Consider the following 71,884-nt stretch of genomic DNA (forward strand, 5'->3'; position numbering starts at 1 on the left):
CCGACCTGTGAATACTAACCCATTCATCCCATTTCTCAGTTTCAGAAACCATCTGATAGTTTAATTCATTAACTGAAAACGTTAAACATTTACATTAATCAGGAAAACTGCTTTTAGAAAAAGTTTATTCAGTTGTTACATTCCTACATTGAATTGCATGTTGTTATAAAAGATCAGAATAGCATTTCCCCAGTTTAAATTGTGAATGGAGTTGTGAGTTTTTGCTGAATTGTCTCTATGACCCTCATAGAGCCCTTATGTCTTTGTGTCATCACAATTCCAGATCTCGCGAACTGGAACGTAATATGTAATCAACCCTGGCCCCAGAGAGAGAGAGAGTGTTGTGTCCTGCAGAGCTGAAATGTCACTCTGCTGTCTGTAGGCCTTGCAGCACAGACGGCCTGAGTGTTTGACTGGGGGAATCAGGACATCTGGAGGGAATCAAAATGTCCTCTGGTATTTGACAGCAGATGAAGAAGCAGTCTTAACGCAGCATATCAATCTGCTTATTTGTGTTTGAAAGAGTCTCGGAGCCATGTCGACTCTACTGAACTGCATCTCCAGGTCCTGTCTTGTCTTGTCCCAGAGAAGGGTTCATCAGAAAGTTGTTGGAAGGAGGCATTTCAGGACCTTTCCTGGATTATGGGACCAAAAGGCTACCAGAGGTAGGACCTGTACTGCTCAGACCCAATCTCTCTTGATTTGGATTTGCTCCTTGTCCAGCTTTAGAGCTCAAAGTCACATTCCTTTTGGCCCAGAGAAGTGGAAAACATCTCAGATCATAAAATGCTTTTAGAAGGTTAGCTGAGATTTTTCCAAAAAAGGGAAATACACTGTGAAGCAGGCAGTTGTTTCACTCGCTGACTTGTAGGTGCTGCTAACATGTAGGTCAGGTAAAGGTGACACGTTGAATCCTAACTGCTGTCTGGCAAGTCTTCTGGACAGATGTATGTTTGTGCAGAAACTTCACTGTAGAGACACCAAAGAGTGTTTGTGGTTGTTTTCGGGGTTACTGAGAGCTTTAAAGTTGAAATTCTGAGTGTCTCTGTAGGAGTGGAGGCCTCTCTGTGCGCATGGTGGATCAGAGCCAATCACCTGCTACTTATGTCACCATGGTGGCGAAGTCACCGAGCCATGTATGGATAAAGAAATGTGCAACATGATATTGTTCCCAGCTGCACAATGTCAGCTGCACACTCACGCTCGCTCTCTAAAGTCAGTGCATGGAAACATGTAATATTTGGGTCACAACTTTAAATATTCATCTCAAAATGTTTCTCAAAAACCTCTAAAGAAAGGCAGGCCTAACTGTCACACGTTGTGTTTATTTAGGTATTCCCTACAAAGATTTAGTGGTTGGTGTTCCTAAAGAAACAGTGTTGAATGAACGTCGGGTGGCGTTGTCACCTGCCGGAGTTCAGGCTCTAGTCAAACAGGGCTTCAAGGTGCAAGTGGAGAGTGGAGCAGGAGATGAAGCCAAGTTCTCTGACCAGCAGTACAAGGACGCAGGAGCCACCATCACTGACGTCAAGGGAGCTCTTGGCTCAGATTTGGTCCTCAAGGTTTCACACATCCCTTTTTTTGCTCTTAACATTGTCCTTTAACTATCTGAAACCCTATAATCTTTGCTGCCACTCATTTATTCCTTTCTTTTTCAGGTTCGAGCTCCCAGTTTAAGTGAAGCAGATCTCCTGAAGCCCAGGTCCACCTTGGTGAGCTTCATCTATCCGGCACAGAATCCAGACCTGATGAAGAAGCTGTCTGAGAGGCAGAGCACTGTGCTGGCCATGGACCAGGTGCCCAGAGTTACAATCGCACAAGGATATGATGCACTCAGCTCCATGGCCAACATCGCCGGGTAAAGCAATATGTAGATAAACATGCAGAGATTAGGGGTTTCAACACATAGCTGGTATCACTGACTGATGATGTGTGTCATGTACTCAGATAAGAGCATCCATCCATCCATCCATCCATCCATCCATCCATCCATCCATCCAAGTGTAAACAGACATGTACACTCACCGGCCACTTTATGAAGCACACCTTCCTAGTCCCGGGTTGGACCCCCTTTTGCCTTCAGAACTGCCATAATCCTTTGTGGCATAGATTCAAACCATCAGAAGATGGGTACACTGTGGTCAAAGAGGGATGGACATGGTCAGCAACAATACTCAGGTAGGCTGTGGCGTTGACACGATGCTCAATTGGTACTAAAGGGCCCAAAGTGTGCCAAGAAAATATCCCCCACACCATTACACAACCACCATCAGCCTGAACCATTGATACAAGGCAGGATGGATCCATGCTTTCATCTTGTTGATGCCAAATTCTGACCCCACCATCCGAATGTTGCAGCAGAAATCGAGACTCATCAGACCAGGCAACGTTTTTCCAATCTTCTATTGTCCAATTTTGGTGAGCCTGTGCAAATTGTAGCCTCAGTTTCCTGTTCTTAGCTGATAGGAGTGGCACCCGGTGTGGTCTTCTGCTGCTGTAGCCCATTCGCCTCAAGGTTCGACGTGTTGTGTGTTCAGAGATGCTCTTCTGCATGCCTTGGTTGTAACAAGTGGTTATTTGAGTTACTGTTGCCTTTCAGCTCGAACCAGTCTGGCCATTCTCCTCTGACCTCTGGCATCAACAAAGCGTTTGCGCCCACAGAACTGCTGCCCACTTGATATTTTCTCTTTTACGGACCATTCTCTGTAAACCTTAGAGATGGTAGTGAGTAAAAATCCCTGTAGATCAGCAGTTTCTGAAATACTCAGACCATGCCATGTTCAAAGTCACTTAAATCACCTTTCTTCCCCATTCTGATGCTCGGTTTGAACTGCAGCAGATCATCTCGACCATGTCTACATGCCTACATGCAATGAGTTGGTGCCATGTGATTGGCTGATTAGACATTTGCGTTAACGAGCATTTGGGTGTTACTAATAAAGTGGCCGGTGAGTGTAGTAATCACATACAAATGTGCTGCATAAACTGTGATTGATGAATTAAAGGCCTGCCATCCAAGTGTTTCTTCTAAACGCCCTGATACACCAATAACTGACCCCTTCAGCAGGCTGGACATGTTATTATAAATTGATGATTAGTTTATCTCAAACATTATATTGTCATCATAATGAGTTGTTGTTGACTGTTAAAGTTTGGTACAAAGGTGGCTAAAATGTCATTGGTTTTTTGAACACCAGTATATGATGTGAATGCTAGTAACCTGTACTCAACAGTGGCAGTGCAAGTATAAATCTCATCAATAGGGATGCTCTGAAAGCTGTTTCCAGTCATAAACCTTTTTACATAAAGATGTACACTATTAAATAAAACCTGCGCAATTTAAACCAATTCTAAAAGAAATACCTATTTCCAAACATATAGGAGTCCAGTTGGTTATTTTATATATTTTAACTTGTTGTTGACACATTTTAACAGTGAATTATTATGAATTTCAAATAATGTATGCAAAAACATTAAATCAGAAACTGCTTCTAACCTATTTGATTAATCAATAGTTATGGACTACTTTTTTTCTGTCACATATAGCACATATTAAAATACAGTTTTTTGTTACAGTTTATGTGGCCTTGGTTTTTATTTTTGCAGATACAAAGCTGTGGTTTTAGCTGCCAACCACTTCGGCCGGTTCTTTACTGGTCAAATCACAGCTGCAGGAAAAGTACCTCCAGCTAAGGTAACCTGCAGCTAAGTGTTCTGTCGTTTTTAATTATTTTCTTTTACAGACACCATAAAAACTGTGGACTGAGTCTTCGCTTGTTGTTTCTACTGCACACAGGTCCTGGTTATTGGAGGTGGAGTGGCTGGTTTAGCAGCAGCGGGGGCAGCCAAGTCCATGGGAGCCATAGTGAGAGGATTTGACACCAGGTATGAGATGAAAGGAAAATGACACCTTGTGTTTCAGACTGCAGACTCAGTGTTGATGGTTTTAAGATTTTGACGATAAGATGACTGTTTCCTGTCAGGCCAGCAGCACTTGAACAGTTCAAGTCATTTGGGGCAGAACCTTTGGAAGTAGACATCAAAGAGTCTGGTGAAGGGGTCGGCGGTTACGCCAAGGAGATGTCAAAGGAGTTCATTGAGGCTGAGATGGCACTGTTCGCCAGGCAATGTAAAGATGTTGACATTATCGTCAGCACTGCCCTGATCCCAGGTCAGTAGCAATGAAACTTTCAACCGTCTTTGTCTTAATCTTTGAGTGTTGAAAGCTAATGGATAGATGATGCACTGTTTCCGCACAGCAATACTCAACCAAATAACAGGTATCAAAACATCCTTCAGAGAGATGATTGTTGGGGATTTCTTCCTATTTCTTCTTATAAGTACCACCCGAACTCAACAAGAACGTTCCTTTCTTTTATTCACATAGATCTTTGGCGGTGGATTTTATTATGGTGTTATTCTTACTTACATTGGAAGCTTGCATACAGCAGTCTTGACTAGCTTGGCTTGAACACTTGAAGGGAAGAAAAGCATTGCCACAGCATGATGCTGTCACCACTGTGCCTCATTGTAGGAATGGTGTTTTCAGAGGTGTGCAGTGAAAGTTTTCTGTCGCAAACAGTATTTTGCTTGTAGGTTCAGTTTTGGTCTTATCTGGCCATAACACCTTCATGTTTTCAGTTTGCATCTAAATAGCTTGTGACAAACTGTTAACAGGACTTCTTATGACTATTGTTAAACAATGGCTATCTTCATTCCACTATACCATAAAGACCAGATTTGTGAAGTGCACAACTAATTATTGATCTCCGACCTGATCTGCTCATCTATGCAACACCTCCAGGGTTACCATGGGCCTCCAGGCTGCTTCTCTAATTAATACTGTCCTCTCTGTCTCTGTTCACTAATATTCTTTAACAAACCTCTGAGGCCTTTACGGAACCTCTTAAAGCAATTTGTTGCATTGGGTTTTACTTAGGGGTGTCAGAATAAAAGGATAGAATATAGATACATGGCACAATTTTTTACCACCAATTATGCGCCACTTTGTGTTCATCAATTACATAAACTCCAATATAATATTTAAAGTTTGTACAGTAGTTGCAATGTCACACACTATAAAAAAGTTCAATTGAAATAAATACTTGGCTGAGGCTGAAGTATTGCACAAAACGTTCTAACCAGACCTCACCTTTCATTTTTACATACCTTCAGAGCATCCAGACTTTTTTGCAAGTGCTTGTTCAATAGTTTTTAGGTGTTTTTAGTCTTTCTTTGGACTTCAGATACTTTCTTATTAATTTTCTTGTCTTGACCTGATTATGACAGCAAACTGTGCAGGCGCTGCCAAAAAATCAAGAAGGTCAACAGATAAAAAGCTACCTACAGCATGTAAATCATTACATTAAAAGAAAGAGTAGGAAAAATCAGGACCTGAGGGGAGCTAAAAGCTTTTTTGGAAATAACCTTGTCTTTGCTTAATACAATTTTATGTATCAAATATCCTTGTGTCTGGTAATTTTTCCTGTGTTCTTCTTCAAAATGGAAACTAACTGTGTCTTTGTGAACTTGATGCAGATCCCTTGTCTGTCTCCGATCTTGTTTTCATGCAGGAAAAAAAGCTCCTGTTTTAATTAAGAAGGAGTTTGTCGAGTCAATGAAGGACGGCTCTGTGGTGGTGGACCTGGCTGCAGAAACTGGTGGAAACATCGAGACCACCAAGCCAGGGGAACTGTATGTCTACAAGGTGAGTTTTCTGACTGTATCTTAAAATAAATCAATCTATTCACCTCTGAGAAAAATTTACTGATGAAGAACTTTTTCTTTTTCAACCAGGGAGTGACTCACATCGGTTACAGCGACCTTCCCAGCCGCATGGCCACACAGGCCAGCACTCTGTATTCAAACAATATCCTGAAGCTGCTGAAGGGCATCAGCCCAGACAAAGAATACTTCCACTACGAGCACTCCGAGGAATTTGACTATGGAACAATCGACCATGTCATCCGTGGGACTCTTGTAATGAAGGTTGGTTCTGATTTGCTCTAAAGGTCTCTGCTGGCATTCTTCACTCCCTCTCAGCAGAAGCTATCAGATCTTGTCAAGCCAAATTTCAGGATCAAATGAGTACCAAAACCCAGTTCCAGCTGGGAAAGGCTCAAGCTGGATTCTGGCAAGAATGTTACAAATGTTTTAAAACATACTTCTCCAGAAATTTTGGTTTGGACACTATTTATGGCAAGCTCAACAGAACATATCAGCTAACTGTTGGTTGAACTAAGCATGATTTAGGCATCTCTAGAGTTAATGTATCTTCAAAACCACTGCTAACTGACTGATGATTGCTGTTTGTTTAGCGTAATCTCCAGTGGAGACCTCCCAGCATCCAGTCCAGATGTCCCAAAATGCAAATCACACAAATATTGAATTCTGTTTCTAACATATAAACTTTATGGATGTCTTACCTGTGCTCACTCAGGTATTTTTGTGTCTTTTTTCACCTCAACAGGAAGGTCACAACATGTTCCCGTCCCCACTGCCAAAAACGGCCCCGGCAGCCCCTGTAAAACAGAAAACCGTGGCGGAGTTAAAGGCTGAAAAGGCTGCAATAGTTTCCCCTTTTAACCGCACCTTGACCTCTGCCGGGGTCTACACTGCAGGTCAGACATGAGAGGGCAGATTCTGGGAGAAATATTCATCTGCAGATTTCATAGCTCCAATTGCATTGTAAGGGACAGCTTTATATTAAATCAAACATGTGGAAGAGTTGAACACAACAGGAAGTTGTTTAAATGTCTTGAAGTCACCACTTATTCCTATATGTTCCATAGATAGTTTATGGATACCATTTAAGAGCAAGCTGTAAGAAAAAGTAGACAAATGTGAGCATTGTTTGTGTTTTAGGTTCTTAAATGTGAAGCTGAACTGCTGTGCCTTTACAACATGCAAAGTGACAACCTTTGAGTGTACAAATATAAATTCCTATTTGAATGAATGTTTTTGTAGACCGTCAGTCTTTTCGTTTGAGGCATGCAGAACTAGCCACTCAGCAGTCACTTTGCAAAAGGTTTTATGAGATTGTCTTCTTCAGAGATTTGAATTGGAATTATTATTTAAAAATATAAATTGAAAAACAACAGTGTTGTCAACGGATTCACAAAATTAAAGAAGTCCCAATAAATACTTTTTAGAAATTGACCATAGACATTTGAGATTAGGATGTTATGTTGAAGATGTAAAAGTCTTTTATTGTTTTTGCCTTACATCTACATAAAAGGCACATTTTAGCCTCATCTTGAAGCTCCATGTTTTTGTGTAGCTAACCGAAGAGCAATTTTAAAAAACAATCATATCATAACTCCACCATGATAGGTTCATGTGGATGCTCCACACCTTTATTTCTGTCTTTTGGTTTATGCTCATGGCAGTGTTACAATGCCACATACAGGCCTAATATAGTTACTGTAATTTTCAAAGATGACAAACGTCCTGTTTTCATCTAGACGAGGCCTGAAAACTTTGGCTCTACTTCTTCTCAATCCAATACTTGCATTACTTTTACAGCACAGAAACATAACTGCATTAACGTTTTATGCTGTATAAACAGTGGAAACCTCCATAGCTCTACATAGAATTGTGTTTTGCAAATGTACTGAATTAAACATAAATATGTTGAGCAATGAGTGTTCTAAAACTTTTCTAATTTTCATTTAGATTCAAGAAATGAAAATAATATATCAAAGAATGATTGCTATGGAATAACATGGTAACTCAGGAGTCCCACGTTCATCTGTTTTGGGTTAGAAATCAATTCACACAGGGGAAAAACCATTTATCCTGTTCGATTGATCCTAGTTTAAAAAATATGTACAGATGCTTATAGAATCATTATGCATCTGCTCTGCTGTTTGTCTTTATAACAGGTGTGTCCACCTGTCTAGCTCTGGGCATCATCTCCCCCAACGCAGCTTTCACTCAAATGGTCACAACCTTTGGTTTGGCTGGGATCGTGGGATACCACACCGTGTGGGGGGTGACCCCCGCACTACACTCGCCTCTCATGTCTGTCACCAATGCTATCTCAGGTCAGGGCGTCAGTGTACAGTCTGGTGCTTTAGGTGGTTCTTTGCTCGTATTATTAATGCTGCCTGTTCTGTCTCTCAGGTCTGACCGCAGTAGGAGGCCTGGTGCTAATGGGTGGAGGTCTCACACCCTCCAGCCTGCCTGAGACTCTCGCCCTGGCTGCTGCCTTTGTTTCCTCCATCAACATTGCTGGTCTGACAGTAATCATGGACATAGCAGTAAAGAACATGATTTATTACCTGTTTAGCTAAATGTATACTACCTGTTTTTGCCATGCAGGTGGTTTCCTTATCACCCAGAGAATGCTGGACATGTTCAAACGTCCCACTGACCCTCCTGAATACAATTACCTTTATTTTCTGCCTGGGGCTGCATTTGTAGGAGGATACGGAGCTTCAGTGGCTGCTGGATTCAGCATAGAGCAGGTGATGGACATTCGGCAATCTTCCTTGCCAATAAATTTCATAACCTGTCAGATCCATGTGGTAACAGCACATCATCACACTATGTGCTATGTTGTTCTGGTTAACCTTTCAGCCCAATTATACGGATGCTCATTGCATTCACCAAAGAAAACAAAATAGACATCTTTTCTCGTATCTCGTAATAGTGGGAAAAGATCTTGTAATTACGACATTGCAGCTTCCGATTTGGGAAACAGTTAAAGGGCAATTCCACCTCATTTTTCCTTACCTTCAGCATCTTTAATCTGCTCCAACTCAAAAACTACAGTACTTAAATACTTCAAACCTGGACTAGATTGTTCTCCACTAATGGCCTAATCTTACAAACACAATTTGGGATTTGTGAAAGCTTTATTTGACTTGTGAAATATTAAAAAGGGCCATATTAGTGCTTTTTGGCATCTGGACCACAGTAGATCTGATCCAGCTGAAAAACTACAGTACTTACACTTTTCAAACCTGGACTAGATTATTCTACACTAAACAAATCTTATGAGACATCTTGTCTTATAATTATGATCTCGTAATTATGAGAAAAGATGTCTATTTGTTTTTCCAGGGTGAATGCAATGAGCTTCCTTACATTTAAGTTATTTTTATTACTATAGAATTACATACAATACACTGTACATTGATTTTACATATTTCAGTTACTATGGAGAGGTGTGGAGAACGAAATAAAACAAAAGCAATATAGAAACAAAAGACACAATGTCATCAGGGCCATCAGAATAATAAATAATGCTGTATATAGAGACCATAAAATGTAGCGTTCTGATTCATTTTAAAGCTTCACAAATAATATAGCTGAGTCGAGCTACTGCTCAGTGATGCCTTGGTAATGACAGACCTTTTTAAAGTCCATCAATTAAGACTAAAGCAGGTAATAATGATTTTTACTGCTAAAAAGGAAGAAATGTGTCATAATTACTGACAGATTTCAGCTGGTTTCTTGGCTTCCTCTTCTTTTACACCTCCTTCATTCACTCTTCTCCTTCGTGTTCAGTACTTATTTCCTGTAGCAGTCCACTTTATTACACATAACTTATTTTGTCGACGTATTTGTTCAGACTATTATGAATGTTGCGACTTATTGGATTGTCACTGACATATAGTTTGAAATTTTAAATCAAAAGGCACATTATATTCATATATTTACTGAAAAAATGTTGATTTGTTTGATATTTATTTTCCCCTCTGTATATCTGTGACTTGACTGCATTTATTTCCTTTGCTTCTAATCCCTCAGATGATGTACCTGGGGTCAGGCTTGTGTTGTGTCGGCGCGCTGGCAGGCCTCTCCGCCCAGAATACATCCCGTTTGGGGAACGCTCTGGGCATGATGGGAGTGGCAGGGGGCATTGCTGCCACCATCGGTGCCCTCAAACCCTCACCAGAGCTTCTGTCTCAGATGTCTTTAGCCATGGCCACTGGCGGGACCCTGGGTGTGTGGGTACACTTTCGTGCTGCAAAGAACATTCTCTGGCACTGATATTGATCTTCACAGCCCTGCCTAATATAGTATTGTTGTCTACCACCTGGAGCACACAGAAACAGGCTTCACAATTAATCTTTTTAAACCCAAACAAGTTGTTTAAAAAATGACCAGACCATAATGAGATATATTGTATATATTTTATTTTGCAAGCTCTACTCCAGTCTTTAAACGGATTAGACAGAACATCCCCCATTCTGACAAAGTACAATGGTAAATTTCCTTTTAATTAGCATGCACACACATCAGTGCTACAGTTCCTTAATTTTTCAGCAAATTAAATTAAATTCATTAAAATTCAATACATAGCCTAGACCGCATTTATTTAGCTTTGAAGAGGTGGCCTCGTAACAGAAAACAGATGTTTGCCTCATAACCATTAGCTCCTTTTACATCTTAGATGCTTTTTGCCTTCCTTTAATGTGCATGAGAGGTCTGCTTCAGGTCTAATCCATCCACATGCTGGAACCTACGTGTGATATATGGTTTATTTCTCTCTTTTTTCTCCAATGCTTGAAAATCACATCTCAATTGCAGGCCTCACTATCGCCAAGCGTATTGAAATCACAGACTTGCCACAGCTGGTGGCAGCCTTCCACAGCCTGGTGGGGCTTGCGGCGGTCCTCACCTGCATTGCCGAGTACATGATTGAGTTCCCTCACCTGGAAACTCACCCTGCGGCAGGTGTCCTGAAAACCGTGGCCTATCTGGGCACCTACATTGGAGGCGTCACCTTCAGCGGATCTCTGGTGGCCTATGGGAAGCTTCAAGGTTGGAGCTGCTAATCAAAATATTTTCTGCTATTTTTTGGTAGGGTCTCAAGCTAAGACATTTATAAACCACCAACACACTATCCATAGGCAATGCCTTGCAAAATTAGTCACACCTCTAGAATTGCTTTTACATTTTGTGATGCTACAATTAGAAACCTCACTGTATTTGATGTGATAGATCAACACAAAAATGGAAAATGATACATGGCTTTAAAATTTATGAATGAAACGAAAGTTTTAAAAGTGTTGTTGAGGGTGTCTTCGGCCACACCCCGAGTCCATACCTTATAAATGCCTTTCACTCCAATTAAAGCCACAAGGCTTTGGAGTTATGTCTCAACTAGTTTTTGATATCTAAAGACTGAAACCTTTGGCCATTCTTTTCATAATAGCTTAGGCTCAATTAAATTGGATGGAGAGTGCCTTTGAACATCAGTTTTCAAGTCTTGTCAAAAATTCTTAATATGCTTGGATCTAAACCATTCAGTTTTAGCTCTGGCAATATGTTTAGGATTGTTGGCTAAAGATGAACCATCCAACCATCAGTCCATTGTCTATGCACACAACAGTGCAACCAACTACATTCCTAATGATGAACGTTCTCCCCATTTTCAATTCTTTCTGCAGCCTTAAGCAGGGTTTCCTTCAGTATTGCCCTGTTTTTATCTATCCATTGTCTATACCCGGTGATCTGCAGGGTCATGGGGGGCATGGTGCCTATCTCCAATGGTCACTGGGCCCATCCATTATGGGGCAAAACAGGACAAACAAATACACACACTCATACCAAAGGGAATTTTTTGAGTAATCAATTAATCTAACACTCATGTTTTTGCACTGTGGGAGGAAGCCGGAGTACCTGAAGAGAACCCACATATGCACTGGAAGAACATGCAGACTTCATGCAGAAAGACCTGAGGCCTCTGAACAGCTTTACTATACCTGCTGAAGAGAAACATACCCAAAGCATGATTCTGCCACCACAGTGGGGATAGTGTGTTCAATGTTGGTTTTCAACCACGCATTGCAAGTAGGCTAAAAAGTAAAAATTTGGTCTCTCTAGCAACCTTCTTCCACATGCAGAAGCTATGTATCCTCTGACAAACAGGAAACATGGCTTCTGATAGCCTTCTTCTTACATCTCTTCCTCAAGGCCATATCTGTAGAGTGCATGGCTATTAGTTGTTCTTTCAAAAGATTCCCCATGACTACCATGGGCTTCTTGGCTGCTTCTGTGATTAATGCTCACCTTGCCCTGCCTGAAAGGTTAGGTGGACACCCATGTCTTAGGTAGGTTTACAATTGCGGCATAATTGCGCCATAATCTTTCCATGTAAGATTGAACAGTGCTCTGTGTGATGTTTAAAGGTTAGGAAATTATGAAGTTTTATGACCTCAACCTGCTTTAAATCTCTCCTTACCTTTCTCCCTGACCTGTCTGCTGTTTTCCTCGGTCTCCATAATTTAGTTTGCTAACTTAATTCTCTATTTGACCTAGAAGACCTTCACAGAACAGCTTTACTTATATTAAGATTAAATAACACACATATGATCTCCTTTTACTTAATGAGATGACTCCTGAAGGCAATTATTATTTAGGAATATCAAATTAAAAGATGTAGCAAACATTTGCATGACTCATCTTATAGGATTATCTTTTGAAAACCAGAAACTTTTTCCTTTTAATTCGCAATGATGTACTACTTTGTGTTGTCCAATCTGTCACATCAAACCCTGGTAAAACACAAGTTTGTAGTTGTGAAGTAGCAAAAGATAAAAAAAAAAAAAAGTTAATACTTTTGCAAGACACTGTAAACACACTGAGCTTTACATATGCTCGCACTGATTGTCTTCTGGTAGTGGTTACAGCCAAAGATTGTCTATGAAATCCAGGCCAGGACTGGGGTTTTGTGTTCATGTATCTGCGGCCTTTTATTTAAAATGTTGTGTGGTTGATCAAGGGGAACACATGAGAAACATTCTGGTAATATGTGATTTATTGGGCACAGGGCAGTGGCTGTACGTCTGTGGTTGGAGGATGAGTCGTTGTTGTCTTGTATCAATGGCTATTGATATTGAGACATCTGGATCTCCGAAGGGGCACTTGAAACTAATTAGGAGAAAATTACATGTTCTGTTTTATGTGGTCAATTATCCCTAGCAATGAGTGACAATCATTTCTGGCTTTTTAAAATAATTGTTCTTTGCTTGTAGGCATCCTGGACTCTGCTCCCCTGCTGTTGCCTGGTCGACACATGTTAAACGCTGGTCTGATGGCGGCATCTGTGGGAGGCATGGTGCCCTTTATGCTCAGTTCCAGCTATGGTACTGGGATGGGGTGTTTAATGGGACTGTCTGGGCTTTCAGCTGTCATGGTGAGATTTAATAAATATTTGAGCAGCAAGCAGATGAGGGAGAAAAATTCAGCTTTGAGTACATACTTTTTCAGTAAATGTTATAAAATCAGCCTGGATAGGATTATATTTTAGTTTGGAGCAACTGTTGTTGATGACATTTGAGGCTTCACTTTGTTTGATGCCAAATATGTTTAAACTCTAACATCAAAATCTATTTTTGCAAGAGTTTGTACACCTTTTCCATAATTTTAAAGGGGGTAACACTCACAGCAGCTATCGGTGGAGCCGACATGCCGGTGGTCATTACTGTGTTGAACAGCTACTCAGGATGGGCGCTCTGTGCTGAAGGCTTTTTACTAGACAACAATCTCATGACGATTGTAGGAGCCCTGATCGGCTCCTCTGGTGCCATCCTTTCATACGTCATGTGTGTGGTGAGTAGATGTGTTTAGTTTAGGTTACGTTCATGAATCACAACATTGGAAGGATCTGAGATGGAGTCCTTTTTTTTTCTCCAAGGCTATGAACCGCTCGTTGCCCAATGTGATCCTGGGAGGGTACGGCACCACCTCTACATTAGGTGGAAAGCCCATGGAGATTGTTGGCACCCACACCGAGGTCAATGTGGAACAAACGGTTGACATAATCAAAGAAGCCAACACAGTCTTAATTACACCAGGTACTTTAAATGTCATCCAACATAAATTGACAGAATTAAGTAAAACATTGTCTGAATTATTGTTCAAAAAAGGTTAGGTTTGTTCCCATTCAGCAAGACATTGTACTATTGCAATATTATAATTTATTTTAAGACTCTTTACACATCTTTAGCAACAGTGCCACTAACTGTGGAGGAGACTGTATCTTTACTCTGTATGCTGATTTGCTGTTCTGTTATGTACAGATTGAGGCCGAAAGCCTCAATCAGAGATTAAGAGCAAGCTAAAAGTTGATCAGTTCCACTAATGTAACAGTTTCATTACAAATGAATCTGCAAATACAAGAAAAAGCTACACAGGTTATTTATTATAAAACTCTTGATGAGAAAGCAACGAATAACTGACCTTTTTTATTTTTTTATGGGTATTTGTTTTTAAACAGAATGTAGACACACGGTTACACAGACCAACTACAACAATAATAGTGCCAAAATTCTGGGTAAAACATTTGAACACCTTCCTGGCGTGTAGCGTAGAAACCAAATATTCATAAAACTCTTTTTGGAGGAGTTCAGTAGTATTGCATATCCCTGTGTGGGAGTGTTTCTGCTTCTTTTGGACTTTTTGTTGAAAGATTATCTCAAAACAGTTGTAGCCACATTGCAACATTCCAAAAAAAGACAATCCTGAAAAGCACAGGAACTTTTGGGAAATACCAAAATCTGTCTTTGAACCCAGCTTCAGGTGGGGCACAGCTGCAGTGTGGGATGACATCATGACTGAATAGAGTGAATCCTTTGCTCCTCACAGCCTGTTCAGTCAGTCTGGCTTTGGAAAAACATCTGTCTTTTGTTTCATTACCTTTATCTGACAAAAAAGGTTTAGCCCAACCGCTCTGCCAAAAGGTGCCTAACAGCAGAAATGAAAAACTCTGGAATCCTTTGGAAATGTCCAGAACTGTGACTGATGATAGTCATTAATTAATGTGGGAGGCAGCCAAAGACAAGATCAGGGACCACAAGAGGGAGTAGTGTACTTACTAATGATCCTGAAATTATCTGTCAACCAACATTAAAAAATTAGCGTTGAGATAATCACCAGATCATTTTAGTTTTTTATAACAAAAGAAAGTCAGATTTGCTTGACAGATTACTTGTTGTTTAGCAGGCTGAGGCAGAACAAACCATTCTGAAAATCTTGGATACTTGTCTTGCTGTTGTTCCCAAATGGCCCTTGACCAACGCGAGGACAGCTGTGTGGTCCAACATGCTGGTTTGATTACAGAAACAGGGAAAAGTCGATGGAACTATTGAGACCAGGCTCAAGTCTTCTCTGTGTGCTGTCGACAACAAAGAAGGGCAGTGAGGAAACAGAAGGCTCCGGCTGTCTGGGGAATTACTATACAGGTCATGAGTGACTGCTTTTGGAACAAAAAACAAAACAAAAAAAACTCAACGAGGGGAAACGCTGAACTCTGTTAGGGATCTGACCACCAGGGTTAAACAGCGGTAATGCAGACTCGGGCAAAACGGTTCTTTGCACGCAGGGGTCCCAAATGCATCGCACATAAGACAAATTGATCTCAGACTATTGGAAGGCTGTGGAAGGCTGCCAGACTATTGAACTGCTGGGATTTAAATAAGAAGGAGTCCTTTGTGGTGGACAAGGGCAGAGAGAGGAGTGCAAAATTAATCCAGAACAGATGATTGATGGTTTTGCATCACTGTGTTTTTATTTAACTGTGAACAATAGCTCTGATGTGCATCAGGAACCAAAATCCGAAAATGTTAATGCTTTTGGATAATAGTCACACAACTGGGGCAGGGAATGTTTAACATCTAATAAGGTAGAGCTTAGGAGTGTGATTTTTTTTAACCATTTTCCTTTGTTTAGGCTGGGGTCTGTGTGCAGCCAAAGCCCAGTACCCAATAGCAGACATGGTGAAAATGTTAAGAGAACAAGGCAAGACTGTCAGGTGAGTACTGCTGTTCCTCTCTGTGAACACATTACTTCTCCTTCCTGCTCTGTTATTTAATCACCCCTAATTACTTTACACTTTATGCCAAGGAATCAAACTTTCTTCCAATCTTTTGAAGTTTTTTTAATCTCATACAGTACCTTGCAAAAATATTCATGCGCATTAAATGTCTTCAGACTTTTTTTTTTTTTTTACATAAGAACCACATGTTATTGGGAGGATAGATCAACACAAAATGGTACATAACTGTGAGGTGGAAGGGAGTTTATGTATCGTTTACAAAAAAAGTGTGGTATACTATTGCTCATTATTGATGTCAGTTACAATAAACTCACATTTTTGTGACTGTTCTTTCTCTTTCTTCAATACAATGTCTCCGTCACTCTGTGAGCTTTTGGCATCTCCGCCCCTAAAAATATGTCATACATATACATAAAGAGTGGGCATAGAGGGTAAAAGTCTATCCAACAAGTGAAAAATATTATAGGAATGCAGAATTTGTATGGATGGCACTTAAAATATGATGCATCCAAGCAATCTGCTGAGATTGCAGTATTGCACACATTGATAATGTGATGCAGTTTGCAATTCAAGATATTGTGCAGCTATATAACTCTGGCTGTATTTTTAGGGTTTTTGTCTCACTAGAAGCTTAACCCGTCTCTGCAGCCTCTAACAGGTTTCTTTCCAGGATTGCCCTGTACTTAGCGCCAGCCATTTTCCCATCTACTCTAACCAGCTTCCCTGTCCCTGCTAAAGAAAAGCATCCACATAGAACAATGCTGGACACAAGTCTCACCATAAGGATGGTGTGTTCAGGGTAATTTGGTGTGATCGTTTTTTGACATAGTGTTTAAAACTTACATTTTGGTCTCATCTGACCAGACCAACTTCTTCTAAATGTTTGCGTTGTCCTTGACATGGGTTATATGTGGATTTCTTTCAATAATGACTGTCTTCTTGTTGTTCTGTCGGCAGATTCTCTAACCTGAACTGTGAATCACTGCAGCTCCTCCAGAGTTACCATAGGCCTGTTGGCTGCTTCTCTGATTAATGCTCTCCTTGAAAACATTACATTCAAAAACCCACATGTGGGCTTTATTTGCTAATGACATGACTTGATATTAAAGGAGTTGAATACCTGTGCATGTCATGATTCAGATTTTAATTTGTAATGGTTCTTAATTTTATGGCTACTTGTTTACTCGAGTTCTAGACCATGACAGCAGATTATGTGGTATGTGCAGCAAAAATGGGGAAGGACGAAACAGGAGGACGTAAAAGGTGGCCCAAAAAAAAAAAAGTTACAAGTATTTCTAGCTTCTTGCAAGCAAACTATAAGTAAATTAAGGAAGGACTTGCATGTTTAAGCAAGATGTGTGAAGATTTCTTTCATAACAGTTTCCATCTACATGCATTCATTTGAAAGAGACAAGCGCATTTTGTTCTCTGAAACAGCAGGTTAGCGTGAATCACTTTTGATCTATGTCTCTGACAGGTTTGGTATCCACCCAGTGGCTGGTCGTATGCCCGGCCAACTGAACGTTCTCTTGGCTGAAGCTGGCGTTCCCTATGACGTGGTCCTGGAGATGGATGAGATCAATGACGACTTTCCAGGCAAAGTCTTTTGAAAAATGAACTATGAAGACAGAAATGTAATATTTATTGAGACATGGTTATCACTTTCGCTGGATGGTTTCGGATAAAATTACGAAATCAGTCTTTGTGTTTTAAACATGTCTGCCTTTCCATTTACTCTTGCAGCTGTCACGCATCTGTGTGTGTGAATATTCAGAGATACCATGTTATTTGGACAACAGCTGGTGTTTTCTTAGCAACCAGCGTGTTGTCTAGGACACATTGTTCTTGTTTATGACGGAGAGAGACGGACGTGGTGGTGGAGCTTCATCCATCTTGTGACTAAATGTGTAAATGTTGGTGACCCACAGAGACGGATTTGACGCTGGTCATCGGAGCAAATGACACTGTAAATTCTGCTGCACAAGAAGATCCCAATTCTATAATTGCTGGCATGCCTGTGCTGGAAGTGTGGAAGTCCAAGCAGGTTTGCTTAGAAATATTTTATGAACTCATGAAAAGTTGTATGATCCCAGCTCCAACTGGATACATAGCATCTTGCTTAAAGAATTGACTTTAGGTACATTTTCTTTACTTTCCCACAGGTTATAGTGATGAAGCGTACACTTGGAGTGGGCTACGCAGCGGTGGACAACCCCATTTTCTACAAACCCAATACATCAATGTTGCTAGGAGATGCCAAGAAAACATGTGATGCCCTGCAAGCAAAGATCAGAGAGGTCTACTATTAGTTACAACTCATCTTTTTCCTGTACAAAATTAAATCCACAGAAGCTATTCTCCCAGTAAATTATTTAAGGATCTGGGTATTTTTTGGAGATTAATTTGATCTGCAAAGAATAAAGCATAATACATTCTTCTTGCCTTTTCACAGTTACATTTCAAATGATGCAATCCCATGAGCGCAAACGTCAGCAAAAACACACACGAGTTTATTATGCTTATTATGCGACATTGTGTCATATATACGCATTTCCTCACGGTAAAATGTGCTCTGAATTGTAAATTAAATGTTAAATGTGTAATAAAATGTTCTTCTTTCAAAAGAAAAAACAAACTGTGCAACATATAGCATAGCTACATTGAAAAGCAGGTTCTACAACTCTCATTTGTTTAATTATTTTCATAATTTTCTTAAAGATACAAAATCTGACGTTCACTATTCATCACTAGCTACTAGCTGTAGCTGCTTTAACATAAAAATGAAAAGAAACTGTGTACTATTCAGTCCAATAAGGCCGTTCATTACATTAATACTTAACTTTTTTGTGCTTAATCATGTTTTTCGGCATTCAAAAGTTTAATTTAAAACTTAGGAGACCAGATATAAGATGGAAAAAGTGGTGTATAAACTAGGGATGCATAATATATTGTAACTATATCGTCACTGCAATATCCGTTTGTGCAATATCAATATTGCAAAGGGTTGTTTCGACTGCCATTTGTTCTACATTCATATTAAAGTGACTTGAATTCACACTTTGTACTTCAGCACTAATACAGTTAAACCCCAAATTATTCATGCCCTTGACATTTTTAGATTTAAAATTAATTTTAATTAACAAGATTAGATCAGGAAGTGAGAAAGGTATCCATTACATAATTAAACAATGTAAAGGTTGTATCAATTTGGAAGAAAAAATATCTGCTTCTTAAAAAGTGGCAAGACTAAAAGTATTTCTGCCCTTCTTAATAAGTGGAAAAATCTTTATTGGTATTTTTGCAAACAACACTGCTTAGTGTTGAGCAGCTTTTTGGATGTTTCCACTCGAATTTTGACTAAGACTTTTGTGATGGGCTCCAAGTGTTTACGGCCCCACTGCCATCACCCAAATCTTTATCTCCCTCTACAGATTCAAGTTGTTATTCTGGTTGTGCCCCTCCAAATCATTAACATTACTTTAGGTCAGAAGAAAAAAAATTTAAGAATTCTAAATTTGCCAGAAGTATAAATAAATTTGGTCTTAGCTATAGCTTAGTATTCCAAAGCGTTCCCAGGTCAAAGGGGATCATTTCTGGGTCTGCACTGGCAGGACATACAGGTCCTTCTCAAAATATTAGCATATAAAGTTCATTATTTTCCATAATGTCATGATGAAAATTTAACATTCATATATTTTAGATTCATTGCACACTAACTGAAATATTTCAGGTCTTTTATTGTCTTAATACGGATGATTTTGGCATACAGCTCATGAAAACCCAAAATTCCTATCTCACAAAATTAGCATATCATTAAAAGGGTCTCTAAACGAGCTATGAACTGAATCAAGGAGTTAACTCTAAACACCTGCAAAAGATTCCTGAGGCCTTTAAAACTCCCAGCCTGGTTCATCACTCAAAACCCCAATCATGGGTAAGACTGCTGACCTGACTGCTGTCCAGAAGGCCACTATTGACACCCTCAAGCAAGAGGGTAAGACACAGAAAGAAATTTCTGAACAAATAGGCTGTTCCCAGAGTGCTGTATCAAGGCACCTCAGTGGGAAGTCTGTGGGAAGGAAAAAGTGTGGCAGAAAACGCTGCACAACGAGAAGAGGTGACCGGACCCTGAGGAAGATTGTGGAGAAGGGCCGATTCCAGACCTTGGGGGACCTGCTGAAGCAGTGGACTGAGTCTGGAGTAGAAACATCCAGAGCCACCGTGCACAGGCGTGTGCAGGAAATGGGCTACAGGTGCCGCATTCCCCAGGTCAAGCCACTTTTGAACCAGAATCAGCAGCAGAAACGCCTGACCTGGGCTACAGAGAAGCAGCACTGGACTGTTGTTCAGTGGTCCAAAGTACTTTTTTCGGATGAAAGCAAATTCTGCATGTCATTCGGAAATCAAGATGCCAGAGTCTGGAGGAAGACTGGGGAGAAGGAAATGCCAAAATGCCAGAAGTCCAGTGTCAAGTACCCACAGTCAGTGATGGTCTGGGGTGCCGTGTCAGCTGCTGGTGTTGGTCCACTGTGTTTTATCAAGGGCAGGGTCAATGCAGCTAGCTATCAGGAGATTTTGGAGCACTTCATGCTTCCATCTGCTGAAAAGCTTTATGGAGATGAAGATTTCATTTTTCAGCACGACCTGGCACCTGCTCACAGTGCCAAAACCACTGGTAAATGGTTTACTGACCATGGTATCACTGTGCTCAATTGGCCTGCCAACTCTCCTGACCCGAACCCCATAGAGAATCTGTGGGATATTGTGAAGAGAACGTTGAGAGACTCAAGACCCAACACTCTGGATGAGCTAAAGGCCGCTATCGAAGCATCCTGGGCCTCCATAAGACCTCAGCAGTGCCACAGGCTGATTGCCTCCATGCCACGCCGCATTGAAGCAGTCATTTCTGCAAAAGGATTCCCGACCAAGTATTGAGTGCATAACTGTACATGATTATTTGAAGGTTGATGTTTTTTGTATTAAAAACACTTTTCTTTTATTGGTCGGATGAAATATGCTAATTTTGTGAGATAGGAATTTTGGGTTTTCATGAGCTGTATGCCAAAATCATCCGTATTAAGACAATAAAAGACCTGAAATATTTCAGTTAGTGTGCAATGAATCTAAAATATATGAATGTTAAATTTTCATCATGTCATTATGAAAAATAATGAACTTTATCACAATATGCTAATATTTTGAGAAGGACCTGTACATGTCTAAGCATTCTGATCAAGTGTCCGGACTCCACTCAGATGCCTGAGGTCCTGGTACTTTCTCTAAGGCTGAACCCGACCGCCTAAACAGGAAGCCTATTTCAGCCTCTTAGTAGTCGTAGATCTAGTTTTTCGGTCACGATCGAAATCTCTCGACCACAACAGAAAGTTGAAACGTAGATGAACTGGTAAATCAAAGTTAATGATTAAACCTTTGAGGGATTGATATACAAATCCTGCTGTCTGTTGCGACTGAAGCTGTCACTAAATTCCATTTGCATTAATAACATGTTCTTGTGTCCTTTAAATATTGATAATCTTTGCATGCTTTTCTGATCACCATGAAACTAAATGTACAGACTCAAAAATTCACATGCCCACATTTTGAAGCCTTTCTTTTATTGCATATTGTTATGCAAAGTGATATAAAATAAAATGTTGAAACCATGAAAATAAGATCAAATATGCAAAGCCTTCATGTGAATCTTCACTTAGGCTCCCACTCAGTCACTTGCAGCTGAATCAATTCTTTCCACACAGCTTTCATCAGCATTTTCCTGCAGAAGTTTTAGCTTTGTTGATCAGTGAGTGCAGGTAGGAGTAGAAAAAGAGAAGATTATCATATTCTCCACTGTACTCCTGACCCAGGCAGTGCTGGTGAAAGTCTTTGAGGAAATAGTAAATAGCCTCGATAGTGGCAAGGTAAGTGTTTGGTTTGCCTTTCTGGCTCCGCCAGAAACATGTTTTTCTCGTCTTCAGTTCCACCTGGAGCAAACCTAGAAAAGAACAACCAGAAATGCACAAAAGAAAACACAGTGAGATCATGTAAGTAACCTAGGATATTCCCTAGGTGTCAGAGTAGTTAAAAAACCTGTAGAGCCGTAATCTTTGACAACTACCTTGGAGTCTTTCATCTGTGCTGATCTTGTTGGTCTGGTTCCACGTGCTGTCGATGAAGACCACCCTCCGTAAAGGGTTTACCCTAGACTCTGAGCTCTTTGCTTCATCTGGGGTCCCTGACTGTGGGTCCTTGGCAGTGTGTGTGGGAGTTTGAACTTCACTTTTCAGCCTCTTTACGCAGGGCTCATCAAAGGGGTCCACCGACCCATTGTTACTCCTATCGCGTAAACACTGGATCATGTCCTGAACTGAAACAGCCCCCGGGCCTGGGAACACCAAAACCACCTGGAAAAAAAAAGCAGAGACACCTTTGGAATAGCATCACCGCCACATCAACATTACATAACAGAAAAAGGTGTTTCTAAAATCTGCTGCGCCTTGATTTAAACACAGCTGAACTTGACACGTCGTAAAAGAGAAAAAGATTGTCGAGACTAATGTTGAAAAATTTTAAGCTGAGTAAAAGAGGCAAGAATAAAAACAATGAGGTTGACAGATAAAATAAAAGTACATGCTAGTCCAAATCTCAAACTAGCTCATCTAAATTACATGCAAGAGAACAGAAAAAAAGGAAATGGAAACAATAAAAAATATAATAAAGTGACTGAAAAACAGCTGTATGCATTTACAATATTATGCACTGCAAATGTTACAGCAAACATGGAAAAAAAATCTTATTAAGCCACATCCATTTAAGACCACCGACAGCACATGGCTTCTGGGAATACTCTTATGAACCCCCACAGGGCAGCAGCTCTGCAGTTTCCAGTGGAGTGCAGAGTCAGACTTCCTGTTGTGTCCAGTGAGTTCCTCAATATGAAGGACATTATGACTGCAGAAAATTACCAGCATAAAGATCTCCTTTTGATTAAAATATCAGTCAAAAGTTTGGACACATCTTTATCATTTAATGGCTCTTCCTTATTTTTATTACATTCTATATACAACCATACTAGATACATGGTAAAGGCATCACAACTATGAAGCAAGCATATGTAGCAAACAAACAAACTGAAATAACTCAAAACATCTTTTGTATTTCTTCAAAATACCCCTCCTTTGCTTTAATTACTGCTTTGCACACTGTTGGCAGCAGAATAATTGGGAACATGAGGGCCAACACAAAGAGGCAAGTTTAAAGTAGATTTGTTGGCTTTAGTAAACACTACGTTGGACGAGTCACTTTTAACAGATTTTGATATGGATTATGAACCCTTTCCGCCCAGTCAGATGGACCTTTTCCTTGAGGAATACAACACAGACAGAGAGACCTTTAAAACTGCAAACCTTTCAACCTTAAAGTTAAACCCTGTTGGTTCTGATTCTGCTGGACGGAGGATAAAGATTGACTTCAGAATTGAAATTAGAAGGAATTTATTTACAGCAGGTATTAAACACGTCAATGTTTTTCTCTACTGACATCAAGTTCACATCAGATGTTGGCAACAATCCAAGTAATCCACACTATGAACAGTAGGTAGGGATTCATTTGCAATAAAAACAAATGATGAATTGAGTTACATTTATATGTATTAAGGTGGAATGATAGAAGAATAAAAATATTGAGCAGAAGAAGGGAAGAATGTGGAAAAAGACATGGAAAGCCAAGATAAAGCCAGTTGATATATAACAGTATTTAGAAAGCAAATCAGTATCAGCAGTTTTAAAATGATTTTGGTTGCCTAGAAAACAGTTTTATATTACCAAAGTATTGCAAAGATAGGTGTGATGGTGGTAAAAGCAAGGATACCTTTAAAAACAGCATTAATGTTGCAAAACTATTTGCAATGGTTACAGCTGCATTTCTAAACTTCAATTTAGAAGTGGAAAGAACATCTCTGTACCATAAACCAGCCACAGTTAGGTGGCGCTCATAAGATTTCTGACAAAGGAGTCAAAAGAATAATCAAAAAAGTTGTCCAAGAGCAAAAGAGGAGAGTTCCAGAAAGGCCTGGAAATGGCAAGTACCATTTGTCCCCATGAAAACAACAGGTTATGTTCTCATTTCTGGTGGTGTCTGAATAAGGAAGCAAAGCATTGGCTTTATCTCATGAAACACAAAACTAGAAACAGAAAAATGTAGGTGTACTCGGCCAGAGTAATTAAAAATAAGTCAGTGTAAAAACCTGGGGATTAGTGTGGACTCAAACCTAGAATATTTGGTTTTTTTTTAGCTCTAAAACTTTTCTGTTTCAACCAAGTAAAGATGCTGAAAGAGTTACCAACCACAACTTAGATGTTGATGGCTCATAACATCCTAAAGCAACCTTACTTAATACGAACTCTCCTTTTAACATAGAAGTTTCTACTAAAGACACCATAAACATCCACGTTATCTGCAAATGGGCCTAGTAATATTACTTCACAGAGATTCTTTGAATTTTAGGAGCACAACCAGTTCCACAATTTAATGAAACCCATCTTACCTCGTCTTTTTCTAACTCAGGAATGCAGGGATAGGTGTACATTGTGACGTCGTTGGGTGCGAGAATCTTGGCGTGGACTGCGGTGCTCTTCCCATCTGTTTCATTCGGATGCTTGATGATATCTATTTTCACAGGAAGCTGTGAACAACACAATAACATCTTGAGTTAGGTCAACAGTACAGTTTTATGATCTGGCATAAACCCCTTTGTATCACATTGTGAAAGATTCGATTTTAAATAAATGTTCCAGAGGGACTCTGTTAAAAGAACACTAAATGGATTTTTGAAGATCTTACTGACCTTGATCACGGGAATGTCTTGCGTGTTGACACCCACTAATGAGCAGCATGTGTAGCAGAAGAACATCCTTGATCCTCCGCATTTAGAGCACTTTAACCTGCCTCTCTGCTGGGCTGCGTCCAGCACTGTCTGTGATGCCAATTTTAGCCCCTGGAGAGGCTGCTCGCCGAGCTCGTGGACGTCTGATGAATCAACAGTGACTGCTGGTTTGTCACGGCAACTAGAATAAAGTGGGTGGTGTCGATCCAGGCTGCTCATAGCTGCTTGTTTTAGATGTGGGTCCTTTTGTATCGGAATAGGCCGACTCTGAAATGATCATCAAACAAAATGGACAAATTAAAAACATTAGGAAAAACAAATGACAGAGCAGTTGAACGACGAGCAACTTAAAAATCACAATAATTCAACTAAGTTCAAAGGGAAAATTCTTTTTAAGACAAATGAGGTGAACTAAGTTGGCTGTTACTGGTTGAAGAAATATGATCCAATCATGAATGCTGCCAGCAAACTATTTTCATACCAAAAAAGCTCCCTTGAGGTTTGGCTGCCTCCTGCCAAACTGTATTTTCTTCTGTTAACTGCTTAAAAAAAAGTCAGCATCCTGGATTTAGGCACTTAACTGGCAAATACGGAGCACAAGAAGTGTCCCAATATAATAAAAACTATATGTGTCATAAAGGAAATAAAATTGAAAATAAAAGACTAGACTAATAAGTCAGATAATCTCCAAAACGTCAGCTGTGGGTGAGGCGTTCCCAGTGTGCAGTTGTCAGTATCTATCAAAAGTGGTTTGAGGGAACCAACAGATGAGCTAATAACATTATTCTGGCTGGAGAAGTTAATGCTGGTTCTGATAGAGAGGTGTCAGAATACACAGTGCATTGCAGTACGTTATCTACTGGGTTGCACAACCACAGACTAGTCAGGACGCCCATGGTGCCAAGCCTGTGGATGTCTACTATGACACCAATACCTATACAAGCATTGTTCCAGACAATGTGTACTCTGCCACAGAAATGGTATTCCTGATGGTTGCGCCCTCTTCAGTAAGGATGTACCCTGCCACAAAATAAAAATGGTTCAGGAAGTCTTTCAGGAGCCCAAAAATGAGTTTGAGGTGTTGACTAGGCCTCCAAATTCTCGAGGTCTCAATCCAACTGAACCTCTGTGGGATGTGCTGGATATAAAAGTCACAGGACTTTAAAGAATATGCTGCCAACATCTTGGTGCCAGATATCACAGCAGCACCTAAGGGTTCTAGGGGGAGGGAATGCTTCAACAGGCCAGGGCTGTTTAGGCAGCAGAAGGGCGACCAACACATTATTAGGCAGGAGGACATAATGTTAAGCCTGATCGATGGATAGTCTTTCCTTTCTTAGCACTGACCAGGGGTAAACAGGAGAGACACACTGTTTAATTGTATTTTTTTTGGAGATGGGAGATAAAATATTAGACTGTGGCCCAGTTATAAAGAGGACTAAATTATCCGGTTATTTTCAATTTAACGATGGAGACTTATGGTTTGAAAACATAACAGAGCAGGAGAGGCACTTGTTGAACTGCTGACACACTAAAATGAGAGTAGCTTTAGCGTTAACTGCTGAGAGAGCTGTACGTGAAGTAACAAACACACGTAACAGATATAAAAACAGTTCAGTGAGATAAATACATTGTTTCGCGGTATCTGACTTCAGATCCGACAAAACTACACATCTGTTTCTGTTTTATACACTGACGCTACATCAATTTGCGAAGCTAACTATTGTGTTTGCTTCACATCTAAAGATCAGGCCGTAAACAGCAGAAACAAAGGCTTAATCATTCAAGCAAAGATCGATGCAAAACAGAAGCTGTTACACAATTCTTTGTTGTTAACCCCGCAAAAGCTAAACCCTAAGCTAAACAACTCAACCATGCTTACCACAATGCAGCCCACGTCTTCTCCACACACCGGAAATACAACGTCGGGAGGCGGAAATAGATACAAGAACTCCGTTGCCAAGCAACAACAGAGTTGGGCCAGGGTTTTCTTCGGAGCTGAGCGCGAAACTTCGGTCTGAAAACGCTGGTCTACTTAGAACCTCACAGTGGTAGAAATTATTTACTTTTGGAAGTGGCAGTAAAAGGCATAAACTGGTATGTGAATGGTTCAGAATGGACACACAGGAGGATAATATGGACTTTGATGAATGGACGCCAGTAAGTAGAGGGAGAAGACGCGGAAGAGGTAAAGCAGAAGAAGGGAAATTGTTAGACAGCCAAAGGAGTAAAAGAGAGCTGGAAGAAAACAGTTCTGAAGAAGAGAGAGTAGTTAGGAGGAAAATTGGAAGGGAAGAATGTAAAATAATATTAAAGATAAAAAATGAAGAAGAAAAAGAGAACCTGACTCCTATTTCACTATCTAGAGAAATAAAAAAAAGATAGGAGATGTTGAAATGGTGAAGGTCTTGAGAGATGGAAATATACTGGTGTGTAAAACCGAAGAACAAAGAAGAAAGGCTTTACAAGTGGAAAACATTTGCAAGAAAACGGTGACAGAGAGGAAGATTATAGGAGAAGATAAAATCATTCGGGGGGTAATTTATGGCATTCCTCTGGAGGAAGATATAGACAAGTTAAAAAAAAAGCATTGTTGGTGCAAAGATAAAAAATCTCAAAAGACTGACAAAAAGTGTAAATGGAGAAAGAGTAGGAAGCCTGTCAATTTTAATAGATTTTGAAGAAAAGGTGTTGCCACAAAATGTTAAAATAGGATATCTGAGTTTTTCTGTGAGGCCTTTCATTCCTCCACCACTAAGATGTTATAAATGTCAGAGATATGGTCATATAGCAGCTGTCTGTAAAGGAAAACAAAGATGTCCAAAATGTGGAGAAGATCACAGAATTTAAGATTGTGGGGAAGAAGTGCAGGAAAAATGTTGCAATTGTGGAGGGCAACATAGAGTTACATTCGGGGGATGTGAGGTAAGGAAGAAAGCAAAAGAAATCCAACAAATTAAAATGACTAAAAACATAAGCTATGCTGAAGCAGTCAAAAATGTCCAGAATGAAAGATCAAGGGATGAAGGTCAAGTTAGGATTCCAGATTATCAACAAATAAAAGTAGAATCAGAGGCAAATGTTACAATGTCTGTGGAAAAACTGATATTATTTATAGCTTATGTCATTAACTGCACTGAACAGGCTAAACACAAAACAGAAAAGATTAACAGTCAGAGGAGCAGAAAAGTTCTTAGGGTTTAAAGAAGGATCTTGGGAAAACATTAATAAAAAGTTGGAAACAGATGGAAGGCAAGGAGGAACCCAGCTGATAGAAACATGATAATATTACAGTGGAATGAAAGAAGTTTAATCGCTAATGGACAGGAATTTAAAGGGTATATAGATGGAATTGAAGAAAAACCAGAAATTATATGTATACAGGAGACGTGGTTAAAGCCAAACCTAGATTTTGTGTTTAAAGGGTACAATAGTATCAGAAGGGATAGACAAGAAGGAAGTGGAGGAGGATGTGGAATATTTATAAAAGAAGGGATACAATATCAGATATTAGGAAAAGGTAAAAATTTAGAATATATAGTAGTTGAAATTTATAATAAAAAAGAAAAATGTAAGATAATAAATTTTTATAATCCATGTAAAATATTATCATTCGAGTTGTTGGATGAATTAATGGGATACTTAGAAGGAAAAGTAGTCTGGTGTGGAGATTTTAATGCTAACAGCACTTTATGGGGAAAATGTAATGATAAAAATGGACAAGTTATTGAAGAAATAATGGAAATAAAAAATTTGGTATGTATAAATGATGGAAGAGGAACAAGAATTAATGTAAAAACAGGTACAGAGTCTGTGATTGATTTAACAATTGTATCAAATTGTTTAGCCAATAACTGTGAGTGGGACATTGACAAAGATACAACAGTAGGCAGTGATCATTACCCCATTAAAATCATAACAGGAATATTAATAAATAACAGGAATACAGGATTATATAAAAGATGGAACTTTAATAAAGCTGATTGGGAAAAATGTTAATATTTAAGTCAAAAGAAATTGGAAGAAATAGATGAGTCAATTGATATAAATAGTTTAAATATAAATATCTGTAAAAAAATCTTACAGGCTGCAGAAGAATCAATAAAAAAAGGAGGAAGAAAGAACGATAGAAATATTGTGCCATGGTGGACAAAAGATTGTAGTGAAGTAATAAAATTAAGAAATAAAGCATTTAAAATGTTAAAAAGTAACCCAATTTATCAGAATCTAATTGAGTACAAAAGAAAGCAGACAAAGGTAAGAAAGATCATTAAACATGCAAAAAGAGAATATTGGAGAAACTTTTGTAATACCGTAGGGAGAGAAACAAAAATTGATAAAATTTGGAAAACGATTAAAAGAATGAAGGGTATTAGAAAAGAATATGGATATCCTATATTAAAAATAGATAATACAACTATAACGGAAGATAAAGAAAAAGCAGAAATATTAGCTAAAACATTTAGTAAAATTCATAGTTCAAATAATATTAGTGAAGAAGGAAAGAAAGGTTGGGAAATCACAAAGATGAAATATAAAGAATTAATGCAAAATAATGTAGATACAAATAAATTAATAAATGAACCATTTACACAAGGAGAATTGAACTTTGTAACCAGGAAAACAAAAAATAACATCATCTGGAAAAGATCAAATGTACTATACGATGATAGAACATCTTAATGACAAAACAAAAGACAAAATATTATAATTATACAATAAAGTCTGGGAGGAGGGAGAGCTGCCACAGAGCTGCAAGGAAGCAATAATTATTCCAATAACTAAACCAGGAAAAGATAACACAAAACCAGAAAATTATAGACCGATCGCATTAACATCAAATATTTGTAAAATAATGGAAAAAATGATTAATAATAGATTAACATATTATTTAAATATTAATGGATATATATCTAGAAATCAAAATGGGTTTAGAAAAGGGAGAAGCACAAATGACTCTGCATTATGTTTAGAATATGAAATTAGGAGAGCACAAATAAACAAAGAAAATGTAGTAGCTGTATTTTTTGATATAGAAAAAGCATATGACATGATGTGGGTTGAAGGATTATTAATTAAATTAAATAAAATGGGTATTACTGGAAAAATGTTTAACTGGATTAAAGATTTTTTATCAAATAGAACAATACAAGTAAGAATTGGTCAAGAATTGTCAGGTAAATATATAATAGATAATGGTACTCCTCAAGGAAGTATTATAAGTCCGTTATTGTTTTCTATAATGATAATGATGTATTTAAAAATATTGGTAAGGACGTTGGTTGCTCACTATTTGCAGATGATGGAGCTATATGGAAAAGGCGTCGTAATATCAAACTTATTGAAAAGAAAATACAGGATGAGATTATTAGAATAGAACAATGGGCAAATCAATGGGGATTTAAATTCTCAGTGGAAAAAACAAAAGTAATGGTGTTTACACAGAAAAGGAAAAGAGAAAATATCAAACTAAAATTATACAATCAAGTTTTAGAACAAGTAAAAAATATAAAATTTTTAGGTATATGGTTTGATGAAAAAATTATATGGAAAGTACATATAGAAAGAATCATAGATAAATGCAAAACAATATTAAACATTATGAGATGTATGGCTGGTATTGATTGGGGAGCAGATCGAACATCATTAAAAAGAATTTATACAGGATTAATTAGATCAAATATTGATTATGGAAGTATAATTTATGGATCAGCAGCAAACACTCATCTTATAAAATTAGATGATATACAACATCAAGCTTTAAGAATTTGTACAGGAGCAATCGGAACCAGTCCAATAGCAGCACTTCAGGTAGAGATGGGAGAGATGTCATTAGATCTAAGAAGGAAACAGTTAGCAATAAATTACTGGATAAATTTACAAAGCAATAATCCGGATCATTCCACACGTGATATTTTAAAACCATGCTGGGAAAAAGAAAAAAAACAAGTTAAGAGTTTTGGTTGGATTATCAATAATATAGCAGAAGAATTTCAAATATAGGAAAAAGAAACCAGTTCAATGTTGCCTTTGCCAGTAGTGCCACCGTGGCTGTTACCAGAAGCAGTGGTGGATATGGCATTGATGGAAAAGAAAAAGGATCCAAAATGTAGATTAGATTCAAGTATAATACAAGAATATATAAACAATTACTATCATTATGTCCAGATTTACACAGACGCATCAAAAACAGATGGAAAAATTGGAGTAGCATTTGTAATACCAGAATTTAAAATAAAAGTAGGAAAAAGAATTACAAATGGATTATCAGTATATTCAGGAGAATTATTAGCCATATTGTTAGCAGTGTAGTGGGTGGAGGATATAAAACCATTAAAAACAATCATTTGTTCAGACTCAAGTTCAGCATTATTAAGTTTAAAACATAATCATTCAGAGGGTAGACCAGACATTTTGTTGGAAATAAAACATACTTTATTTAGAATACAAAGGATGGGATTAATATTAGTGTTTTTATGGGTACCAGCACATGTAGGAGTTGGAGGGAATGAGAAGGCGGACAGGATGGCAAAGAAGGCAACACAAAACAACATTAACTTTATAATTAATATTAGTAGGTCAGAGGCGAGAAATATAATTAAACAGAGAATCAGGAAAGAGTGGCAAAAAAGGTGGGACGAAGAAAAGAAAGGAAGATGGTTTTACAGAATCAACAAGAGAGTAGGAGAAGTAAGAACAGGAAGAAGGAGCAGAAAAGAGGAAAGATTAATTACAAGATTAAGAATAGGACATACAGGACTTAATTCTACATTGTTCAAGATAAAGAAACATAATACAGGAAAATGTGATCATTGTGGAGAGGAGGAAACAATAGAACATGTAATATTGAAGTGTCAGAAATATGAACAAGAAAGAACAATTTTAAGGAGAGAATTTGTAGGTATTAAAGAAAATGTTATTTTGAGAGATACTTTGCAAAGAAGTTTAGGTAGCAAACATATTATAATTAGATTTTTCAAAAGCACTAAATTAATAAATAGAATTTGATTGTTGTAATAGTAAATAAGATTTAAAACCATGAAGAACCACACTCCATACCAGTCGGTGGCGGTAATGCACATCATAACGTTATTTGCCAACTCCCAAAAAGTAACACAGAAGAAGAAGAAGAACAACAGAGTTGTCCGATGAACGTATGGCCTCAATGGACCGACAGCAGATATTACAAGCAATAGTAGTAAACAAAACCGTTTTTTTTTATTTCAGTAAAGAAATCAATCTGTGCCATTTAGATTGTGTTATTTTTTTTAATAACATTGTTAATTAACTTTAACTAGTGAACCTCATGGTTGGCCAGCTTTAGCATATAAATACTCCACAAATTGTTTAATTGTTAATGCAAGACTCTAATGTGAGGTGGCTTAGTAAACTGACAGATTTTGAGTTTGTATTTACTTTATAATATTTTAGTTTTCCTAAGTGATAATAAAAATAGATTTTGCTAGGGATCTGGTTGGACTACAATCCCATCTATCTCGCTACTGTCCTAATTAACATATTTATATTTTTCTAACCAGCACATTTGGTTTTAAATACAGTAACATTTCATTTCAACACAAAACTTAAAACACAAGAGTCTCTTTGCATTTATTTTGTTAAAAATGTCTTTTGATAGTTTAAAGAAGGACATTGGGTAATCTGGCCAACTTTATTTGTTCATTGAACAGTGACAATAATAACCAATACTAAGTTACTAAAGTGTTAAGTTGAAAAAGGGAAAACAGTTTTAAATTAGAATTAATATGGATGGGCGATATGGACCTAATAGGCTATCACAATATTTTATCATCATATTTTTGGGTTTTTGTTGCACTGACAGTGGGAAAACAGTTTGAACAGCAAAGTTAACCAATAACAGTCATTCTGTCAGTTTTTATGTGTAAATGTGATTGTCTTTTATTATCCAAACAATCTTCTTTTTCATAGATTGTAAACAATACATTAAAGATCACTCCTAAATATCTATTTATCAGAAAGATATATTATCTTATCAGTCAGTCATTTTCTACCGCTTCTTATATAGTGGGTCGCGGGGAAGCTGGTGCCTATCTCCAGCAGTCTATGGGCGAGAGGCGGAGTACACCCTGGACAGGTCACGAGTCGATCGCAGGGCAACACACAAACAACCTTTGTAACACACAAACAGCCTGGTATCCGCCCTTGAGGGAGGGGTAATGTCATGATCTGCACCTGTTTGTGTTTCTGTTGATTGCACTCACCTGTTTTTATGTAGCCTGTAACAACTCAGTTGTATTTAAGTTAATGTTTTTGATCCCTTCATTGTTGGGTTCTCCATTGCTATCTCCCTGGATCCTTTGTGTCCTTTGAGTCTGTAAGTTCTTAATTCTGTTCAGTAAAATATATCCATCTATCATGCACCTGTCGATGTTCTGTTGCTGCTTTGGTCCGTCAACTATACAAAACATGACACAACAAGGTGGTTATAATGGTAGTTAGTGCCAGAATCATTTGGTCCAGAGTTTGAAGATATATATTTTTAATTGTATCATCAGAGCAGCAGTATTATGGGTTTGACACTCAAGGGCAGGGTTTTCATCTGATCACCTCCTGGTGGTCGGTTGATGGTGGTTGAGGCTCCTGGGCCAACCTGGTAAACCCAAACGAGTGTTGATAATGAACTGGGATCTTTTGGCAGAGGATTCCATTTGAGATATTTTTATGTTTTAGGTTAGTTGGGGACATGGACTCTGAATGGGCCATTTTTAGAACCTTCATTGTGGATTTGGCTTTGGCCTGAATCTTGCTTGTTTGTCCTGCAGCGGTTACCAGGATATCCATTCATTGACACCGGTGATGATGGACGCTCTTACACTGAAGAGGAAGACAATAGTTGTCCTGAGGGACAAAAGCAGGTGACAGGTAGTATAGGTGGCCAAAAGGACTGCAGCTTTGGTGGTTGCAGTAGTAAAAATATGGGTATGGTGGGAATTTATAGAAAGTATTGAGAATAACATTTGGTTGGCTTCAAGGAAGTTCTAGAAAACCCTTTGACGAGTTAAAAAGGGCAAAAGAGGGCAATCAGTTGGCCTTCCTGGGAAAGTCTTGAAAGGAGGATCTGCCTCCTATTACCAAACCTTGGCTTTCATTCTGGCTGTGGGATCTTTACCTTTGCAGATTTGCTGAAAGGGCAATGGGAGTATGATTGTTGGCTCCATATTTGTTTTGTGCTCTTTTAAGTATTTTTGGGAGGTTTTGCAAGAGCACTGGGTACTTGGGTAGCTTTTAGAGGCAATCGGGTCCCCATATGCTGAAACCAAACAGGATCAGATGAAGTAGTAATTGAGATGAGGGTGTCTAGATTGGGAGTCTCAGGGTCTCATCTTTGCTTTTTGCAAATGGCGTTCTTCAAGCCAAGACCTCCAGGTTGCACTGGATCAGTTCACATTATGAACTTCTAGGGTGCGAGTTAGCTGCTCTAAGTCTTGGGTCAGTATTCTCAACTAGAAAAGGTAGATTGCACCCTGTGTGTTGGGGGTTTGTATTTTCTCTGTTATTCTGAGAGAGCTTTGCTGCTTCTTTATTTTAAAAGAGTCAGCAGAAGAGGTTTGGGCATCTGATCAGGATGATTTCTGGGCGCCTCTCATTGGAGGTTGGGAACCCTCAGAAGAAGCTCGTTGTTTGTTTTCCTCCTAGGACCTGTTGTCACTGCAACCTGATCTTAAATAAACGGATGAAAACAGATGGATTGATGGACGGATAAATCTTCAAAAATTTGTTTTGCCTAAATACATTTGTAGGCTTATCTTAAAAGTAAGTAAAAATACCCAGTCCAATCCTCTATACCCATCCTCTCCCATATTATCTGTGTGTTATTGTAATTAATTTGAAAAGTATGATATTATTATGAACTGCAAGAGTTCCTCACCTTTTCCCTCTGGTCTGGTTTTCGTGCAAAGTGGTGCAAACACAGAATACCCCAGGTTGTATAACAACAGATTTCCTTTGGGAAAATAAAGGTTTACGGCCCTGATCTGCATCAAGTTCAGCTTTGTGTTCTCTCCCCCAAGGAGCCTCCCCTTTCTCCTTGTGCCCCCAAAACACCCCTCAACATCGCACGAGAATCCCCAGCCTCGTTCTCTGTTCCTCCTCACCCATCTTAGTTTCATATAACCCGCTCTTTTCAGGGTCTTCCCAGCTCTGTTTTTACCAGCCAGACACAGACCTCACTGATCTTGTAGCCCCTGTCTGCACATGTAACCTGTAATAAGGGACACGTGGTTTTCTGTGTTTATGCTTACACAAAAATGCCATTCTGCTGTTATGAAGCACATTCAAGATTAAATCATTGCTATAGATAAGTTTTTTCGTCGGGTTCATCAGGTTACACAGTAGCTTTGTACTTTTTTCCATGCATAAAATTAAAGAATATATATTTCATAATTTTACTTTTAATATACAAATTGCTTTATGCTGGCAAGCACACTGACATCAGCTAAATAGATTATATAGAATTTTAAAGATATCATAGTAGTAATTGTTTGACCAGATTTGGTGGGAAATAAACAGCATCAACTTATTAATAATACGGAAGAAAATTGTTTAGACAAACTACTTAAACAATTCACATACATTTATTCGGAGGTGGATTTGCAAAGCAATATCTTTTACCATTCTGTCTATTTATCATTTAACATTTAATAAAAAGAGAGTTGTTATTTTAGCTTTCACACCTTACAAGTTGTAACAATATGTGTCTGGTGTGCCTGTGTTGCATACTTTTGTTGGAAGCCAGCAGCTTCACGTCTGTGAGGGTTCTCGCTGTTGTTGGTCGGCTCCAGCCTCACATTGTCCTACTGGGAATACACGGCCCTGAGCCTGAAATTTGTTTACGTTTTGAGCATGTTACAAATTATCTGCTAAGACTAACTTTGCGTGACTTGGCAGAAGCCTTCACCTTGCTCAGATGTTTTTTGGGTCAATCGTTTTTCATAGGCTTGCTCTCTCAATTTCACTGTCTCTATCTGACAGGGGTTTTCCAAGCCAGATGTGAACCCTGGCAAAACCTGTTCTCTATGTCGGTGAGCTTTTTTGGGGGCGAATCCACTCTTGTTTAAATAACTAAATGCATATGTTGGCAACCTGCCCGTCAGTCTGCAATATTTTTTTCTACACTGACATTACTCCGCTTTTACTTTATATAATGTAAACTTTGACCACGTTAATGAATCTTCCATTGTAAATTCATAATCATACCCTTAAGGTGTATTACATGTAATCCCCTCTTATCAGATTGGATAAATCTGTGTTATTTTCTCAGGATTGTCCAAGGACACAGACGTTTTCCCAAATATTTATTTGCAACATGCAAGTAATCATTTGAAAAACAAAATAAGCATTTCAATATGATACACTGTTTGCTTTACTGGTAATAGTTTTTTCTTAAAAGGATAATGCAAATTGCAGAGTTAAAGAGTATATTAGGTTGCCAAAACAGGTCATTTTACTAAGCAATTGCAGTCACAACAAATAACAGATTAGACCTTTTGTTTAAGTATGGATATGATACAGTGGATATTACAAACATGCAAAAGCTGTGAATAAATACCAGAATTGTCTTTTTTTATTGATAATAAACAGAATAAATAAAGATTAATTAATTTTATCACAGTACACACCTCTGTCTTCAAGTTCCCCCAGAGCATCCTAGGCTTAGTGTCAGTTTTATTTATGGCAGGATAAAGGCTCGGTTCACAAAGTTCACGTGTACTCTAAACCAGGAAAACATGGTTATAAAGATGTTCAAAGCATCATCTAATGGATAGCTATTTCAGTTTGATGTCTTGTTGACAAGTTAACCAAAGGAGTTTCATAAGCATGGGCATATGACTTTCTTTTGAGGTTTATTAGACCCTCTAGTGGAGAAAAAACATGAATAGTAAAGCATTGTCAGTCAGTCAGTCAGTCATTTTCTACCGCTTATTCCATAGTGGGTCGCAGGGGAGCTGGTGCCTATCTCCAGCAGTCTATGGGCGAGAGGCAGGGTACACCCTGGACAGATCGCCAGTCCATCGCAGGGCTAGTAAAGCTTTGCTTCACAGTAAATTATCCAAGTGGAACAACACACTTTGTAAGAAAACAAGAGTATGTCTTCTTCATACAAACATGGGAATTAGAGCGATACACAATAAAGTACTGCAAATACTGTATCAAATACTGAATCAAATATTGAATCTGCAGGTATGTTTCCAGCTGTCACTTAGTATAACTGGAATGTTTGAACAGAAACTAAAGAAAATCCATTTACAAATAAATTACTTATCTCCTAGATCTGAGAAAGATAATTCTTGTTTTTTAAGCAGTTTGCTTTGTATTTATATCTTGATGTCTGTTCAGCAGCAACGAAACCTCTTAGCAATTCAAAATAACACTTTGAGAATGAAAAGGGAGTCAGTGAGCAGCTACAGTGTATTTGACCAGAGTCAATGCAGAAAAGACAAACGGATCTCACACACCCACACAAACAGCATTCACAATTAGCTTTGCTTGCCTCTGTTTATTGATATTTGTATTTACTACATGCACTACAGGTCCTTCTCAAAATATTAGCATATTGTGATAAAGTTCATTATTTTCCATAATGTCATGATGAAAATTTAACATTCATATATTTTAGATTCATTGCACACTAACTGAAATATTTCAGGTCTTTTATTGTCTTAATACGGATGATTTTGGCATACAGCTCATGAAAACCCAAAATTCCTATCTCACAAAATTAGCATATTTCATCCGACCAATAAAAGAAAAGTGTTTTTAATACAAAAAACGTCAACCTTCAAATAATCATGTACAGTTATGCACTCAATACTTGGTCGGGAATCCTTTTGCAGAAATGACTGCTTCAATGCGGCGTGGCATGGAGGCAATCAGCCTGTGGCACTGCTGAGGTCTTATGGAGGCCCAGGATGCTTCGATAGCGGCCTTTAGCTCATCCAGAGTGTTGGGTCTTGAGTCTCTCAACGTTCTCTTCACAATATCCCACAGATTCTCTATGGGGTTCAGGTCAGGAGAGTTGGCAGGCCAATTGAGCACAGTGATACCATGGTCAGTAAACCATTTACCAGTGGTTTTGGCACTGTGAGCAGGTGCCAGGTCGTGCTGAAAAATGAAATCTTCATCTCCATAAAGCTTTTCAGCAGATGGAAGCATGAAGTGCTCCAAAATCTCCTGATAGCTAGCTGCATTGACCCTGCCCTTGATAAAACACAGTGGACCAACACCAGCAGCTGACACGGCACCCCAGACCATCACTGACTGTGGGTACTTGACACTGGACTTCTGGCATTTTGGCATTTCCTTCTCCCCAGTCTTCCTCCAGACTCTGGCACCTTGATTTCCAAATGACATGCAGAATTTGCTTTCATCCGAAAAAAGTACTTTGGACCACTGAGCAACAGTCCAGTGCTGCTTCTCTGTAGCCCAGGTCAGGCGCTTCTGCTGCTGTTTCTGGTTCAAAAGTGGCTTGACCTGGGGAATGCGGCACCTGTAGCCTATTTCCTGCACACGCCTGTGCACGGTGGCTCTGGATGTTTCTACTCCAGACTCAGTCCACTGCTTCCGCAGGTCCCCCAAGGTCTGGAATCGGCCCTTCTCCACAATCTTCCTCAGGGTCCGGTCACCTCTTCTCGTTGTGCAGCGTTTTCTGCCACACTTTTTCCTTCCCACAGACTTCCCACTGAGGTGCCTTGATACAGCACTCTGGGAACAGCCTATTCGTTTAGAAATTTCTTTCTGTGTCTTACCCTCTTGCTTGAGGGTGTCAATAGTGACTTTCTGGACAGCAGTCAGGTCGGCAGTCTTACCCATGATTGGGGTTTTGAGTGATGAACCAGGCTGGGAGTTTTAAAGGCCTCAGGAATCTTTTGCAGGTGTTTAGAGTTAACTCGTTAATTCAGATGATTAGGTTCATAGCTCGTTTAGAGACCCTTTTAATGATATGCTAATTTTGTGAGATAGGAATTTTGGGTTTTCATGAGCTGTATGCCACAATCATCCGTATTAAGACAATGAAAGACCTGAAATATTTCAGTTAGTGTGCAATGAATCTAAAATATATGAATGTTAAATTTTCATCATGACATTATGGAAAATAATGAACTTTATCACAATATGCTAATATTTTGAGAAGGACCTGTATTTCAGCTCTGTATGAATGTATCTGTTGTAGTAGAAGGTAAAGACAAGGCCAGCTTGCTTCAGCGCTTTTTGGTCAAACCAACTATCCCCTCTCAACCTATTTGATTAAATACATCTCCTCATCTGGCAGCTTGGTGGTAAATCATCTGTAAAGAATACAGTCCAGACTGTATGCTGATCATTTTATGGTTTGGTAAGAAAATACTTCTGCTGTATAGCAATTTATAGTATTTACTTCAAAACAACAAAAAATACAAAAATAATTTTAGTCATGCTTCCATAGTTTGGGATATCAGTATCTTGTATGATGGGGATTGTAGTTGTTTCGAATATTAGGAGAGTGGATGCTAGTTATGAGACCACATGTGTCTGTTATGATATACATATATGTGACCTAAATCACACAGTTTGTGACAAATCTTTACGTTGTTCACTCCACTCTCCTCTCCTCGTCCCAGCATTTCATTGGGATGAAGTGAGATGCTATGTGTTCCTTCCTGGTCCTCTTCCCCCTCAATGGCCTTCCCCTCTGAGACAGAGCTATGAACATTTCTTTATCAGTCCACTTTGCAGAGGAATAAGCATTGTAGTGGTTCTCTAGGAAACCCTCCTTAAAGTCGCAGTTTTTATTGTAGGTCTTCTGTAATGACAATATATCAAACCATCTTTGCAACGTTTTGGAACTCTTGCTTGATGACTGCATAATTACTTATTGGCTAATAACAGCACATTAGTTTCACTTTGAAAGAAAAGTATTACCTTGGCTTGCAGATGTCCAGCCTTACTCATGCAGATATAATACTGGCTCTTTACAGCTTTGATGGCCAGTATGGGCCCCTCAGACACCGTTCTGATCTCCAGGATACCTGCCAGACAGCCAGGCAGTAAAGAAAATGAGACACACTGCAGAACTGATAAGAAACTGTCAACATCCATCTTTCAGTCCAGCTCCTCGCTGACCTCAACATTCATTTTTATTAACAAACAAGATGGAGATTTCAGCAATTATTCAGTCTGTGGTCTCTCTGGCTTAGTTAAAGTCTTGTTAAATTGCCTGGGTCGCCATTACATAAACCGCAACGTATGCCATTGAACATATGGGAGACAGATTAAGCCTCTCTCCCCTAGGATTGAGAAAACTGTCTCCTTGCATTTGTTTTGCGAGCTATAGTTTAGTTCTGCTTTTCAATTCTGTGGGAAGGTAAAGCCTCCATGCTCAAAATTTCTTTTGTTTTGTGAATTTAATATATGTTACTAATAAAAGATGTGTTGCCATCATACTGTGGTAAAATCAATGTAATATCTTTCAAGTTTGTGCTTAAAAATGCTATCTAAGATCTGCTTATGCTGTTTAAAATAATAATAAAAAATCCTACTTCAAAAATGGAAGTCCTACTTATTTACAGTATCACATAATCTAACATAGGCACAGATGAAAACAGGGGTAATTTATCCATAAGGTTAGTCTTATAAATTGTCTTTGAATGCAGCGATATGTAGGGTTTATTCTGTTTACATGTTCTTCTCATTCTGCTATAACAATTATCTAACCATAAAACTCAAATCTTATTTTTGACATAACATTTGTTCTTACATTCTCCTTGTATTTGGGGGAACGAGAACTTTAACTGCATGATTTGCTCTTAACGTTTGGTAATGTAATCCACTAGCTAGCTAATGTTCTATATCAGTTCGTTTGGTGCATCATGAAAAGATGAAGCACATTTCCATACACATGCTTACACATATTTAAAACATTTTGGCTCTGACGCAGAGTGCCTCTCAGGCAATCACCAGCTTAAATAGATTTTCCATCACTCGTTGTCTCTGGCAAGGCAAACAATCTTGTGGGTAAAACCCCAATTCTGGATTGTCTGAAGATTGTTGAAGTTCAGATTTGCATTTACTGCCAAAATTACAGCGGATAGTCTTTCAAGAACAGGATAGTTTGGCGAGTATTTTTTTTTGTCACACTGATACTACAAACACTTGTCGATTCTAAAGCAAACAATTTTAACATTTCAACATTGCTACAATATCTATTTAGTTCTCCCTATGTCTTTGAACTCTTTGTACAATTCAGCTTGTAAATTATACATGTTTTTAACAAACAGTATTAGATAAAGAAAAAAGACAACATGACTGAGCTGTGGCATTGTTTCTCCATGGGCGTGCTATGTCAGAGCTACAGTGATGTATTGATGATCTAAAACCACAAATGGATTTCTTGTTTAAAAATGTTATTTCTTTTTGTCTGCTGTTCAGCGTAGCACAGTTTTTGCATAATACTGTTCACTGACTTATTAATAACTGTTGGCTTTTTTTTTCAAGCATAAGCAAATTAATTTATCTTATAAAGGCATATATCAGTTTTCTTAAAGGAATTAATTTGCACCTCTTCATCAAACAATTTACTGCTATAAGACATTTACGCTAAACAGAGATAATTTGATGGCGGGTATCAGTTTTAATGTTTAGTTTGCACAATAAAAAAGCTTTGAAAAGTTTATAAAAATCCTAATTCTGAAGAGTCTAAATTGTGAAGCAAGTAAAAACTTCAAAAATAAAATAGATCAAATATATCATGCAGTATAAAAGATAAGTTCAATGGAAGTGGCCGATTTGGTATGACATGAATACATATATTGCACAACCCCATAACAGTGATTTAGTTTTGAAATTAGAAAAGTAAATGTCATTTTATAATGTACATCTAGTATCATGAAAGGATTTATTGTGCTCTTTGCGTGCAAGTCCCAGCCACATGTGGGTGTCTCAGATTCTCAGTCTTTCATTTCCAGTTGTTGCACAATTCATCTTTTCCATGAGGCATCTTCTTTTAAAGCCAACATTCTTCCTTTGGCCACACTGTCAGATAGGAGGAAACGATAACCACGCAAATCATCTTCACTGTGACTGAGACTTTTAGTCACATCCATAAACAAAAACATTGTTTCACGGCACTAATCCGAGCAGCTAACAGTGTTAAACTGCTGCTCTTTTAACTGGCAAATAAAATGTGTCAGTCTTTAGTTATATACTGCCACTATATGTAATCCTCAGTTCATGAGAATCTAGCTTTTTACCCAGTTGCCGAATTTGACTCTTTTAGTTGTGGTATGTCTTTGTTTAACTTCATTACAGTCAAAATTTGGCTTTAACGTGCCAAAGCTCCCACCTGCTTCACTTTAATTCTGTCCTTTGGGTCCCTCCACACAACTCAATAACACTGACATTACATTTAGGCTCAATCTGTAAAATAACATATCCTATGTGTATCTGACATACTGACCAAACAAAACACTAAACCTTCAAAATACTAAATCTTAAGAGAAAAATGTGAATAAAATGATTTTAATCAACATTTAAAACATAAATGTTTGCAAATTAATATTAGTGATATAAATAGAAAGAAAAGCAGATGAACCTATAATGAGCCATAGGAATCAAGATTAAACCCCATCCTTACTGTAACAGTTGGTAGGATCTTGAGTTCCCGTAATGTTGCCAGAGTCATCAATCGTGAGGAACCACTGCGTGCGGCTGAACAGCTGTCGAATACGCACATCTCCTCCCTCCATGTAATCATAGTTCCTGGTGTGGCGCTCATGTTTAGAGCAGTTCATGATGGCAGTGCGTTGCTCGGGGGTGCAGTCACTGTAGACCACACACACGCTGCCAAACAGAAAGATCGCGTGCAGGTAGAGTCCTGAGAACAGACTTTGAAGGTTCCATGTCAGCATCCATTTGCGCATTATAATGCAATGCTTTTGGGGTCAATGAAAAACATGCTGAAAAGCGAGCTCTAGAGCTGAGCGATGTTTCTCAACCCAGTAACCTCCTGACCCTTGCCTTGTAACCACCAGGTCCTTGTTTCAGGGACTGCAAGCGGGATGATTAACAGTGTGGCTGAGAGAAAGACTTTTTGAGGCTGGGATGAGTTCAAAGCTGAGAAGTTTAATTAAAAAATTAGCTTGCAGAATGGGGACATTGTTGGTTTGTGAGTCCATACATACAGGGTTCCTCAACTGCTTGATCCTCTCGAGATGATATTCCAACAAGCAATGTGATAATCCAGATTAGGGACTGTGGTATTGGTCGACGCTGTAAAAAAAAGTTTGGATTGTAAGATGTTTAACCACATAAAGTACATGTTGAAAATTGCAAATAGAATAAATAAGACATTTGTTTTTTAAAGCAGATTTTGTTTTGTATTAATATTAAATCATAATTTTGGCCCAATGATGGGGCTTCTGGTCATGCATCCAACAGAGTAAAATAGAACTTCTCATTGTGCTGTAAGTCTATAATCTCTCCTCTTCCAGCAAATGTACAATAAAAGGACAATATCTGTAGGTTGACAACTTACATGTGCTCTGAGTGATGGCGGATGTTGTCAGACCTCTGATCCTTTTCAGCACCGGTGCTAAAACTCCTCAGGTCTGAAGCTGTAGTTTAAAAGGTAAACCCAGTTCAGTATTGCAGTGAAGTTAAGCAAGAGATGGGAACTGCTGTCAGTCCTCATCTAGACTTCCCTGTTCCTGGCAAGCTGACTCTTCTTTTGTGCACCCTTCTTAGATAAATGCCTGTTGCTGACCTCACTTGAGAGCAATTAGATCCCAACCAGTCAGCTGTCCATGGCTGAGATACAATGGAAAAACACCCTCTCTCTGGTTCTCATTGCCACTCACCCACCAGACATGAGAGGGAGCTATAAACTCTGAATCACCACACTCTGCTTGGTATGAGCTCTAAAGTACTTAAAAAAACATTTACATGCACACTCATTCTTGGGGAAATTGCCACAGCTTCTCTTAGTAATGCCATAAATACCTTTATGTGTGGCATATTACAGATTTGTCTCACTTTCACCCAGATATTTACTCGAATGACAAAGCTTTAAAGGATTTAATTTTAGATGTCATAATTAATTAGCGATTTAACTTGGCTCATCGTTGAGGATTTACTGGCTTGAGTAAAAACTTCAAAGAGGTATTTTAGTTCTCATTCTGATCTCTTGGGAGCAATAGGTTTTCCCTTGCAGGTTTCCATTCAAGGAGAGAAAAACAGAAGACATCACTGTTAAGAGGTAGTCATCTCCCTGCCACAGGTCATGCATTCCTTGACTTTTTGTGTTTGTATCTGAAGTCTCAATTTATTGCCCTGAATACCTGGCATTTTCTTAGTCTTGCTACTTTAAAGGTTTATATCACCTATGATGATGCCCCTGCCTATGGAAAAGTTAGGACTCAAAGTCTGAGAGAGGACTTCTAGCCGCTTCAGGTCTCCTGATCTATTGTGTCACTCTGGCTTGTTCAGCTGCCCTTTTTATCCTTACAGAGACAGTTCATGTTCTGGTCCTGTATATTAGCAAAATAACTAGTTTAACAGAAATACCACTATAAGACTTATTTCACATGTACTGTATTTCAAACTGGTTTACCTCAAATCATGCAAATTTGAAATAAATATGTGTAAAAGTATGTTTTCCGCGCTGCAGTAATTTGTAAAACCTCTGGAGCCATGTCCAGGGGCATGTAGCACCTGGTAAAGTCCCCTGAGACAGATTATTTTAGTGAGAGGGATCAGACACAGTGATTCCCATAACCATATAAAATGAGCGACCATGCCTGGAATTTGAAACGTGGACCCCCCTCTTGCAGACGGGCTTGGAGGGAGAGCAGCAGGTAAGACCTTAGTGCATTGCACGAAACAATGCATTTTGGCCCTGTAGGCTTTATCTATGTTTGGTTATGTTGAAATACCATTTGGGTGACAAATCAAGACGGAACCCCTAAACGTCTCCCCCTTGGTTATGAAAAGACCACTAATTGCTATGGAAACAAGGTAGAGCAGCTGGTGTCATATGGGAGAGTAGCCTTGGCCTCATGACTTCACCATAGGAGGGATTACACTATGTCCTTTCGTAAAAGGCCTAAGATGATAAGTACTGAAGAGATTTCAGAGTTTTCACATAACAACCCAGATTATTGCTGCTACATTGGCTATTTTCCAACAACAGCAACTCAGTTATTAACTTTATGTTTTAGTGTTGAATGATCTGCCTTTCATCTGTTTCTGTGCTCTAAAGAAGTGTTGCGGAGTCTCCATAGATGCAGTATTTTGTTTGTACCCAGAAATGGTGAAGAAAAGGCACAATGTGTGATGTCAGATTTAAGGAGTTTCTTTTCAAGCAGAGGCTCGAGATAAGTTCCTCTCATTTCATGTCTCCTCCTAAACAGCAGGTGCTGCAAAGAGAATACTGTAATACAATTACACAGTAGGTACTAATAAAAGTTGTACAACAAAAAACAGAATTATGCAGTTTCAGTGGATATACTTTGCTTTAATTTAAAGTAATTTCTGAAGTTTAAGTATCATTTGGTAAATTGTGCCATCTCTGGTTTTCTTTAGTCACACACATGCATGTTAAACTCTTATGAAGTAGTACAGTGTTCTCCCCTAAACTCCTTGACTGTTTGAGCCAAGGATGCACAAATGTTGGCAAAGTGGTAGTGCAAATGTACAAACACCTGGTAAATTCAGCTTAATCATATAGCTTAACAGTCACAAAATGAAAATTGTGTTGAGTAAAAATGTATGAATTTATAGAGCTTTTACATACCAGGATTTTAATTATTGCAGCCCCATCACCATACAACACCTAAAGGATGTCTGGCAGCCATCAAGTGCTCTACACCCCTCTAATGTGGTTTTTGCTCTGGGTAATTAAGTGTGGGACCATGCAACACGTTGCTGTAGAGCTTACAGGTTAAATAGGTGAAAACTGTTTCACACATACCTGTTTAGTTAATCATCTGATCAATGAACTCCTGCGTTGAGACAGGGTCTCTATTCAGTCAGGAGAATTCCAACAATTTCAAAAGAGTTTAATATAATTTATCAAAAAAATCTATTTAACTATTTCTAGAATGTGTGTTGCTACACTTATGTAACTTCTCAGGACCTACAAAAAAGTCTATTGGAGCAATGCTCCAAACCCCACAGGAAGTCAGCCATTTTGGAAAACATTTGCAAATTTTACAAATTTAGCTGTTTTCCAATTTTTGCTGTTTCTAGCCTGCGTATCTGAGCGAACTCCTCCTACAGCTTTTGACTTACAGACTTCAAAATCACTCCATATACCTGCAAGGCATTGGTGAAAACACTTGACTTCGTGTCATAAAAGATGAATATGGCATATTTTAATGGAATCCAGCGGCTGGCTCACAGGGGACATGGAGGTGGCGACACATCACCCCTGCTGTTGCAAGCTGGAGCAATGCTGAGCTACGAGGGCAACCAACGCTGCTTGCAGCTTTAATTTTAGTTTTTTCTAGGGTCAGTAGTATTCTGGATGAAATGCTAAAATTGATATTATTGTTGCTCTGTGATGTTGGAACTGGAACTGTAACACAAACAAGCTTAATGTCTGAGCCATGATCAGGGAGGACTTGTGCTTGAATCCTATGTTTATGTTTGTGCACACGTTTCTGCACTTACTTGAATGTGTGATTGCAGGTAGTTTGGTTTTATAGGCTAAATGGCTGCCTGCTGTTGGAGGATCAAAGGCCCAGCAGTGTCTGAGTTTACAGTAGCATAGGAAGTGCAGTGGCCGTGAGGCAGAAACACAAGGTCTGCGTGAGTTAAACTCTTTAAATCTCAATGAATGAATGTCCTTATTCTCATCTGTCCTTCTTTATTTACTCTTCCCCTTTTACTCTCTTTATCTGTCAGTTCATTGCTCATGTGACAAACTGAGGTTAACATTCAAATTCTTGCAATTCTTTTTAATTGATTCCAATTGTTAGATGTTATGCTGAATGCTGCTAAAGCCTGCTGAGAGTCTTCGAGGGTTTGGAAGATTGCAGTGTAACACGCAAGTGTGCCAGTTCACCATGACTCAAATCCTGTTCCAACTTCTGCTCTAGACTAACCATGGGCTCTAGTTTCTCAGCTTTGAAATTTGTTAGCCAATTGCTTTCAACATAAATTTACCGTAACTGACAATGAAATTATAAGATATCATGTGGTGTGGATAGTGACAAAGTCCTGAGTTATTTTACTTTGCTTCCAATGAGACAGATTTTGTTGTTTTTTGTAGGTCTTACGGATACCTCTTTACTCATTTTGTATCAGACAATTTTCAGATGATTCTTTGGGGTAGGGTTGGTTGTGTGTTTCTTTGTTAAGCCAAATAACTTGCAAAAACCTATTGGGGCATTAAAATACCCTTAAGACAGTTCTATTATAAGCAGGATGTCATGCAAACAGTTTTTCCAGGTTTTTAGGTTTGGATCTATGTAAAAGACAAAAAAACAAAACAAAACAATTTTAGCACCAACAAGGTGATTCCTCAACAGCTATAAGATAAAGAGTTGACAAACAGTAAGTGATGAACTGAAGGATGATGCATTTCTCAGGTCCTGTCCCAGGTCTCTGCTGGATTTCAAAAAACCAAGGCTTTTAGAAACAGTTCTTTTGACAGTGTTAAGGCCTGACTTTTTGGTCTTTTGTTAGGTTTTCTTATGTATTAAGTGAACTCTGAAAATAATGGCCATGTACCAAAAGTCTAAAAGTAAGATCAAATTTGTACATAAAATATTATAGGTTGACTGGTATTGCATAATTATTATTCAATTTATCAGAATAGATTTTTATCATATTTATCAGGCATTTGGCTTTTTCTTGCTTAAGCTTTGCTTTCTTGAAAGTAACCTCCTCTGGGGTTAAACACAGCATGACAAATACAACATGCAATCTCTCCTAAAAATGGTCTGGTTAAATCATTGTATATTTAAAGGTAAATTGAGGAAAATGGTGCATATAAATGACAGCAAAGTCTTATAGTGCATTGAACACCTCCCAAAATCATACAACTTATCTGGTTGAAGTTGCTTCCAAACCTTTGGCCTGTAGCATCTATGGTTATAAACAAAGACTGCATTAATAACAAATGATAAAGACTTTGAAAGATGGTCAGGTTGCCTGGGGGACTTGTTGATCAAGACCACTTTGAAGGTTTCAGTGATTACTGGCTTATAGCATGCAAAGTATAAGGAAAATAAGCTTGGTTTAAAACTTTTGCTCGGTCTTCAAACACTAATATACAACCAGAAAAGTTGTTCTTTGGCTAGTTATTTATATGTCTTCCTATAGGCAGTACAGAAATATTGCTGATTTTAATTCTTCAGTTGTGTTTCTCTTTTATTGTTGGCACCTAGAGCCACACCCAGAGTTTAAAATACTGTTACTAAAGACACAGCCTGCTGCCCACATTTGAAAAGCATTCCTGGAAAGAGAAGAGCCTTGGACTGTCTCTGTCTCTGTGTCTGTACTCTTTACCCTGACTTTCAACAATATGTGTGCATTTATGTTTGGAGAATGGATAAACCACCTCTAAGGTTGCTCTATTCTTAGCGCAGCATTAGACTGTTTGGATTTAGCTTTTACTTTCTAAATTCCAGAATAATTGGGGATCTCTTGGGATAGAGCCTCACAACATTAACTCAAACTATAAATAACTGCAGAGCCTAACAAACAAACTCACAGACATGCACCCTACCCATACCCAGACAATATAAAAAGCTTGACAGATTCCCTGCATAAACTTTTGAAGATCAACATTTATCATTTAGGGTTTTGTAAAAAAAGAAAAAAAAAGAAATGCACAAATACATGTGCAAAGTCAAACATTTGTGTTTTCTGAAAGCAATGGGCTGTACTCACCATTTTATCCACTGTGCAACAAAGAATTGTCAAGTTTTGTCTGTGGTAACAGGCGTCACTCCCACTCTGCTGTGTTCTTTGTAACCCTCTCTAACCTGCTTACTCTCTGAGTTAGTGCTGTGAAATTCAACACTTGGCAACAGGATGTTCCCTGTTCCTCTGTCTTGTTTGAAGTCGGCGATTAAACATGTCATGTTGCTTGGTGTCTGTCAGTAAATATTATTACTCACTGGGGTTTTGTCTGAAGGGAATTTGAGAGGCTTCAGATGAGAAGACATATTGTGTCATGTCATATGTGATAGAACGTGCTTCTTTGCCTGTTTCTAATGCCTCTGGTTAGGTTTGTGTGCAAACAAGGGTGAGTTCATTGAATGTTCCTTATTGCCATTCATAGTTTTTTGCTAGTTTATTTTCTTTGATGAATCTAAAGTAAAATATAAATACAATTTTAAAACGATAGTGGAACTTATCTGAAAATAATGATAGTCCATAATGGCTGCAAGCTAATATATAAATTAAATATATGTTGTTTTTTTTTTAGTGCTTTTTGTGTTAAATGTATTTAATTGTTGCGAGGTACACTGGAAGTTCATCGGGCTTTCTGCATTGGGACAAGTGTACTGGGTCTTGTAAACCACTGTTGTGGTTCTCTGTCTGGGGAATACATTGATCCCATTTAATGTAGGAACAGCTGTCAGGAATCCCAGTCTTAACCCTTCATCACCTCAGCTCGCATATCAGAAAAGCTCAGGCTTTCTTATAAACGCATGCTCTAAATGCATTTAAAGTTTATTTTATTCTCAGTGATTTTTCTGGAGATTTTACCCAATTTATATTGAAGAAAATGACTTTGCAGTTAGTTTTTATTTGAAGATAATTTATTTACTTAAAGATTTAATGCAGTTTATACTGTATATGAAGGAGTTACATTTCAGTGTACACATTATTTATGCTCTTTTAATCACAGTTGGAAAATCTACACTCTATGTTTGAGCTCAATATGAGCTGTGGGTTTTCATTTCCTAAATGACATTGTGAAATCATTTGTTTGAAAAGTCAAATCATCTTCATCAAATGTTTGTGATAGAAAAATTTGACAATAAAGCATTCATTCAAATAGCAGTGAACCTTTTAGAGACTGAGTTGCTTTAGATGGCCAGGGATTTCCTCCCCAACTGGTCCATTTCTGGAAAGGTTAGAAAAGCTGAGAAAGACATTTGTAACGTAAAGGCTTCAGTGATCCAAAAAGATCCAAACGTATTTTATGACCACTGTCTAGTGGTCCAAATAAAAATATGGAGCACAGCAAGACGAATACTAAAAAATATCCCTTACTTTGCACAATTGTATCAACTAGTCACAAAACTAAACTAAAACAGTTTTAAAAAGAAAAACCCCACATGTTTGCAGATATCTGAATGTACTATACTTAACACATGTTAAATAATATGTTGATTATTGATATTAATGCAGCTTTTCACAATGCAAAGGGTTTCTGAACCTTTACAATAGCGGTACCCTTTTTAAATTACCGTGCTGACATAAAAAGACTATTTTTGGTTTGGAACATGAAAAAGACTTGTATTTACAACAGATTTGGGAAGTTTTTACTAGTTTACAAGTATTTGAATGGTTTATTGTCTTCATTTTGTTTCCTTCTATTTGAATGGTTTGGGAAGTTTTTACTAGTTTACAAGTATTTGAATGGTTTATTGTCTTCATTTTGTTTCCTTCTACACCCTCCAAGAATATTTTCAACTTAGGCCAACAAGGGTCAGCTCAAACTTTGGTTTATGTAGAGAGACAAATCTCCAATTTTTAACACAGCCTGAAAAAAAGTTCTTCTCAAAAATATCCAACAGTCTATGACCTTTTACTGATCCTTTTATTTATTTTATTTTTAGTGGCATCTTCTACTTCATTCAATCTTTTGAGATTTTTTACTGCATTTATGAATGAGGGGTATTGTTAGTTTCCCTTATTTACAAAAATGTGGACTACGAATACTTTTATAAATGGTAAATGGACTGAACTTATATAGCGCTTTTCCAGTCATACAGACCGCTCAAAGCACTTTACACTAGCACCACATTCATCCAATTGCACATTCATACACCGATACAGAGATCAGTAGGCAACTGGAGGTTAATTTCCTTGCCCAGGGGCACATCAACATATGGCAGGAGGAAGCTGGAATTGAACCCACAACCTTCTGATTGCAAGACGACTACTCTTCCGAGTGAGCCACAGTCGCCTTTGAGTTTTCCTGAATGTTTTCTAAGATGACAAGTTAAGTTTCAGTTTTGGAGCTTGCAAACAGATTGAGATAATGACCACAACCAGCAGTGAGCAAAGAGAGCTCCACAGAACAGCTTGTACTTTAGGAGATTCCTGTCAAGACCCATTGCAGAACTAAAGTTAGTTTAGTCTGTAACTCTAAATACTTCCAGATGGGTGTCTTTAGTCACAGCTTTTGTTTTCCTTGTTTTATTACCGATCATCTTTTTCACATTTCATTTCATCTCTGTGGCCACGCGCCTCGGGGGGAGAGTTGTTTTTTGCTTTCTAATTAAAAAATTTAAAAGGGTAAAACACCAACACACTGTGATATTTGAAAACAGACCAAAGAATAGAGACCTCATAAAATATCATGGCTCATCTAGGTACAGCAATTTATGCCCGGGTCTCATCATAAAAACAGTATGATGGGGGTTCAAACAGCAGGGTGCAATGATAATAACGGGGAGGGTTCAAACACGGCAAGTGTATTAACTTCATAAAAACACCCAAACACGAGGCTTCATGCCATTAAATTGGGCTCTTAATGATTTTGGCAAGAGGCCGCATTGGAGGGGCTTCGAAGATGGGAACAAAGATGTTATACATGTTGTTTCTAGAGTTCTTGTGGGACTCGTCTTGGGGGAATTTTCTATGTACTTCTCACTCTCAGAAATCTGCTAACCTTTGGGGGGTTACTTTTTAAAACTGAAATTAGCTTTGTGGATAGTAGATCTTGATATGATACATATCTTCAGTGCAGAAGGTAAGGCACACTATTTAAAAAAATTCTGTGTGGTCATCCATATTTTTACTAGGTATACTTCATGATACTTCACAATATACTTCATGCCATTTTTGTATCACTAAAACCTTCAAGTTATAAATGTCTTTCCCAGTCTTTCAAATATTTTATAGCTATTTGTGTTAAATCGTGGCCCCATGATGTGTTTCTTTAATTTATGTGCGGTGAGCCCGCAATGAACAGCACGTCATAATCAGTGGGTTCCCTACCATGTCACAACAAGCGTTGCCGCATCTTAGAAAGAAAAATAAGGACCAAAGTAGGGCTTCATATAAATATGCAAAACCTCTTCCCAAAGGCTGATGACATCTACATATTTATACTCTTGATTTCAGTTATAATGACCACAGAATTCAGACCAGTACACAAAGTATCGGTATATGAAAACATGTAAATTAATAAACCACATCTAACAATCTGAATCTTTGGTGAGAGATACCATGATGAACTGAAATGGAGACTGTCAACGAGACCTTCTTGTACAACATCATTGGGTGACCTCATTCATGCAAATGTTATGATTAGGATTTGGTTTCTGTTTTTTTTTTCCTATATGCTTCTCACAGTTTTTGAATCATGTTTCTGTTTGTTTTTCTGGTCATGCTTTAGTTTTTGTATTCATGTGTGTTCTTGGATCGGGCTTCTGGTTATTCTTTGGTTTCATGTTTTTCTAGTTAGATTTCTATTTGTTTGTATCCTTGAAGTTCTGTTTTGCCCCTATCACGTTGTGTTCTGTCTGTTAATTATTTTTATTCGGTTCACCTGCTCCAAGCTAATCTGTCTCCTTGCTCCACCTGGTTCACACTCCATATACTGGTCCTTCTCAAAATATTAGCATATTGTGATAAAGTTAATTATTTTCCATAATGTCATGATGAAAATTTAACATTCATATATTTTAGATTCATTGCACACTAACTGAAATATTTCAGGTCTTTTATTGTCTTAATACGGATGATTGTGGCATACAGCTCATGAAAACCCAAAATTCCTATCTCACAAAATTAGCATATCATTAAAAGGGTCTCTAAACGAGCTATGAACCTAATAATCTGAATCAACGAATTAACTCTAAACACCTGCAAAAGATTCCTGAGGCCTTTAAAACTCCCAGCCTGGTTCATCACTCAAAACCCCAATAATGGGTAAGACTGCCGACCTGACTGCTGTCCAGAAGGCCACTATTGACACCCTCAAGCAAGAGGGTAAGACACAGAAAGAAATTTATGAACGAATAGGCTGTTCCCAGAGTGCTGTATCAAGGCACCTCAGTGGGAAGTCTGTGGGAAGGAAAAAGTGTGGCAGAAAACGGTGCACAACGAGAAGAGGTGACCGGACCTTGAGGAAGATTGTGGAGAAGGGCCGATTCCAGACCTTGGGGGACCTGCGGAAGCAGTGGACTGAGTCTGGAGTAGAAATATCCAGAGCCACCGTGCACAGGCGTGTGCAGGAAATGGGCTACAGGTGCCGCATTCCCCAGACCTGGGCTACAGAGAAGCAGCACTGGACTGTTGCTCAGTGGTCCAAAGTACTTTTTTCGGATGAAAGCAAATTCTGCATGTCATTCGGAAATCAAGGTGCCAGAGTCTGGAGGAAGACTGGGGAGAAGGAAATGCCAAAATGCCAGAAGTCCAGTGTCAAGTACCCACAGTCAGTGATGGTCTGGGGTGCCGTGTCAGCTGCTGGTGTTGGTCCACTGTGTTTTATCAAGGGCAGGGTCAATGCAGCTAGCTATCAGGAGATTTTGGAGCACTTCATGCTTCCATCTGCTGAAAAGCTTTATGGAGATGAAGATTTCATTTTTCAGCACGACCTGGCACCTGCTCACAGTGCCAAAACCACTGGTAAATGGTTTACTGACCATGGTATCACTGTGCTCAATTGGCCTGCCAACTCTCCTGACCTGAACCCCATAGAGAATCTGTGGGATATTGTGAAGAGAACGTTGAGAGACTCAAGACCCAACACTCTGGATGAGCTAAAGGCCGCTATCGAAGCATCCTGGGCCTCCATAAGACCTCAGCAGTGCCACAGGCTGATTGCCTCCATGCCACGCCGCATTGAAGCAGTCATTTCTGCCAAAGGATTCCCGACCAAGTATTGAGTGCATAACTGTACATGATTATTTGAAGGTTGATGTTTTTTGTATTAAAAACACTTTTATTGGTCGGATGAAATATGCTAATTTTGTGAGATAGGAATTTTGGGTTTTCATGAGCTGTATGCCAAAATCATCCGTATTAAGACAATAAAAGACCTGAAATATTTCAGTTAGTGTGCAATGAATCTAAAATATATGAATGTTAAATTTTCATCATGACATTATGGAAAATAATGAACTTCATCACAATATGCTAATATTTTGAGAAGGACCTATATACACACCTGTTCTGTTTTTTCCTTGCGGAAACATTTTCAAATCATGCTCAAGTCTTGCTTTCTGGATCATGCCATGCATGTCTCGCCTGCCCGTTTATTGTTTTCTTCCTACCTCATCTGTGAGTGAGTTTTTGTTTTTTATTCATTAAATCTTTTTCCACTTACCATCATGCTGCCTGCTAGTCTGCATTCCAGGGTCCTTCATTACACAAGTCCTAACAGCAAATGAGCACCAAATCTTAAAAAATACTAAAAAAAGAGTAGAAGCTTTTACATTTGCAAAGGTTTATCAGTGGTGTGTAATTAATATGTGTAAGGAAACATATAGTTTTTAAAGTTTTCTACAATTATACAGTAGATATAAAAAGTGTGACACACATTTTTATTTAACCTCCCAGAGCCAATACTTTGTAGATGCACCTTTTGCTACAATTACACCTATATGTATTATGAGGTATGTTTAAACCAAATTTACACATCTGATATTTTTGCCCATTCTTCTTTGCAAAACAGCTCAATCTCAGTCCGATCTGATAGGAGGCATCAGCAGCAATTTCCAAGTCTTGCCAAAGATTCTCAATTGAATTTAGGTTTGGACTTTGTCTGGCCCATTTAATACACAAATACGCTTTGATGTAATTGAGTCTATTGTAGCTCTGACTGCTTGCTAAGAGTCTGTGTGTTTAAGAGAGAGAGTCAGCCGGATCAACCCCAGTCTCAAATCTTTTGCAGCGTCTAACAGGTTTCCCTTCAGGATTCCCCTTTATTTACAGTAGCTGCACCCACCTTCCCTGCAACCTAAAGCTTTACCACAGCATGATGCTACCATCATCATGTTTCATCATGGGTATGGTATGTCCATGGTGATGTTCTGTACGTTCCAGAACAGCCTTCTGCATATAGGCCAAAAAGTTGAATTCTCATTTGACCAGAGCTCTATCTTCAATATCTTAAAAATCTTAAAAGCCAAATTTGTAGAGCACATAACTAATAGCTGTCCTGTCAACAGATTCTCCTACCTGTGGATCTCTGAAGCTCAACTTGGCCTCTTCTCTGATTAGTGCTCTCCTTGCCCAGTCGATGGACTGTCATCTACTGGTAGGTTTTTAGTTGCGCTGTAGTTGTGTTTCTTGGTTTTCATGATGCTGTTTGCTCAGTGATATTCTCAAAGAATATTTGAGGCCTGAACAATAACAGTGGGGTTTATACTGAGTTTAAATAACACAAATGTGGAGTTTATATTATTATTCTATGTTTCTGAAGGCCTAGATTTTATTAAGAGGTTTCAAAGTATGCAAGTGATTTTCGGATTTCAATGTGTGAACAGAAAATAAAACCATGTGTGCTTCTCCATCTGCTTGAAAATGATGCACTACTTGTCAGAGTCTGAGTCTGTGTGTGTTGGTGTGTGTGTGTGTTTAGTGTACTTGTCTGCATAACCATTCAGTGTTTCTCAGTTGGTGCTGGAGTTCTCAGGTGCGCTGGATGACAGGTCCTTCCTATCTGCTGATGGCATGGAGGAGCACTTAAGCAGGAGGCTGCCAGCATTTCGACGCCAGAGTGTTTGCCTTAGTGGTAACAAGCTCAGCTTCTACTGATTTTTTCGCTTCGTTCATGTGCGTCTAGTAACTTTGTATTTTGCTCCTTCACAGGTTTTTACCTGAGGCTTTGTTTACCTTGCTGAGTTCCGACTGCGTTCCAGAGTTTCTCAGAGCATCTGGATAATCAACTACTGAGTTTCGGATCTACCTTCTTGTGGATTTCTCTCACTACCGTCTGTACCTTTTGGACACGGACCAAGCTGGTGGCTTCCCGTTTCCTTCAACTCCAGGACCAAGGCATAAGCATACCCTGTTCCATCCTATATCACAAGCATTGGCATCTAAGCTCCATTTGGTTGGCACCAAGACCACAACTAAAAGACAACTGAACGATTTCTCTTCACAAGTTAAGACTCTGGATCTCTCTACCCCTGGTGGTTCAAGCTACAGCAATTTAGTAAGCCATTTCTCAGATCTAAGTAATCAGTTGCTTTATATTATTTGTTTGTTCACCAGTCCATTCTTCTTCCTTCCCATACAGTTGGTGTTTCCAGTCCTCGTCCCTGATTACTTTGCTGGCAATAAAATCGTAAAACCTTTACTTCTGAGTGTTCTCTGTATGTGGGTCAAAACTGTATTGAAAATGACACTACTTTGTGTTGGTCTGCCACATAAAATCCAAATAAAATACAGTGAAGTGTGTGGTTGTAATGTGAGAAATACAAAAAAGGTTAAGGTTTGGCCAGGGATTTATTCAACTCCCACCTCAGGGAGAGCTTTGACCATATTCCGGGGGACGTTGGAGACATAGAGTCCGAGTGAACCATGTTCTCCGCATCTATTGTCAATGCTGCTGCCCGTAGCTGCAGCCGTAAGGTCTGCGGTGCCTGTTGCGGCAGCAATCCCGGTACCCGGTGGTGGACACCGGCAGTAAGGGACACTGTCAAGCTGAAGAAGGAGTCCTATCTGCTGTGGCTGTCTTGCGGGACTCCTGAGGCGGCTGACAGCTACCGTCAGGCCAAGTGTGCTGTGGCCCAGGCTGTAGCAGAGGTAAAAACCTGGGCCTGGGAGGAGTGAGGCCATGGAGAAGGACTACCGGTTGGCCTCGAAGCAATTCTGGCAAACTGTCCGGCTCAGGAGGGGGAAGCAGTGCTTCGCCAACACTGTTTACAGTGGGGGTGGGAGGCTGCTGACCTTGACTGGGGACATTATCGGGCAATGGAAGGAGTACTTCGAGGATCTCAATCCTGCCATCACGCGTTCCCTGGTGGAAACAGAGGCTGGGGACTCAGGGTTAGACTCTTTCATTACCCAGACTGAAGTCACCGAGGTGGTTAAAAAGCTCCACGGTGACAGGGCTTCGGGGGTGGATGAGATCCGCCCTGAGTACCTCAAGTCTCTGGATGTTGTGGGGCTTTCATGGTTGACACGCCTCTTCAACACTGCGTGGCGGTCAAGAACAGTGCCTCTGGACTGGCAGACTGGGGTGGTGGTCCCCCTTCATAAGAAGGGTGACCAGAGGGTGTGTTCCAACTACAGGGGGATCACACTCCTCAGCCTCCCTGGTAAGGCCCACGCCAGGGTATTGGAGAGGAGAGTCCGGCCAATAGTCGAACCTTGGCTTCAGAAGGAGCAGTGTGGTTTTCATCCCAGCCATGGAACATTGGACCAGCTCTATACCCTCCACAGGGTACTCGAGGGTTCATGGGAGTTTGCCCAACATGTGTTTTGTGGACCTGGAGAAGGCATTCGACTGCATCCTTCGTGATGCCCTGTGGGGGGTGCTCCAGGAGTATGGAGTCGGGGACCCTTTATTAGGGGGCATCCGGTCTCTGTACAAGTGGAGCAGGAGTTTGGTCCACATTGAAGGCACTAAGTCGGACCTGTTCCCGGTGCATGTTGGACTTCGGCAGGGCTGCCCTTTGTCACCGGTTCTGTTCATAACTTCTATGGACAGGATTTCTAGGTGCAGCCAAGGGCTGGAGGGCTTCTGGTTTGGGGACCAGTGGATTTCGTCTCTTCTTTTTGCAGATGACATGGTCCTGCTTGCCCCTTCTAGCCAAGACCTACAGCATGCGCTGGGGCGGTTCGCAGCCGAGTGTGAAGCGGCTGGGATGAGGATCAGCTCCTCCAAGTCCAAGGCCATAGTTCTCGACCAGTAAAGGGTGGCTTGCCCTCTCTAGGTTGGAGGGGAGTTCCTGCTTCAAGTGGAGGAGTTTAAGTATCTCGCGGTCTTGTTCAGGAGTGAGGGAAGAATGGAGCGGGAGATCGACAGACGGATCGGTGCGGCTGCCGCAGTAATGGGGACACTGTGCCGGTCTGTTGTGGTGAAGAGAGAGCTGAGCCAAAAAGCGAAGCTCTCGATTTACTGGTCGGTCTACGTTCCTACCCTCACCTATAGCCATGAACCTTGGGTCATGACCAAAAGAACGAGATCCCTGATACAAGCGGCTGAAATGAGCTTCCTCCGTAGGGTGGCCATGCACTTCCTTAGAGATAGCCTGAGAAGCTCGGCCATCCTGGAGGGGCTCGGAGTAGAGCCGCTGCTCCTCCTCATCTGGAGGAGCCAGTTGAGGTGGCTCAAGCATCTATACCGGATGCCTCCTGGACGCCTTCCTCGGGAGGACAGCCCAGAACACGCTGGAGGGACTATGTCTCTCAGCTGGCCTGGGAACGCCTTGGGCTCCCTCCGGAGGAGCTGGAGGAGGTGTCTGAGGAGAGGGACGTCTGGGTGTCTCTGCTGAGTCTGCTGCCCCCGCAACCCAGGCCCGGATAAAGCAGAAGACGACAAGTACGAGCACGAGGGTTGAGGTGTATGCATGATTTTTTGTTTATACATAGCACTGCATGTTTTTCTCAGTGTTGTGGGCAAATACGCATTTCAATCTAATTTAGTTTCTCATATCTATGATAAAAATATTTTGATCAAGAGGACAGATAACCGATGGGACAACCATCAACAACAATAACTGGTTCACGTCTATCTGCTATGTCTACGCAGTGAAGGGGCTGCACGGTGGCGCAGTTGGTAGGACTGTTGCCTTACAGCAAGAAGGCCCTTGGTTCGACTACCGGCTGGGGGTCTTTCTACATGGAGTTTGCATGTTCTCCCTGTGCTGGCCTGGGTTCTCACCGGGTACCCCTTCTTCCCACAGTTCACAAACATTACTGTTAGGTTAACTGGTCTCTCTAAAGGTGTAAATGGGTGTGTGCATGATTGTTTGTATGTTGCCCTGCAATGGACTGGTGACCTGTTCACGGTGTACCCTGCTTTCCCCTGTAGACCACTGGAGATAGGCACCAGCGCCACTGTGACCCAATATGGAAGAGGTGGGTGTAGAAAATGGATGGATGGATGCAGTGAGGACAGACAGAGGCAGAACCCCTTATAGTGTTACAGTGTGTTGTGTATTTGTTATGACATGTAGGCAGAGATTGCGATAGTATATTAAATTGCCTTCACCTTGTTATAAGGCACAGCAATCAGCTGTCTTCCTGTTTGCTGTAGGAACTAGTGAAAACAATTAACAGACAAAAAAAGAGTCATGATCAGAATTAGTCTTCTCTAAAATGAAAGTCCATTTAAACCCCTTCTAGGCAGAGCTTGTTTTGGGTCCATCCAAAGTCCTCAATAATCTTCTCATAGCTACTGGCTTTAGTGGAGCCATAACTATAACCACTCAAATGTTTATCGGCTCCTGAGAGGAATGTCTGTGTCATATGTTATGACTAAAGTTAACAAGTGCCAGTATTTTTTTCATCGGTTTTATTTTCATAGCCCTCATCAGTGGGAGCTGCTGCGTTCATTGAGATGAGTTCGCATACACATGGAAACAGAAGGAGTTATACTGGAAACATCTCTAATAACATTGAGCTAGATCAACATTTTGTTAATCTGGATTACATCTGTATGTTTCAGCACTTTAGAAAATCACTGGGCAAGTTAGTTATCTTCCTTGTATGGTAGCCTAACCTGCTCATGTATTAGGGGCCATGTGAGTAAATCTGTGTGTTTCTTCGAGAAGATGTTGAGACATATCCATGTCCATGTGTTGTATCCATGTGGTTTTATTTTTGAAAGGCAAAGCACTGCTGTTGGCGTTTGAAGCTAGTGTTGCCTCTGTTGTGAATACCCATCTGTCTCATTGTAAGGATGGATGCATTTTTAAATGTGGAGGTTGGGGAAACAGAGCAAAGCTGAAAAACTGGAGTTTATGTTGGATGGAGAACTAAGCAGATTATCCTTATAAATTTCAAGTTTCCGCTTAGTCCTAAGGATGTCAATCCATCCTTCTTGTGAGAATGGCTTAGAGATGGCTACATTACAGGATCATGAATTAAATTAACGTTTCATCCACTTCCCTTGTCTTAATTCCTTTCACTTTTTTATCCTACTACCCTTATCTTGCTCAAACTGATTTTAGTTATTTTCTGGCCTAGATTTAATCGTCCCCGAGTTTCATTAAAGTTGTAAAGTTGAGTTATGCCATAAAGTGAGTCATGCCATAAGCTGAGTCATGCCATAATAGTTGAGAGTCAAGATGGAAATTGATAAATCTGAGTTATTCGTGTGGAGAGCAGGTGTTGTCTAGAGCAGAGGGACATGTGCGTGTTAAACCCTGTTTCAGGCAACATGCTTGCAAGAGCCCAGAGGAAATACCATTTGTGAACAGCTAGGTCCTGAATTGGCCTCGTTTATGACAAAAGCTGTGTTGCTGTCATCTGCTTCAACAAAGCAAACTGCTAAACCCACAAGAGGACTACATATGTTTCTGTTTACCTTGGACATTGTGGAAGAGAATTAGTCATTGAAAGGGTTATATATTTACCGAAGTGCCATGCTGTTTAGTAACAATGGATGCACAGTTAACATTTTTTGAGTGAAATTGTTAAAACAATTACATTATTAATGCAGATAAACTAAAACCAAACAAGTAATATCTACATTTCACTAAACTCTGCCAGATATCATGATGTAAACTGATTTGTTGCCTTAATATTTTTTTTAGTTTCCATCACTGAAAACTGAGTTTTATGGGTTTTCAAATGTTGCTTATGCAGCAAAAATATGAAAAATGTTAATGTACTGTGTTTGTTGAGTCTGATTTCACAAAAATACTAAAATACCAGCTATACATACACTACAATGCCAAAAGTACTGTGATACCTTTTCCCACATGTAAACTTTACTGACGTGACATTCTAATACATACACTTCAATATGGAGTTATTCCACACATTGCAGCTTTAACAACCTTAACTCTTCTAAGAAGCCTGTCTTTTGTGAGGTCAGGACTAATGTTGGATTTGAATTCCTAACTCATAGTCTCAGCTCTAGTTGTTCTGTCAGATTGAGATCAGGACTCTAAGCAGCCCAGTCAAGTTGTTTAAGGTTAGGCTGAGTTACCAATTGATTCCACTTTGTTGTTACAATACCACTAACAGTGAGGAAATGTGCCAACTGGACTCATTTCACAGATGGCATCCTATTACAGTTCCCCTAAACTCCTAAGAACGACCCATTCTTTTCAGCAGTCTGCCTTCCTAGGTGCTGGATTGTATACACCTGTGGTCATGCAAATGATTGGAACTCAATGTTTTGAAGGCGTGATGTACTATTTTTGGCAATATATTGCAAAGTTCAATGCATTACTTTCAGTGAGCTGTGTCATCAGTCTGGACAGGTGCAGCTCAACAACTGGAGTAATGTTCACTATAATGTTGTTTAAAACCATGCATCATGTGATCTCATAATGATACTTTATTAAATTTCCTAAATTTGAAAAACTTGTTTGGCCTATCTAAGGTCAGGTAATGTTTGTTATGATTGCTAAAGTCACTTACAGGAAGATGCTTGTCTCATTAAGTATCATTCTCCTAAAATGTACTTTGATGCTTGATTCCTTTTGAGAACAGCCTGAATCCTCTGTTCCTCTCTTGTTAATTAGGGAAGTATGATAATGTTTCTACTATGTGGGGGTAATGAGGATGAAAACACAAAAACAAAAACAGCCCTGGCCACATGGAAGGCTAGCATGAGTTTACACATTAGTCTTTCCTGCCAGACGGACAGGCCTGTTTCACAATGTGCTTTCACTCAGCCCATATCTTGAGTTGCGTGAGAGATTTCCATATCTCACTTATTCTTGTAAATCACAATTGAACAGTAGTAACTCAGAGAATGAACTCCAAACACGTGTTTTTAATTTGAGACCAGGGGTTCTGCCAAAGCTGGTGCAGCCTCAGAGAGACCACCCCCTCAGTGCAAATTTATGGGCCTCGTCACCTCTAAAGACTGCAGGAGTGCCTGCCCAGCTCTCAAAACAATGGGACACATGTCTAACATCTATAGCTGGGGTTGGATAGGAGGGCGTTGAAGGTGGTAATGCTGAAATCCCACAACCCTACACACACAGCTCAGACACAGAAAAACAAAAAGGGAAGCCTACTATTTGGTTAATTGTTTTTCCCATTTTTCCCTTTTTATCACTTTACCTAAAAATGTAAATCTCTACATACAATACATTAGGAAAGATTGTAATATATTGGAACTTTATTCATTATCCCTTCTGTCAGGGGCCCAACTGCGAAGACAAAACCCATATAGATTCAGGTAACCATAATTAGAAGAAGTAAAAGACTTAACAAGACAAAATTAGGGGCACTGTGCACGCTAATCTCCAGCACTGCTTAATTTGTGAAAGCCCAAAAGAGTCTTTACAAACTTTCTTCGCAATTGAATAGACTCACATTTTGTGGATTAAATACAGAGTGCGTGATCCTATGAGAATGCATGCATAAATCTGTTTTAGTATTAAGCAATACAGTTTCTGCTTTGTGGCCTTTCAGTTGTCATACCACTTATTTGTAAAGGGGTCAAATTTTTAGTTATTGCAAATAGGTGGCACAAACAGTTTTTAGGTTTGGGAGGAAATACATTTTTCAACTATTACCTGGCTGGTTTAGAGATCTTGCTTTCCTTAATGAATAACAAATTCATATTTAGCATTTATCAGTTTTTCTTCACTTGTTCTAAAAATTCTGTTATATTCTGAAACATTTACTTGTGGCAAAAAATGAAAAACAGAATAAATCTGTCATGAGGGAACTACTTTTTCACATCACTGTAGCATGGTCACCAGGACCTCACAGGAATAATTTATCCGATTCAGTCATTGGCAGTTTACACATCAACTTCTGAAGTGATAATAGACAAGAGGCTACTATTATAATATTTAATTTCAAATTTCAGCGTTCTGGTAGCAAGAAGGAGGAATTGTGGAGTGGCTGGACAAGTCTTTGGCAGGTCAAAACCCACAATAATTGTACAGGCAAAAAGAAAGAAGGTTGGTAGAGTAAACTTAGCTCTTTAGAACCACACACTGAGATCATGTGGAAAGAAATGAGAGCCTTTTGAGCCACCCAGAATAATTCATAAGAGATGCTCGACACCATTGTGTGTATAACCTGTATAACTATAACAGCTTCATTGTACAGAAATGGTTCACACATGGAAGCTTTACAACGATGCAAGTAAACAGGTTTTTGAATCTGTCTAAAACTAATTACCAATTACATTGTAGATGACTGTATTACATAAGGATATTCAGTAGAAAACAAACAAACAAAAAGCTCATGCTTTTCTTGTGCCGTCATTGAGGGGTGAGAGTCTTACATGAAAAGACACAACAGAATTTTCTAAGGACCTGAATAATGAGTTTACATTGGAGCTAAATAGGAACAGAGGGTGGTGGGCTCATGTTTGCTTTCCATTTTCAGCTCTGGCACAGATTCAGGCCACCTTGAGTGTGAAAACCATTACACAGGACAGTTGGTCAAAAGTGCAGACTGTACAGGATATCATAGTGTTGTGCCTCAGTCTGTGAGTGATGAGGATGAAGATGAAGATGAAGGAGGAGGGGGAGGTATCATGGATGACATATCGTGCGAGAAAAGGAGAAACTGAGACTCACACAAGTTCAGCGTGCCCTCTTCCAGAAAGGTCTCAGTTTCAGCCAGCTCGTCGTGTCACTCATGCAGATGTGTTTGGTTTCAGAGAAACAAAGGCATCCTGAGCGAGTGATGTAACTTGGAGCGGCCGTTCCTTCATGGCTGTCTGGCACATCACTTTTTGCATGCAACAGCAGATTAGGTAAAGATAGGCCTGCAGACAGGGCTTTCTGCTCCATTGTCTCCTCCACATGCACCCACTGAACATGCATAAAGAGGGGTCACGCATATGAAGACAACATCAATCGCTCTCTCATATGGCTCATATTGAGGTGCTGACTGATCTCTTTGAAAAAGAGGCAGTAACAAAGATAGGTGTGTCAGTGGAAGTATGTGAGTGGGACATGATGAGGATTTCCTTACAGTTGGTTAGCCGCAACAACTGTTTGTTTGCTTGTGTGTGTTCGTATTTGGGAAGCAGGTCAGGTTGTGTTTTTAATCCCTTCTTCAGAGTGTGCCTTCAAGGCCGGATTACTGCACATTTATTGTGCCTTAACATGCTGATCTTTAAGGGATCTAATGGTTGCATGCAGCTTAGAAACACACTGAAACCTTGTCACTCAGTTAATGACTTTGCTGAAAAACATTAAACAGATTCGATGTACATGAAGCTCATACTAAAGACCCAGAATTTCTTATTTCATTATGTTATAGGGCTGAACCTTTAAACAGAAAGGTCAGATGTTTGCCTTAAATCATTTTTACTACTGGAATTATTTTTTGGAGTTCACTGTTCACATGTGTTCTAGTTCTTGCCACAAACCCTAGTACTTTTCAAGATTATTATGCTTTGTCTTTTTTTATGTTACGATCAGCTGGAATTTCCAGAGCTATCTTAATGGTAATCTTCTGCTCCTTCTCCACCAATACTAAGTCCGGATGGCTGTCCTGCAGCTACATGTCTTTCTGCAACTTGGAGACATCTCAGCATTGGTCAATTTGAACCTCTTTTAGTGATGTGTCATTGATGAACTTTTGTTTGAATGTTTTAGTCAGTTAGCCATGCAAATCTGTCTCTATAAGTGAAAGAGGAAGGTGACACCATATGTCAAAAAGGGATTTTCAACACCCCCATGACATTATTAATAATAGCCTCTATGCCATCTCCTCCATGATAGATAGGTCTTGTAACTTTTCAATAACCTAAATTGCCTATATAATAGGGGGATATTAAGACTTTTACAATTTAGATGCATTAAAACCAAGCATTTGTTTATATCAGAGTGATACTTTAGTTAATGATTACCATAACCAGTAAATGTACTATTAGATTTGTTACTAATATAAAACATCTGTTAGACAAACAAATCCTCAGTTTTATTGCACCTAACTGGATCAAATTCTAAATACCACCCCCTTAAGGAGGCAATTTCAGCCATTAAAAGGTCAAGGAGATTTCATCAGAAAAAATTACATAGATTACTAAAAGACCTGACAAACATAAACAAATGTTCCATTTTATTGGACAATTAAAGTTTTTATAGCACACCTTTATGGGGCAATTTAGGTTATTAAAAGATTACCATCAGCAAGAGTGGAGGTGAGGGTGTTTAGATTATCGGATATTTAGATGATTACAAGGTCACGGAGTCATTATCAATCACAATAAACAAGGCTACTTTTATAGCAGTCATAAATCAGTGTTAGTTGCTATATTTATGACTCAGGCATCATATGGATCATAAATCCTTCATTTGGGGTCATAAATCGCTTCTGAAACCAATTTTCAACAAACATTGTCCCCTTTCTCTATATAGTGCAAGCATCTTATACCATGCTGCTAAATGGGTTAACTGTCTCAAATTTTCAGGAGCCTCAACACGATTTGCATCAAACTTTAACCTTATTTATTCATGGGTATTTACTTTCCATCTTCCTCAGATCTGGAACTAATGCTCTGAAACCTGGTGTATGAATGGTGCTAAATAAAAAAATAGCTTTGCCTTTCCATACCCATTTATGAAAAGTTACTTATTTACCAGCCACATGTGACATACTGTTATAGTTTGTGAGATATAGGACCCCAGAATGCAGACCAGAAGGCAGCATGATGGTAAGTGAAAAAAGGTTTAATAACAAACAAAAAAACTCACAGCAGGAGGCAGGAACAAAAACAGGCAGGCAAGACAGGCATGGCATGATAAAAAAAAAAAAAACAAGACTTGGTTTGAGAATGTTTCCGCCAAGAACAACTGAACAGGAGTGTATATATGGAGTGTAAACCAGGTGAAGCAAGACAGATTAACTAGGTGCAAGTGAACCGAATAAAGTTGATTAACAGAGAACACATCATGACAGGAGCAAAACATGGCTTGAACAGAATGACTATAATTAGAAAAACATGAAACAAAAGCATAAACAGGAAAATAATAAACACAAGCATGATTCAAGACTTGAGCAGTGAAAAACAAAGAAAAAACCCGAAACCAAAAACAAACAACCCCAAATCATAACAGAACCCCCCAAATTTGGGTCTGATCCTGAAACCCAAACCCACAGGAGAAATCCAACATTTTCCTCCTGATCTAACGTAGTCGGAAGGAAATGGAGAGTTATGCGTGAGGTTAATTGTTACCTGGATTGCATTATCAGCTTTATGGAGCTTAAACAACTTCTTTTGATGACTAGCATAAGCAGTGGTGCACCACTCTGGTGTCCAATTGTTTCCTTCATCAGCTACCATCATGGACCATGAGGTGTCTCTTCTGTCATTAGTTAAGTACCATTTATAACTTCTATAATCCTGCCCTTTCCTTCCTTTCCACAGCTATGGCTTTAGATTTCACACATACTTGAATACCATAAGTATAAGAAGTTTGTTTAGTGCACATAGTTAGGTTATCTTGCCTTCCTTGATTTAGCGCTACTTGTTTCATATGACTTATAACAGGTGTTGTTACATTCTTATTCATCTTGACTGGTTCCCAGAAATACCACAAAAATGAAAAAATTAATATGAGGACAAATATAAATACCCAGCAACGCACTGCACTGCATTGCTAAACCATCTAAAAGTCATTTTGGCTGAAATTCTGACTCCTCTAAGTGGTTCCAGTGTCTTAATTTTCTTCACTGACTTTCGGGTCTCTCCAGCCTCCAAATGTCTGGGTCCACCCTATTATCAGTCTGTAAATCATTTCCCCTGGCAGAGCTTTCAACCAAAATGACCTTTTTACAATGTGTAAGGTGAATCCAGGTTGATCTCTCAGCTATTTTACTGCCCTGGCAGTGGTTAATAATACCTAATATGGATCCTCCCACTTAGGTGAATACCAATGTTTCTTTTTTACACTCCTTATTAACACCCAGTCTCCTGGTTCCACTAGTTGGTTTTCCTGCTGGGAAATAGAACATTCCTCATTAGTTTGATTTTGTTTCTGTTGCTTTTCTAACATACTCCTCATATAATCAGCTAGGTTAGCTTCTTCATTTAACTCCCACTGATTTTTAACTGTGGTAGTCTGTATGGTCTTCCAAATAACGTTTCATAGGGTGTTAGCCCTGAGGTACTTGTAATGTTTAGTTGGAAATAGTTCTATCCATTTAGAAAATGCATCTATAATGACTAAACAGAACTTTTTCCCTTCACTATGATTTAACTCAATAAAATCCATATGAATTGTTTGTAAGGGGTATTTTGGTTTTGGAAATTGTCCCCTTCGTGGTCTTAAATTCCCTTGTGGATTATGTTTTACACATGCTAAACATGTTTTACAAAAACGTTTTTTTAATAAGAATTACATCCATATGTTATATAATATTTATGTATCTGTCCTACCACTCCTCCCTGTTGAGACATTATGAAACACGATGGCTCAATATTGCCGCCCATTTATATAGGTTCTTTGGTAGGACAGGTTTATTATCTGGTCAAATATAGATTTCATCTTTTAATGCAGCTCCATGTTTTTTCCACATTTCTATCTCCTGTAGTGGGCTTTGTTGTTGCATTTCTACTGCTCTATATTTACTCTCACTCACTTAAAACTGTGCACATATATTTATATTATATTGTAGATATGTTTATACTGTTTAATTTGTACTGTATTGCACCGACTACGCCAAAACAAATTCCTTGTATGTCCAAAAACGTACTTGGCAATAAAGCCTTTCTGATTCTGATTCTGATTTCTTTTATCACTGTATTTTTTGTCACCAATGCATATCCTGTTTTTGTCTTCCCTCTCTCATCTTTTTTTGGAGAAGTCATTCACATAAACTATTTCGCTCTGTACCAGAGGTTGATCCTGCAAATCACTTCTAGTTTTTTGCTTCTTTTTCTGCTAATTCTTGACAATCATGTTAATTTCCATCTTCAGCTTCTACACTCCATTTCAGTTCAGACATCATTTTCAGCTCTTCCTCATACATTAGTTTCTTTAATGGAGCTACTATTTCTGCATAATTTGGCACCCAGTTTCTACAATAATTAGTTAGTCCAAGGAAGGACATAATTTGCTTTTTTGTTACTGGTTTTAGAACTTGTAATATTACAGTCTTTCTTTCTTCTACAATTGTGCATCCCCCTGCGCTAAGATTGTGGCCTAGGTATTTAACCTCATTTTTACACAACTGAAGTTTCTTTTTACTAACTTTGTGTCCTTCTTCTGCTAAATGTTTTAATAATGCTATTGTATCATTTCTACAGTTCTCCTCATCAGGAGAAGCTAATAGCACATCATCAACATATAGTAAAACCTGAGACTACCTCCTGGAGGGTCAAACTTGGCCATACTTGCACTCATTACCTGAAAGTATATAGTTGGACTTTCACAGTAGGCTTGAGGTAGTCTGGTATAAGTATATCTTTGTCCCTCAAAGGTGAATGCAAACCAGAACTGACTATCTTTATCTATAGGTACAGATAAACATGCATTGCTTATATCAACTACAGTAAATATTCTAGCATCTGGTCTTAGGGAATTTAATAATGTATAAGGATCAGGAACACATGGTGCTCTCTGAACAACTGCATTATTAACTGCCTGTAAGTCTTGTACCATGCACCATCCTGTTGATGGAGCTTGTTTTTTAACTGGAAAAATGGGGGAATTACATGGTGAATCCTCGCATTTTATTATCACCCCTGCAGTTATTAAATCCTTTATTACTGGTTTTATTCCTTCACGAGCATCATATTTCAAAATGTATTGTTTTACACTGGGCCTGTATTCTGTTTTTGCTCTAATTTGGACAGGTAATGCTCCTTTTACTAAACCCATATCAGTAGGGTCTTTTGACCATAATTTATTAGGGACTTCATTCAAGAACTGTTCCTACTGTTCAGTAAGGAATATTTCTCATTGTTGCTTTGTATGTAAATGTATCCCTCTCACTGTCACTGTCCAAAATAATAATTTTCTAGTTAATCCTGTGGATGCACTGATTTCTGTATTCATTGTTGTAGCAAACCAGTCTGTGGCATCTTTTCCCCTCTGCACTATTCTTCCCATATTATGCCACTTGAGTTCTTTATCCTTGAATAAAGATATGTGTGGAGGTGACCACATGTTGCAGAGCTTCCTAGTGTGTTCCTCTAACACTACTTCAGCAACTGACGTACTCTTCCCATCTGCATAAACATAAGTTACCATGACTTTGGTAGGGGTTACTTTATTTAATGCTTCTTCATAAGTTTTATCTGGTCCAGGAGTATTTTTATACCACATGGTAATATGTAGATCATCTGATGTCATCTAATCTTGTAGTTGAGTAATAACATTTCTTCCTTCTGTTAATAAAGCTGTCCCTATGTCTAGGAGTGGCTTATTTGGAACATCCAGTTAATAGTGGTAATAAGGTGGTCCCACTCCTTTTAACACGAAATAATCTCCTTGGCTGAGTTCTGTTTTTCTCTTTACTACAATATGTCCTTCTGAGGTTGGAATTAATGCTAACCCCAGATGTAGTAATCCATCTCGTCCCAATAGATTCACCGGACACTCAGGGAACATTAGAATAGATAGCTGGCATGACTGTCCATTGAGATCTCTTATCTAAACTGGTTCAGACTCACAGACTTGTGTCAATTTCCCACTTAGCTGACCTTACTGTTATTTGCTGATCACTAAGTCTGGAATTTGGGATTGTTTCTCTACAGGTGGTCCTGCATGCTTCAGTATCACAAGGGAAATTGATTTTCCATTCAACAGTAAGGTAACTTCAGGTTTAATGCTATCTAGAGAGAGAAGGTCCTGGAAATTTAGGAGGACATCCTGCCCCTGTGTTTTTGGTTTTTTGTTTTCATCGGTGTCTGAGGTACTAGGAACAATTTCACTTGTTTTCTGTCCTAGTCATGCTGAATCATTATTTCTCCTCCCAGGACAGTCTCTGACCAGATGTCCTTCTTTCCCTCAACACCAGCACCCTGAGGTGTATCGTCTGTAATTTCCTCTGCTCACTCCTCCTCTCTGACCCCTGCGGTTTTATCCTCTGCCTCTAAATTTTCCTCTTCCTCTGTTGTTTTGATAATAAATCTGTTCTTCTTCTTGCTGAAAAAAGATGTTGGCTCTCTTTTTTTTTGTTTTTTATCCTTCATTACTTTTTCTGCATGGAGGACATGATTAACATAGTCTTCTAGATTTGCTGTGGGGAACCCTATAAAATGTCTTCTTACCCAGGTATTAATTGCATCCCTGGAACCAGCATGTCGTGCATTTTTTAACTGCTGTTAATAAGCTCCTTGCTCGTTTTCATCTTCTTGTTCACCACTATGTATTTTAAACACTTTAGTCAATCTCATCCTATATTCTTCAAAAGGTTCTTCCTCTTTTTGTTTCACTCTGGCTATTTCTGTGTAGTCAGCTCTGCGTCTGTATCTAACTGTACGCCTATCGATTAATCCCCTCACTCTGTTTGTTCTGCTGTTAAAAAGAGTAAAATATTTTCTAAGGTTATACAGAGGAAAAAACCGTGTCATGCCATGAACCTCCGTGACACGCTGTATCAACAGCCTTCAGCGTCTCAAAACAATAATAAAAAACTAAATAAAATAAACACAAATAAAACATACATGAGGTACAGCCATGGTGGGGATGGATTTATTCACCAAAGGGACTCATTTTAGCCCATCCAATCCTGTCGAACCTCATCAGATCTTTGGTACAAAAAAAACTTTCCACCTACTCTTTTACTCCCTTTCTTCTGTCCTGCTGTTCTACTTTGTAAATCCATCAAAAATTACTTCTTAGCCCTCTGACCTTTTCTGCTTTCCACAAAAACGTCCATTCTTATCTCCTGCATCACATCTCTCTCTTTTTAGTTACTTTTAACTAATAATCTACGTCCTCATAACCTTCTTTGTCCATTTTTCTTAAATCACGTTTACTTTTAATGTACTTTTAATTATTGCATCCTATAGATTAACTAATTTTTTAGAGTTTAAATGACCATCATAATGATATGTGGTTATCCATTTATCTAAATATTTTAATTTTAATATTTTAATTTGATCCTGTGCTTCTATAAATTTCCAATCTTTGCATTATTATTCATTTTTAGTTTATTTTACTCAACCCTTTTCCCATTTTTTTTTTATTTAAATTTGGTCCAGTACATAAATACCTAGGGTATTCTAAATACTGGATTATTCTGCTCAATAGTGTGACAGAAAAATCTCCTTTTGTGGTAATTCTCACTTCAACTCTTTCGAGTGGAGAATTCTTGCCTTTGCATCCACAAAAGTTAGTCACTTTCAATCCTACTGCTTTGGTATGAGGCAAAACCTAGTGGTTTAAATCCTCCATTCATTTCTCACATGCACACATTTAAACGTGGAATTTTCTTAGTATTTTTTGTTTAAATACTTAAACGCGGACTCCATCGTCCCCTATAAACACGGAATTTTCAGTATTACTCCTTAATACTTTTCCAGGACTCCGGCGTCCTACTTGTACCTGTTAGGGCCTAGGATTCACAGGGTTTTATTTCACGCAATGACCCCCAGTCATTCGTCACACTTTTTAATCCAAACTCAATTCACCACTTTGTCTTCCTCTTTTCTCTCAGAGTTCCGTCAGCCGTCAGACCCCAGCGGGCGGGCCGAGATCCAGTCCCGGAAAGGGTCTGTGAGTCTGATAAGACTTGCCGTGCACACGGTCTTACTGGTATCCACCAACCCGCTGGAATCATCAGGCGTATTTGGAATCCGGCTCGAAGGACCAAATTAATGTCAGGTTTAAACAACCTAAAATACTTATAACATCACAAAAAGAAGAGAAAGACAAATAATTAGTTATTTACTCGCTGCGAGGAGAACGGATAGAGATGTGCTTTCAGTTACAAATCTCGCACCG

General features: G+C 39.0%; 3 protein-coding genes and 1 long non-coding RNA gene across 5 annotated transcripts; 2 read left to right on the top strand and 2 right to left on the bottom strand.

Moving 5' to 3' along the window:
- The first annotated feature begins 345 nt into the window (after positions 1-345).
- On the top strand, positions 346-18,225 carry LOC124866476 (NAD(P) transhydrogenase, mitochondrial-like). Its single transcript, XM_047362275.1, has 21 exons — positions 346-665; positions 1,333-1,562; positions 1,659-1,858; positions 3,607-3,694; positions 3,797-3,885; positions 3,984-4,171; positions 5,574-5,707; positions 5,797-5,988; positions 6,470-6,620; positions 7,884-8,045; positions 8,125-8,235; positions 8,323-8,468; positions 9,757-9,952; positions 10,540-10,773; positions 12,990-13,150; positions 13,387-13,566; positions 13,652-13,811; positions 15,685-15,766; positions 17,268-17,386; positions 17,719-17,834; positions 17,953-18,225. The coding sequence occupies exons 1-21, from the start codon at positions 536-538 to the stop codon at positions 18,097-18,099; spliced, it is 3,216 nt and encodes a 1,071-aa protein (XP_047218231.1). The 5' UTR covers positions 346-535; the 3' UTR covers positions 18,100-18,225.
- A 3,161-nt stretch (positions 18,226-21,386) lies between these two features.
- Positions 21,387-26,807, bottom strand: dtwd1 (DTW domain containing 1). 2 transcript variants are annotated; one of them, XM_047362535.1, is made up of 5 exons: positions 26,554-26,807; positions 24,633-24,938; positions 24,333-24,470; positions 21,906-22,191; positions 21,387-21,782 (listed from the first exon to the last, which is right to left on the bottom strand). In XM_047362535.1, the coding sequence occupies exons 2-5, from the start codon at positions 24,888-24,890 to the stop codon at positions 21,553-21,555; spliced, it is 912 nt and encodes a 303-aa protein (XP_047218491.1). In that variant the 5' UTR covers positions 24,891-24,938; positions 26,554-26,807; the 3' UTR covers positions 21,387-21,552. The 2 variants fall into 2 exon arrangements, with proteins under 2 accessions (XP_047218491.1, XP_047218493.1); XM_047362537.1 differs by lacking the exon at positions 26,554-26,807 and adding an exon at positions 25,153-26,501.
- Positions 26,808-38,773: 11,966 nt separating this feature from the next.
- On the bottom strand, positions 38,774-43,429 carry fgf7 (fibroblast growth factor 7). The gene is made up of 4 exons (XM_047363822.1): positions 43,219-43,429; positions 42,319-42,953; positions 39,609-39,715; positions 38,774-39,489 (listed from the first exon to the last, which is right to left on the bottom strand). Exons 2-4 carry the CDS (start codon positions 42,602-42,604, stop codon positions 39,280-39,282), a joined length of 603 nt encoding a protein of 200 aa, XP_047219778.1. The 5' UTR covers positions 42,605-42,953; positions 43,219-43,429; the 3' UTR covers positions 38,774-39,279.
- Positions 43,430-55,496: 12,067 nt separating this feature from the next.
- On the top strand, positions 55,497-56,176 carry LOC124866666. The gene is made up of 3 exons (XR_007037872.1): positions 55,497-55,614; positions 55,692-56,037; positions 56,122-56,176. It is a non-coding gene; the product is annotated as an uncharacterized LOC124866666 (long non-coding RNA).
- Positions 56,177-71,884: the final 15,708 nt, after the last annotated feature.

The sequence above is a fragment of the Girardinichthys multiradiatus genome, chromosome 4, assembly GCF_021462225.1.
Source record: "Girardinichthys multiradiatus isolate DD_20200921_A chromosome 4, DD_fGirMul_XY1, whole genome shotgun sequence".
NCBI classification, from domain to species: Eukaryota; Metazoa; Chordata; class Actinopteri; order Cyprinodontiformes; family Goodeidae; genus Girardinichthys; species Girardinichthys multiradiatus.

What these genes read in the sequence shown, in the direction of transcription:
- LOC124866476 (XM_047362275.1), top strand. Translation starts at nt 536, where the DNA reads ATGTCGACTCTACTGAACTGCATCTCCAGGTCCTGTCTTGTCTTGTCC. An exon ending in GGACCAAAAGGCTACCAGAG is followed by an intron (nt 666 to 1,332) that starts GTAGGACCTGTA and finishes GTGTTTATTTAG; the next exon opens with GTATTCCCTACAAAGATTTA. An exon ending in GGCCTATGGGAAGCTTCAAG is followed by an intron (nt 10,774 to 12,989) that starts GTTGGAGCTGCT and finishes CTTTGCTTGTAG; the next exon opens with GCATCCTGGACTCTGCTCCC.
- dtwd1 (XM_047362535.1), bottom strand. Translation starts at nt 24,890, where the DNA reads ATGAGCAGCCTGGATCGACACCACCCACTTTATTCTAGTTGCCGTGAC. An exon ending in AAGACATTCCCGTGATCAAG is followed by an intron (nt 24,471 to 24,632) that starts GTCAGTAAGATC and finishes TGTTGTTCACAG; the next exon opens with CTTCCTGTGAAAATAGATAT. An exon ending in CTGAGTTAGAAAAAGACGAG is followed by an intron (nt 22,192 to 24,332) that starts GTAAGATGGGTT and finishes TTTTTTTTCCAG; the next exon opens with GTGGTTTTGGTGTTCCCAGG.
- fgf7 (XM_047363822.1), bottom strand. Translation starts at nt 42,604, where the DNA reads ATGCGCAAATGGATGCTGACATGGAACCTTCAAAGTCTGTTCTCAGGA. An exon ending in AGATCCTACCAACTGTTACA is followed by an intron (nt 39,716 to 42,318) that starts GTAAGGATGGGG and finishes GCTGTCTGGCAG; the next exon opens with GTATCCTGGAGATCAGAACG. An exon ending in CTGGACATCTGCAAGCCAAG is followed by an intron (nt 39,490 to 39,608) that starts GTAATACTTTTC and finishes TTGTCATTACAG; the next exon opens with AAGACCTACAATAAAAACTG.